At 36.8% G+C, this 69,371-nt stretch overlaps 2 protein-coding genes across 5 annotated transcripts; both read left to right on the top strand.

Moving 5' to 3' along the window:
- Positions 1-12,001: 12,001 nt before the first annotated feature.
- On the top strand, positions 12,002-13,651 carry LOC132628517 (uncharacterized). The gene is made up of 4 exons (XM_060344298.1): positions 12,002-12,290; positions 12,427-12,499; positions 12,551-13,037; positions 13,322-13,651. The coding sequence occupies exons 1-4, from the start codon at positions 12,002-12,004 to the stop codon at positions 13,649-13,651; spliced, it is 1,179 nt and encodes a 392-aa protein (XP_060200281.1).
- An 11,301-nt stretch (positions 13,652-24,952) lies between these two features.
- LOC132626437 (uncharacterized) lies at positions 24,953-36,203 on the top strand. 4 transcript variants are annotated; one of them, XM_060341302.1, is made up of 3 exons: positions 24,953-25,163; positions 25,517-25,579; positions 35,912-36,203. In XM_060341302.1, the coding sequence occupies exons 1-3, from the start codon at positions 24,968-24,970 to the stop codon at positions 36,031-36,033; spliced, it is 381 nt and encodes a 126-aa protein (XP_060197285.1). In that variant the 5' UTR covers positions 24,953-24,967; the 3' UTR covers positions 36,034-36,203. The 4 variants fall into 4 exon arrangements, 2 of the variants coding, with proteins under 2 accessions (XP_060197285.1, XP_060197286.1); XR_009577293.1 differs by adding an exon at positions 35,472-35,595 and having other exon boundaries at positions 24,993-25,579; XR_009577292.1 differs by adding an exon at positions 26,732-26,836 and having other exon boundaries at positions 24,994-25,579.
- Positions 36,204-69,371: the final 33,168 nt, after the last annotated feature.

Genomic DNA, 69,371 nt, shown 5'->3' with positions numbered 1-69,371 from the left:
ACAATGAACTATTTGGGCAGTTTCCCGCAGCGGAGTAATCTCTGCTTCATTATGCTTCCATCCAATCCAAATCCTTCCATTGTAAGCAGAAGGGTAGTTGGAGTAGAATTCCCAACCCACCCCAAAGCCTTGCTGAATTTTCCTCGCCTTTTCCACCTTTACCTTCGTTTCTAGTATAGCTATAATATCTACTTTGTTTTTTCGCAAAAAGGATTTAATTTCCTTTTGCTTATAGGGGCGGTTTAACCCCCTAATATTCCACGAACAAAGTATCATGACGGGATGAGTGCCTTGGGGCTTTGCCTGTCACGACCCAACCCCGTAGGCTGTGACTAGTACCCAAGATGGGCACCCATATACACTCCCGTTAGCTACATGTTCAGTCCACAATAGACACCATATGGAATTCATAACGACCAAACCATGGTCTCAGATTTGTCGCATAATTATACATATAAAAGCAAGCCGACAAGGCTACCATCACATATCAATATCATGTGCAAGCCGACAAGGCTGCCACTATAGACGAACATCATACCACAGCACATCATATAGACACAGCTGAACAGAACTCATACACAACCCACACATATGTCCACAGACCTCTAAGAGTATCAACAGTAACGTAACATATGACGGGACAGGGCCCCGTCGTACCCTTAAACAACATATGCATATATTTAGATCAAACAGGATCTATACCAAAGTCTGGGCTCCGAAACAACGTAACTCTCCAAGATAGCAGAAGGGAAGTCTTAAACTAGCGGTTCACCAAAGCGCGTATATGTACCTGCGGGCATGAAACGCATCCCCCCGAAGAAAGAGGGTCAGTACGGAATATGTACTGAGCATATAAAGAGTGAAATACAGTAAAAGGATCATAACTGAAATATGGAGTACAGTAAATGTGTACAATATCCAGAATACCAAAACACTTGCCTTTGTAACATAATCATATTTGTCAATATCATATATCGTATGCATATTCATATATCGTACCCGACCCTTTAATGAGGGACTCAGTGAATAAGATCATCATATGCCCTCCTGGCCGTCATGACATGTCATCATATCATTATATCATCATATCATCATATCATTATATACATATATACCGTACCCGGCCCTCTAGTGAGGGATTCGGTGAACAATGCAGTGAAACTGTGCACGATAACATACCCGGCCCGGGACTCGGTGAAAGATATATTGAGGTATGCACGAGCAGAGTAGTGAGAAACTATATGCAATTCAAAACATTTTTAAGGACTCCATAGAATAGTCAACATGAACCATTGTTCGCAATTTCAAATAATAGCCATATCATTTTCCTTTCGAATGTCCCTATGGATTATATCAAAATGGAACTTTGAAATCATATGTACATATCAAAATGTATATATAAAATGTAAGTTATGAGAATTAAGATCATTAGCCATCCTAGTGGCTCTAGGAATAGGAATTCCTTTGGAATCATATATATATCGTATATTCATTTCACAACGATCATGCCAAAAAGAAAGAAGGTTTAGCTTCACATACCTTTAGCGCTTATTTGTCACACAATATGAATACGCTGCCCAATAATACTTCAACCTATATTAAGACGCCAACAACTACGGTTAAGCTACGGGGAGATTCAAAACGTATTCTAACGTTAGTAACTCCTTTCTAGATGTTTAGACGACGTTTTCTCTTGTAGCCAAACCAACTACATACAACCAATCCCACATCAATAATTATACATTCAATACCAATCCGGACAGCCCACACAACATTCCAAACAGTCCGCATTCACAACATTCAATAGCGATTCACATACGGCTAATACATTCTCAAGTTATTCGTAATAGTTTGTAGCCTTAACGTTTGCATGTAACAACTTTATAACAGCCCATTCAACATACCTCACAATGCATAATCTTAATTATCATTAATCTTCCAAGCTCAATAAGAACAACAACAACGTGTCAAAACAGCCCGTATGCGATTTCAAATCAATCCATACCTTACAACATTCGATAATAGTTTACATGCGGTTATGACACCTCTATTTTATTCTCATTAGTCTATAGTCGTAATACTTCATCAAAATGATTCTATAACAGCCCAATTACTATGAAAACATTATGTATACTCTTAATTATAATTAGTTTTTCCAACTTAACAAAAACAACAACACGTCCAAAACAATCCTTTACCAACAACATAAAGATGCTCGGAATTCTTGCAAACGTTTACGAACATATTAAGAGAACTACATACGATTCTTACACCTTATTTCATGTCTTCTTTTCATATAGTTTCAGTAAGTTACGACAAGCAACCACACGACATGTACATCATCACTCCATACGCAACTAAGCTACCTTGTCATCACTATAATCCTTACAACAACCCACAAACGATTTTAGTTCCAACTCCAACCATTAAACACCTTCATTTCCATCATAAAATTCATGACAAAAACAATAAAAATATCAAGTAAAATCAGTTCATTATCTTCCACACAAAACAGTCCCTACACGGTTTCAACATGCTTCAACATCTCACACAAGATTTCATGGATTCTATTTATATTCATACTAACACAACTTCACCTTTAACCTTCCAATTATTTTCATTCTTTTTACCATGCAATCTATGATAGCATCATCCATAATTACTAAGGAAAATCAGTCCACTATGGCCACTAAAACAGTCCCTACGGCCACATTAACATTCCAACACCAACATTCATGATCTTATGCATGCAATTCATGTTCATCAAGTTACAACCATACTTCAACATCAACATATATAAGTTCATGTCTACTATCATGTTCCAACATCAACACACATCTACATCACCCTTAACACATGTAAAAGAAAGTTAGATCTTACCTTGACAATCCGACTTCTCAACTTAGCTAGAGTTTGTGAATTGAAATGATAATGGTTCTTGTTGCTCCAATGACTATCTTCACGTTTCTAGGGACCTTCTAAAGGGTTGAAATTCTTGAAGAAATATTTTTTTGATCAACACACAAAGAGCTCAATTTTCAGCTCTTTGGCCGAGAGCTCTCCTCTCTCCCTCTCTAGTTTTCTATTTTTGTGTTGTGAAGCTGAAATGAGAAAATGATCTCTCTTAGTCTTCCATTTTATTACACTAAGATGCCTACAAGTTGGACACAACACATGCTCCACTCATGACATTGAGCACTCAATTAACTTTGCATTAAATTTCATTTCTTTTCCCTTCTACTTTCGGCTAGATGGCCGACCCTCACTCTTTGTTTCCTTTCTTCTTCTTTCCATTTAATTGTTTACAAGAAAATTTCATGTGTAGTGGATGATTCATATACTAACCTTTGTCCATTGCAATCATACAAAGGTGAATGGTCAATATTTAAATGTGCAATGACTCATCCAACTTGTATGCCTTCATAAAATAATGCATGCTTTCATAAAGTAATAGATGCCTTCAATGTTCAAATGCATGCCTCACATGGGTGCCTTATTTTCAGCCACCTTGGCCGAAATTCACACCTTTATTCCTTTCAATTTGGTTGTCCAAAATATAATGAAAGTATAGAGGATGAATCAACATTAAATGCATATTTGTATGTCTTCCATAATAGCCTTGTTTTAGATGACTTTGAGTCATCTTTTGGACATGGCATGTTAATGTTCATATTGGCTCATTGTTGCCACTAATTTTTACTTAACACCACAATTAAGTAGTTCCTAATTTCCAACAACATTCTTATACTAAGTAAAATTTATAACCGATTAGTTTTAGTTTAGAAATTAAAATCCGAGGTTTCTATCTCACGTCGATTCTTTCGCGAATAAATCGACGTATAAGATACGGGGTCTAACATTGCCCCTGACCAGCTTTAGTGATCATTGGTACTTTACTCTGCCGGGCATGGGGCTGTATCACCTGAGCTGCAATGCCCTGGCTGCCACTCTCTGTAGCCACCTCTTCCGTATTTGCGACAGTGTTAGAGGCTTCCCCCTGCACTTGCTCACCATAGCCCAGCGTCACTTGCTTCCCAGCTTGTTCCCGAGCACCTTGCTAAGGTATCGGAGCCAGGTCCGAAGTTTTTACTTGCCACTCAGATCTGTCCTGCTTCCTTTTCCTCTTAGGCTTCTTTTTTTTCTTAGGCATATGCTCAGTCTCCTCACCCCGTGCTTTGCATTCCCCTGCTAGATGCCCCAATTCATGACACTCGTGGCACAATTTGGGATGCCACTCATATTCAATCTCTTGCTCCCTGAGTTCCCCATCCTATTGCTCAATAACCAACACATATGGTAAGACCTGGGTGATATCCATCTCTATCAGCATTCTAGCATACGACAACCTTTCACACGAAGCTGTCAACTTATCTGTCACAACCCGACTAGGGGGCCGCGACGAGCACCCGGTGCTAGTCCACCCGGGCACCCCTTAGCTTACACTTATGCTTGCATCTAGGTGAGCCACATAATTAAACATACACTTCCTTTCATTTATCAAACTAGTCCCATTTGGACAACAACATCTATATGTCACCATAGGCATCTAAGCCACATCAACATACATGAGCCGACAAGGCTAACAAAATGATATACAAAACATAGGCCGACAAGGCCAGACATATCTAACCATATATACGTGACTACGAGCCTCTAAGGAGAGTATGACATAACACATGAGCGGGACAGGACCCCGTTATGCCCATAATTATATACACAAAAGAATAAGTACCCAAAAGTTATGGCTCCGAATGAAATGGAGCTCTGCTATGCAATTTCTGAGAAAGCTACTATGGATCAGGCCTGTCTCCCTGCGCACCTGCGGGCATGACGCAGCGTCCACAAACAAAAGGACGTCAGTACGAAAAATGTACTGAGTATGTAAAGCATGATCAACATCGATATAGAAGCATAATAGACAACATATGAAGTAGCATAGGAGGGGGAGACAATAATATCATCATCACGGTACTTACTTGCTTTCCATAGGGATATTCCGTTTCTATTGCGTGCCCGCATACATACATCCGTATCCGTACTTAATTACCCTCATAATCATTTACATCTCATAGACATAACATATTCGTACTCTTAATGATGTCATATACATAACATACACACACACACACACACACACACACACACACACACATATATATATATATATATATATATATATATATATATATATATATATATACACACATAGCGTGCCCGACCATGAAGGTTCGGTGTTTCATACTACTTGGCCAACCAAGGCTCAAGGTTATATCTACCTGGCCCTACCAAGGAATTAGGGTTATCCGTACCATCTACAGATGTGCGCGCGCGTTACGTAATCATATACATACATATACATATATTCTACCCGGCGTCATAAGCTCGGGGTTTCATTATAGCCCTTCATAGGCACACATAAGTATAACAGCCCACAGGCACCTTTAGCATCATTATTATCATCATCATTATTATCATCATCATTATCGTTACGTCTATATTATAGGCTTACTCATCATATGGGGAGCGTAGTACAATCGTAATATGTATCAGGGATCGTGAGCTTACAAGCTCGGAAGATCAATCATTTGAAGACAACATACTCGTATAGAGGATTTAGAAATTTGGCCAAAGAACCATGCCTTATGAAATAAGGGCTAGCCTTACATACCTTTTCGTTGAACTATTCTACACTTGCACGTACTCCTCTGATGCTCACGTTTCTACCTTCATTAAGGTCATACTATCATTAGAATCGATAATTAGCACACATGGCTAAAGCTAGAGAAAATCGGACAGCATTTCCTTTACTTATATGACATTCCTCCATATCGTATTTCAACTACCAAACGTCAACAATACATTCACTATAACATAACAATAGCCTTTAATCGTCTACATTACCCATATTCTCAATTTACTTCTAATTTCCCACTTTCAAGACCATGACACATAATTTCGTCCATTCGCATACAAATGTCTATCTCATGATCTTAACGTCATCTATAACACGTTCATACCACAACACGACAACAATCATGATTCAATTCAAACTATTTCTCAAAACGTCACTATTCATCATTCATGACCCATTTTGTTATACTCTTCTACAATCCAAGTATTTTAACTCTCTAATACCTTAAACAACATATAAATATCATGAATCTTACCTTAGATGTTGTAGGAACAAGCCTTAGGTGATAACACTCCACTTGAGCAAAAACCCTAGTTTTCCTCCATTTGGATTTCTTGACTTGAATGGTCTTTAATGGGTTTCCTTACTCTTGATTCACTTCATTTATGTCATTGATGACTAATAATCCTTGAAAACTTGTGTAATAAATGTAGAGAGATGTTCTTAGAGAGAGGAGATGAAATGTAGAAATGAAATAATGAAGTTGGTCCCTTATTTAATGATCCACAACTGATCTGTCGGGACCATTATACGGTCCATTTTACGGTCCGTATAACCATTATACGGTCCATAAAATCGACCGTCAAATGAGCCTGTCCTGCACCCTTCACTGTGACCATTTTACGGTTCATTATACGGGTCGTATAAATTTATACGGTCCGTATAACTGACCGTAAAATCCCACCAGTGAGCAACCTTTTCTGTGATGGTTTTACGGTCCATTATACGGTCCGTAAACCATTATACGGTCCGTATAATGAGCCGTATAACCCATCAGTCCACTGCATTGATTCTCGTCTCTTCGTTTGATCTCCAAACCTTATGGATCCTTCTTAACACTTGTTCAACACTTCATTATCAATCTAAGGGACGTTATAACTCCTTCCCAACACATTATCAAGTCCTTGCTAACTCGTTGCTCGTAATTACTTTCCGATACTTATCACATACTTTGCCTTCTCTTGGAAATCCTCTTCCCTCATCTCTAACATCTTTAAAATCTCAACTAGGGTCATCAAATGCCATTCCTCTCTAGTTCGTTCACTTGCGTGCCAACGGAAAATTTTCCGAGGTGTAACATTATCTGTACATACCGGCTTACCCATATAGCTTGCTATACGGCCCATATTATCAGCAGACCAGGGGCAATCGTGGGAAAGTTACCCAGATGGGCACAATTCGCATAGGTTCGTCATCCATATGAAAGTCTGGCGTCCAGTTCTTCAATATCATCGGTTTACTGTTGAAGGTGTATGGTCCATTCTGCATTATGAGGTCTCTATCCGCCTCATCTTCAAATTGAAATAGGAAATAGCCATCATCATGGAGTATCACTCGTGGAGTTTGAACAGCAGTCCAAACCCCATATACAAACTTAAGCATTTCTTTAAACGCCGGAGTGCCTCCCAAGACATAGCCAATTAGAGTTGACTGCCATTTCTCACATTGTTCCTTCAGTTCCTTATGGTTAAGCTTGACCACTTTCAATCCATCCCTAATTGTTGGGGGAAAGAAAGTTAGTTTCAACCCATGTTGTTTCGCCCGATTTCCTCGCACAATCTCCGCCATAGTCGGAGTTTGCCCAGTAGTGAACTCAAATTTACGAGCAGCCACAGCTTGAGGACCAGTCGGTACCTTCTTCTTTTCAATATGTTCCAAATTTTCCTCACCCCTTTTCGCCGGTGAAGCAGCAGGGTTTGGGGTTAGTTCGCCGACCTCGATTGGGGCTAGATTCGCAGATTCCCGTTCTGCCGGAGTAAGTTGACTTACCGTCGGTATCTTCCCAGATCTCGCCTGACTCGACTCCGGTATCCAATCCGCTAGTTGTAGTTGTTCGAGGTTTTGGGAAATACCAGATTCCGGCGTCACCATACGCCGCTCCTTTTGCGTTGCCGCCGGTGTCCTCGTGTTCTTATTCCTCTTGCCTTTATCCTTAGGCGGACGCCCAGGCTTGCGCCCGTTCGCCATAGCCGCCGGTACACAACAACAAACCTAGCCTATCGTGCGCCTATATTTCAGTGATATTCCTTATTAAAAAAATTTAAAGTTAAATATTTTGTAAGTCATAAAATAAATGTATATAATTAAAAATAATACTATCTAATATTTTTTACTATGATTGAAATTGTCTAAGAATAACGTGCAACTGCACGTTTATAGAGACTATTATTATATTAAAAGCACAAAGGACCTTAGAAATGTTGTTTGAACTTTTGCCCTTCATTAAAAGACTCTACAATAGATAAAATTGTCATTTACTATTCTGTTGCATATATTATTACTAAACTCTAATAATAAATATTTCCTTTCAAAATAAAAACTTAATATAAATATTTCCTTTCAGAATAAAAACTGAAATATAAACATGCCTTATTTTTAGAAAAAGAAAAATTACCATAATTATAAAACCCTACCTTATTTTTGGCAAAGTCGTAGGAGTCCTAACAATACCATAAAAGAAAAACAGCCTTATATAAATATTGTGTGTGAATATTAATTGGATGTTGCTTTGCGAATATATATATATATATATATATATATATATCAGCCTTATATAAATATTCTGTGTGAATATTAATTGGATGTTGCTTTGCGAAAATATATATATATTTATATATATATGTGTGTGTGTATATGCAGTTGTTGCTGTAGGTTTGAGTGGGGACTAGGCTTTTACCTTTTACAGTGGTTCCTAATACAAATTAGAGAGATTAGCACGTAGCGGAGACCTAAATTGCAATGGATCCTAAGTTATAGAATTTATTTATATGTCCTTTATAATATATACTGGAATATGGGTTTTTTTTTTGGTTTTACATGTGATTTATAGTATTGAGAGCATTCAATTTACTGAGATTTTACCTCTTTATTATATCTCATGTCGTTTTTTTTGTTTCATTATTGACGTGGTTTTACATTTGATTTGCATTTTGCAGTAGTATAGCGTTCAATTGTACTAACGATACTGAGCTTTTACCTCTTTATTATATCTCACGTCTTTTTTGGTTCCATTATTGACATGGTTAATACATGTAGCCAAAATTATTTATTTTCTAATAACATTATTTTGGTTTATGTTGCAGTGCATTCTCGGCATAATCATCAACTCTATCTTTTCATTTTTTTTTTAGAAAGATCGTATGTAAGTTGGTTGTGACAATTGATCTTCTTCGCTATGACAATTGATGATTTATTAGAAGCTGCAGACAAATCCCGATGTTGTGACTGGTGAGTATATGCCATTAGTTTTTTTTTTTACCTCCATTGATTGCATGATGGACTTAGTTCGACTAGAAGTCCATGACACATTTAATATTTCATGCTTGAATTTAGAAAATTAAACATGTTGTAGTCATAATTTTTGCTTTTGCATATCATTATGTTAAAAATTATTACTTTTGTAGTTTTATAATAATCGCTAAGCTATACACGAGCGAGACACGTACATTGAAAAGGAATTTTTAAATAACATGCAACGCTATTTGTTCACCTTTTCTATAATTCTAAGTGCATTCCATGTTAGAAAATATAGAGTACTAAGTATGAATCTTTTTTAATATCGAATTTTTTAAAAAAGATCGTATTTAAATTGGCTGTGACCATTGATTTTTTTTCTCTATGATAATTGATGATTTATTGAAAACTACGAATTTATTAAATATTTCTTTACTTAAAACATGTATGAAGTCCTAATCCTAATATTTAGAAAGTTAAAATCAACTAAAATTGCGTTGGCAACAACCACGGTAGTAGTTGCGGAACTACTGGGTCGGGAGAGGAGCTGAAAGCCACTTGACTGTAAGGAGAGGACAACCTCTTGGTGAAAGATAGCCCTAAAGTGAGGGTCCTAGAGATAGTATTTCTCAACTGTCGTAATCTTTCTTCCCAACAAGCCCTTTTTTTGATTTGGAAGACGGGCATTGCGTTCGGTTCGAAAGGCCTCTTAGAAACGAAATCTGTCTGGCTCTCGTACCCGGTTCCAATACGTTCACTGAGATATCGCGTGGTTAAACTTGCCGATAAGCCCCAATTGCATCACAGGAATTCGAAAAAAAAGGGTTCTTTCGTATACTTATAGTAACTATTATCCTTTCCTTGTTTGAATTTTATTCCGACGAGGTTACGTGAAGAATGTTGATTTACCTTATATAAACTATTAAGAGCCCGTTTGGATTGGCTTATAAGTTGTTTATAAGCTGTTTTTAGCTTTTTTGAGTGTTTGGCTGGCCAGCTTAAAGTCATTTTGTGCTTAAAATAAGCTCAAAAAAATAATTGGGCTCATTTGACTTAGCTTATCTAAAGCAGCTTATAAGCTGAAAACAACTTATAAGCCAAAAAAAATAGTAAAACTTACATATATAGCTACCTTTTAGTAGCTTCTAACAAGAAATAGCTATAAAATTGTTATTTACTAAGCGTAGCTGATTTTTTAGTTGAACCGTGTGTATTTCATTTTTTTGAAATATAGTGAAATACATGGAACGTCCGACACTGGTGAGTAAAATTAGGTCGTATTTATGGAAAAGTTTTTTTTTTTAAATTCAGGGATTCAGTTTAAATCTTCCCATTAATCACGCGTAATGAATGTTCTTCCATAACAGATTACGTATCGCTCTCCACTTTTATCACAATCAAAACTTTTTGAATTCAAAAAAATACTGAAGATCTAAAAAGATCCAACTACAGAATAATCTCTCTGAGCTCTATTTTCAACATTCGAATTCTTCAAAATCAAGTTGAAATACACTCAATAAGATACGAACGAGTGTATATATGGAATTTTAGTGAAGATCAGATTTGTATTTCAGATTCTACAAAAGGTATGTTTCAAATTTTCAATGATTTGTGTGATTGTTTTTTGATTTAATTTTCTGTGATTGGAACGATGATTTTTTTTTCCAATGCAGTCACTGTTCTTCTAGTTTTGTTGAATTATCAAAACGAAACATGTCAAGCATAACAACAGTGATCAGACACTCCGGTTTTTGGAATGAACAGAATTGCTTTGTTAATTACAAACTAAACGCAGTTGTCTTCAAAGATTATTGTTCATACGGTGAATTGGTTGAAACTATAGCAATTCAGTTAGGTGTTGATATTAGCAGGAAAACGATATCAATAAAATATGCTGTTGAATGAGACAATATGCCAATGGGAATACGCAACAATATGGGGGTAAGGGTGTATGTTGATCTTAAGAGAGAAAACAGGGGATTTGAAGCATATCCGTTGTGCGTTAGCATAACTGATAATGATCTTGAGAATTTTGTGTCCGGCGAATCTGCAGTTGGAGACGATATGTTTCAACTTGAATTTAATGATTATATGTATGCTATGGACGTAGTTGATTCAAATGATTTGGATGCGTCGGATTGTGCTAAGGCTGTTGTTTTATTTGAAAACAACGATGACTTGATAATTTCGAACAAGGAACATAAGGATGTTTTTGTTGATCAAATCTACAAAGATAAGGACACTCTGAAGAATGTTATGGCGAATTATGCAATTCGCAAAAGATTCAATTTCAGGACAGAGAGGTCGAATGCCATAAGGTATGTTAGTCACAAAAAAATATGAAATACATTGAAATATACTATGAAATATATTGAAATATGCTAAGAAATGCATCGAAATACAGTGACGTAAACTGTTGTATTGCCATTACATTTCAGTTGCATTTAATTAAATACAGTGAAATACGCACTGTTTGAATTATTTAATTCCATTATGTAACCATTTCAGTATATATAGACAATGTATTTAGGATCTTGTATGCGTTTGAAAGTTTAATCTGGCTGTTCTTTTTTTTGTATTGGTTTATGTAGTTACACTCTGGTATGCTGTTCAACTGATTGTCATTGGAAATTCAGAGCTTCAAGTATTGCGAACTTTGAAATGTTCAGAGTGAGATCTTTTCATGACGAACATACGTGTCCATTGAAGGACAAAGTGTATTCCCAAAGGCAAGCAACAGGTTGGTTGATTGGTGCGTCAGTTGTTAAGCCAAAAATAGCAAATCACAAGAGGAAATATACACCTGGTGATATAGTAGACGACGTAAAAAATTAGTATGGCGTTGATGTTTCATATATGACGGCCTGGAGGGCTAGAGAAAAGGCAATGAATGAATTAAGAGGGGAACCAACAGAATCATACAAGAAGTTTCCGGGATATGTGTACATATTGGATAAAACATACCCTGGATCACATGTGAGAATGCACAAATCACAACAAAACGAGTTCTTGTATTTGTTTATAGCACTTAAAGCGTTCATAAAAGGCTTCGAGTGTTGTAGACCAATAGTTGTAGTAGATGGTTCCCACCTTAAAACTACATATAACGGTACTTTTGTATCAGCCAGCACGTTGGATGGTGCAGGTAGATGCCAAAATGTTTGAATACATTTTTTTCTGCTTTTGGTATATTTCGTTGTATTTCATCCTATTTCCAATGTATTTCCAATATGCTTTATGCTATATTTCACTGTAATAATACACAAAACATGTATGTGTAGGTAATATTCTACCATTGGCATATGGTGTGATAGATTCAGAGAATGATAAGTCTTGGACCTGGTTCTTTGAGCAGTTCAAACAAGCTTATGGGAATATGGATAACATGTGAGTTGTATCAGACAGACATGAGAGCATCATTAAGGCGGTGAGTAGAGTGTATCCAACTGTGCCACATTTGGCGTGCATATGGCATTTCTGGAAAGATGTGACCACGAAATACAAGTCGAATGGTGAAGTATTTAGTCCTGTATTCTATGCACTTGCAAAAGCATACACACAGGCTGAGTTTGATAAGCTGATGGAGAAGATTGAGAAGGTTGATTTTCGGGTAAAAGAGTACTTGGAGGATGCTGGAAGGAAAAAGTGGGCTCGACTGTATTCACCCGTTAACAGAGGATGGACAATGACCTCAAATATAGCCGAATGTATTAATGGAAAATTGGTAGCAGCAAGAGAGTTGCCTGTTTTCGATTTTCTTGAAGAAGTGAGGAAGATGTTTGGGAGATGGAATTGCACTAATAGGAGGAACGGTACATACACATTCACAACACTTGAGAAAGCATTCCAGCAATTATTATCAATAAACGAATGTAAATCTCTACGTATGACGGTATGTTACTGTTTATTTTGTTGAAGTCTGCCTACATATATTTCAATATATTTCAGCATATTTTAGAAGGTACTTAAGTAATTCTGTTTGGATTGTATATTTCCATGTATTTCATATTAAGTAATTCTGTTTGGATTGTATATTTCCATGACGGTATGTTACTGTTTATCTTGTTGAAGTCTGCCTACATATATTTCAATATATTTCTGTATATTTTAGAAGGTACTTAAGTAATTTTGTTAATATTCAATGTATTCTGGTCTGACACATTTCTTCTTGATTAGGTTGAACCATCAACTGAATATGTGTATACCGTAAATGATGAGGCAAGGCGATTCATAATTGATCTTAAAAAGAAAACATGTAGTTGTCGGATGTTCCAAATGGACGAGATACCATGTCCACATGCATGGGCTGTATTGAAGAGTAAAAGTCTTATGCCTGATGAATATTGCTCAGACCTATTCAAACCAAAGACAGTGATTAAGACGTATGATGTGCCTGTGGATCCTCTGCCTGTTGAGAGTGAGTGGAATATTCCCAAATACATATGCGATGAAGTTGTTTTGCCACCAAGACACAAGAGACCCCCGGGAAGGCCAAAGAAAAAGTGAGATAAACCATTAATGGAGACGATGATTGGTAAACGTAGGAATGCTTGTATTACTTGTGGACGTCTTGGTCACAATAGACGTTTTTGTTCTAATGAGCCACGTAAGAAGTAGATGTTTAGATTGTAATTGTTTTTTTTAAAAAAAAAAAAAAAAAAAAAAAACTTATCCCCTAAAATATTGAATAAAGGAATTTTTGGTTCATGGTTGTATTCTGTAATTTTTGTCCTTCATTTTCATAATAAATTTGCATACAATTCAGTGTTAACGGACGTTAAAATGAAAAATAAGTGAAATGTTTAAGAAATATTAAGTGGCATTAGGCCTGGAATAACCAGATGCTGGTGCGGGAATACAACCCTGATTTTTTGTATTTCACTATATTTCGGTGTATTTCCTTTTGCATTTTCACTATATTTTTTTTACAGTTCACTATATTTCTGTGTATTTCTCTGTATTTCAGTGTTCAAAATGTAAGAGTATTCTAGTACACCTGAAATAATTTGTCGAATTGAAGAGTGGGTATATAACATTGGAATATATTGAAAATACACCAGAGGCTGTTTTCATTAAACGATAAATATAAATATGGGAGACTTAAACAAAAAATAGTCGTGAAGGAAATTAGTTAGGTCATTGATGAAAAAACACTGCCATTTGTCAATTCTTAACAAAACATCACAACAAAATGTACAAAAATGGTCAGCAAAACAGTACTGTGAAAAACGATTCAACATTAAAACCTAGTGGACTAATTAACAACTACTGTGTCGACCGCGTTGTAATCTATGGCAGGCCTAATTGGTCTTGGCGGCAGTTCATTGTCACTGAAGGCATTCAAATCAGCCTTTTGCCATCCGTATTCCCATAGTAATGCCCTGTATCTATTACGTAGTGTTTCTGCATCAATTTCAGATGGAACGCCTCGTCCAGAACAAAAGTATTCAGCAAATGCGGCAACATACAAACCACAATCCCTCAAAAAATAAAAAATAAAAATGATTATTGGTTGAGAATTTTGAAAAAAAAAAATGGAACTCTGATGTTGAAAGACATACATGCTGCCAGAGGCTTGTTGTGGCAAGTCGTTCACATACATGACATGAAAGTCATCAGTCTGTTGTTTGCCCTTGTATGATGGGTGGTTATTCCAATCGATGCCTTTTTTTTTTCCTCGTAAAATCCAGACAAATGTAGATGATGTGGCAATAGGGTAGTTATCTTGTGTATTTCTCTTCTAACAACAGCATCATGGCCAGCAGCTCGGTATGAGTTGTAGATGTACAGACGCCTGCACGTAAAAGAATATTACATCAGCTCGATTAACAGGTTGGTAAATTAAATTTCATACGGACCTTGTGTGATAGGAATACGAGGAATATACAGGGAGATATGCAGATTTAATGAATTAAAAAAAAAAACAGCAATACCTGTCAGTGAATGGCACTACAATCAAGATCCAGTGATTTTCCTTTTTGATGTTGACAGGGTGAGAACACAATCAACTGTATGCCATGGCACATTAGCCAGCATCCTATGCCCGTTAATGTACTCGCATATTTCATTCTCCAAACTGGCAACATTACTGGTCCCCTCCGGATTAGCATATGCACGATGAATTTCATCAATTTTGGAGAAGAACATACAGTCAACAGTTGTGAATTTGAATCTGTTATCCTTGTCGTACTTGCCTTTCTTCTGCAAGTAGTAAAAAATGACATCAATATGCTGTTAAAAAAATGAAATTAGTTTAATGGATACTGGTAAAAAAAAATGAAATAAGCTTCTGCAGAGAAATATGCAGTTTGAATGAAGGAAATATAGAGAAATACACTAAGGAATATAGAGAAATATGGGAAATATTGTGAAATATAGAGAACTATCGGAAAAGGGGAAATGGGAAATATAGCACCTCATCATTCCAAGACTGGCCATTCATCGATAAGAGATAGAACCAGTTTTTGTCATCAACATGTAACACACCAAAATTGAAGCCAAAATTGATGTCATTTGGATCCAAAGCTTGCTTATTCTTTTTGTAACGGCTTTCCTTACCCTTTCTAAATAACAACAATCAGTTATTTTCAACGTAAACAGATTACTTTGCTGAAAGAATGAATATATAAATTAAAAATGTAAATACGTTCAAACTTACTTTTTATCATGCCTTAAAAGTAGATCTTGTTCAAGCCAATTCCGGTATTGTTGAATAAGCGAAGTATTTCGCGGGCCATTAATTGGATCTTCAACAAATGGATGCTTCTTTTTAAAAATGGAAGGTGTGGGGGTCTTGAACAGAAGCTTCTGCAGAGCCATAATTGGTCATGTAAGGTGAACTTAAGTATTTACTAGGTTTGACTATCCTAGTTGGAATAACATCTGGTTGAGCAATTACAACTTCCGCATTAATCACTGGCTCTTGTATTCCTTTATCAGCAGACATTACTGGCATAACAAATCCTTTGTGACCCATTTGATAAAACACAGAGAATCCTGACGAACCTATTTGGCTTGGTAACATTTCGTCAGGGATCAACCATTGTGACTTAGTAATGTTCTCATCCAACCTGTGTGGAGTCTCTAAAATTGAATGATCAGTGATGTCCCCGGGTTGTATTCCCACACCTGCTTCTGGTACACGAGTTTCTAGAGGCAACTCAATGAGCATCTCTGCGACCATTCCCTAAAAAAAAGAGATTTAATAAATGTTAAGTATAGCAGTATCTTGAAAAGATCTATAAGATTGAATGTAAAATTTACCTCTATTGAGTTGAAAGATCCTTCGTCCGCCCGATTAATCTCTTCAGATGAAGCTTTACGTGTATCTGCTCTTAAATTTCCGACGGTCACTACAATTTCTGGAACTTCCTCATGTAACATTGGTCCAACACCCTTTTGAATAAGAAAGAATAAAAATTTAAAACAAAATCATAACATAAAAATATAAGGTTGGAGAATTACTAAATACACAAAAATAGGGCCAGGATTAGATTGATTCTGTGGGGGTGGAAATACATAGAAATACAAAAAAAAAAAAAAAGTATATCAGTGAAATACAAACGAAACGCCATAAGATACAAAAGTTTGTAAAATAGAAAATACCGAGGAAAACATAACTTTAAAATTATAGATTGGAACATGGCAACCATATACTTTTTTTGTGCATACAATGCACAACAACATAACTTTAAAAGATGGATTTCACGTCACAAACTCATTTTACCTTAATTGACTCATCATCATGTTTCGGTGGAGATGTTTGAATGGTAGAATCATGTCGTAAGTTTTCTTCAGGCGTTAACTGTAGCCCAGCATCAGTTTGATGCACCGGTGCCTCACTATCGGCAGCCTTCACATAAAAAAATGAATTAATATAAATTGTATTTCGCAATAAGAGTCTAAAATGTTAGTTCAATTCCTATTTCACACATTTACCTTGTCCACAGAATTGTTCCCCTTGATTGCTTCAAATAGCTTCTTGAAGTTGTCATCCATGAAAGTTCGAAGCTTGGACAACTCACTTGTGAACTCACCAACGACCTAATATTTAAAAAAAAAAGTATTTGAATTTGTTTAGAAACAGTAAATTAAATACAACAAATTTTTTTAATTTCGTAACTAAAATCACTTACTGATTCCTTGAAAACTTGAAAATCTTTCCTTGGCAATTGAATTTCCTCTTTCATAGATACAATAGGGACATCACGTAGGACTGTGGTGTTTTGGGTCGATTCATTTGTTCATTCAACTTTGGTGAAGCAGACTTCTGTAAAATAGGCTTTTGAGCAACCTTTTGATCCTTGTGACTCTTCTTCACAGTTGTCTGTGGTTCGGTGTGGATTTGTTGTTTCTTAGATGTGGAAGTTGTTGCAGGAAGTTGTCTGCGTCTCTTTGAAGGTGGAGAATCTGTCTGATTCGTCCGTTGTTGTTGTTTGCCCTTAGAAAGGTGGGGGGGGGGGAGTAGTACTGAAATCATCAAAGTCATCCACTGGCATATCTGTGACTTAGGTACCTTCATGGGCATCAACTAAAACATTTTTGTCTACTGTATCTCGACAGACAACAACATCGAGCAATTGGAGTCTCTCCAACTCACTGCTAGTGGGGATTTTATTTGCAAATGTACAGCTCTAAAGAAGAAAGAAATAAATATTTAATAAGTGTGTTATAAAACTATTCACACTTACATTTTGAACACTGAAATACACAGAAATATAGTGAAATGTAAAAAAGTATAGTGAAAATGCAAAATGAAATACATCGAAATATAGTGAAATACAAAAAATCAGGAAAACAAAACACCAGAAAAGCAACAATACGATAGTAGAACAGTGGAGTACAAATAAAATCAGTAAGGCATAATTGCAAAATAAAATGCTATGAAAAAACATAAAAATAAGTTAGGGTGTTCGAATATTACCGACTGTTTGCCGTCTCTAAAAATGCCTTTCATCAAAATATTGTATTTTGGCTGACTGTCGATGGACCTCCAATTCAACATTCTTGGAATGGAATTTCCGGATTTAATAGCGAGATACGATGGAACTCTTGAGCAACACTCATAAAGCCAAACTTGCATAGCCAGTGGCATCCCATGGATCCTATAATACTGTGTTGTGGCAGAATACTTCTTGCTGATGCTTCTAATCAACTCGTTAAAAGCTTCTTTGCCCCATGGAAAATCCACATACCTTCCATCCTCAACCACTTCAAAATGAACCCTTGGTATATTCATTTTCCTGGGCTCACCGCAAAAGATGTATGTATTTATAAAAAATAGAATTGCAAACTTAACAGCGTCCTCATCATTATCTCCCCAACACTTATTCTTAAAGCAATCAATGAACTCCAATCTTTTTACTTTACTCCTAGTTCCACCAAAATATACATCCATAATCCTATTCGGTTTTTCCTCATCGTATGTAAATTGACCTTCATCGGCTACACAATTTATCCCGCTCATAAGCGCAAATTCTCTCACGGTAAATCTTAATACGGTACCATTTATATCAATTGTAAAGCAATTAGAAGTGCTCTCCTTAAGCTCTCTTACCATGAAGCACCTAAAAATCTGTGCTTGAACCTCCAGGTGTTGCATTCCGAGGAATTTCCCAAATATTGTCTTGGAAAAGATCTCTAACTGTGGAATAGTTAGCTTACTCTTGATATCTTTGAACACCTCGATATTAGTGTACCGTTGCATCGATGGAGCCTCTTCAGGATGACTCTTAACATAGAATTTAGTTTCCTAAAATAAAAATGCAACACTAAGTTAAGGCTGAAACAATTGTATAAAACATAGACACACACAAGAAATATACTGAATTGCATATCCAAGAAAAATATACACACACAAAAAAAAATTGCATAACACAACTAACACAGCTTTTAAAATCAATAAGTACAAAATAGTAAACATATGTACTTGTGAAAATACATAGAAATATAATGAAATACAGTTAATTACGAACACAACTACCACAATTATGTTGTATATGATATAAACTACAGTTGATGCACATATAAATTTTATTAAATACACAGAAATATACTGAATTGCATATCCAATTATGTTGAAATATATAGAAATATAGAGAAATACAAAACAACAAAATCGAAAAATATCATCAATACCTGTTCATCCTTTTCCAGATCTACATCTTTAAAAACATTTTTACCCTTAACGTCTGAAGAAGGCTTGGTTACTTTTCTCTTATTTTGTTGAGCAACTTTAGAACCTTTTTTGACTGGTACATCATCTTTTGGCTTGCTCGGTTTTGGAACTTCAATTGGTTGAAGTAGACGCATCCTTGATGGGTCATGAATCTTCTTGCTTCTTCTCTCAGTAGCAATTTTAGCAGATTCTCCTGCAATTGGAAGTTGTTGTTGTGAAAATCCCAAAGAGAAACTAGGACCATCATAAACATGCGGATTACCTCGAGTATTCCTGCTTGGAGTATCTCTTTCCGCCATTAAAATGGAGAATTAGATCTTGTTTTAAACACTAACAATGGCTGAAAACAGAAAAGAAAAAAAAAGAAAAGAAACAAAGAAAACGATGAAATATAAGAATAAATATAGAGAAATACAACAAAGAAAGTAAAAAAATTCTAATAAATTATCAAAATTTGTTACCTACACTGTGTGGGTAACGATTAAGGAAGATGGAATCGTGCTAATAATGATGATAGATAATAGGCGTATAATACGGTTGAAAATATTGAAGATGGGAGAGAAATTAATTTGAAAATAGAAGAGATTGGGAGTTATTGGGGAACATGGGCCGTAAGTTTAGGGGAAATACAGAGACGCTTGTTGATCAGTTACAACTGGTAATTTTGAAATTAATTTAAGTTATTAAAAATAAATAAAATAAAAGGTAGCTATTATTAATAAATAAGTCTTAGAGGTAGTTATGTTCAGTAAATTTTCCAAAAAAATAAGTTAGACTACCCAACTTATTTTTTTTTAGCTTATAAGTTGTTTGCAGCTTAAGGCATAAGCCCATCCAAATAGGCTCTAAGACAAAGTGCCGAATTTATCTGTTACCAATTACCACATCCGCAGATATCATCAAATGCATCATGAATGGAATATGTGATTTGAAAGTACTAAAGGTAATATAACGGAAAAATAAAGCACATGAAAATAATAAATTTAACATATTTGTTCGTCTTTTTTTATAATTAGTAAGTTCATTCCATATTAGATAAAATATATAATAATTATGAATCATTTTAATACGTATACTAGACCTTAAAAAATGTTGATTGAACAGTTTGTCCTTCATTACACGACTCTATAATAAACAAAATTGTCATATAACTATTTTCCTTATATTTAGGATTTTAAAATCAACTAAAAATTTGCAGACTAAATACATCCTTATTGAACTAGGTAAGAAGTCCGAATATTTTGGTATTCTTATAATTTTGGACAACCTTGACGAGCTTGGAAACTTTTCTCAAAATTATCTCTATTTCGTATATCAAGAACCAAGTTTTAATAGGTGATGCAAATCTTTTGCAATTTGATGTTTTTTTTTTTTTTCATTTTCGTATCCACTTTATTCAGATGTATGATATTTATTAGTTATTATAATGTTAGTTTTGTTCAACCTTTTTACAAAATTTTAAAAATTCACTTTTTAATGATTGTTAAAAAAATCGAAAGCATTTTTTGAGTAAAATCAAATAGCCATCAAATTATAGAAAGGAGATTTATCAATTAAATACTAATCGCACTTATATAATGTTGCTGAATAACTAACTGGCCAGATGAACTTATATAGACTTTTAATTCAAAATTCAATTCCAATTTCAACGTTCTCTCTTGGAATAAATAAATTGTAATTTACATAATATAAGAATTAAATTATTTGAGTTACATAAAGATAATTATTAGAGTTCTAAATAAACACACAATTCTACCTTATATTTAGGACTTCAATTAAGTGTGTTATATATCTGGGATTTTAGTCTGCCTTCTTTTGGTACTAGGTAATATATAATAATTTCTTAACCATAGTTAGGTTAGAGTTCTAAAGAAGCTATTATATTAAATACTTCTTCAGTGTGATGACAGAACTGGTTTAGCAAAATTAACTAATTTGTTCTCCAAATGTGTTTTACAGTCACTTGGTTCCTTAGATAGTCAATTCTCTTAATTTTAGTATACTTAATTTCGCTTTAAAGGTCAAGAAAAACTTCACTACACATAATCTGCGCCTTCAGGCATGCTGATGAGATTTTGACAATTAGAATTAAGGTAAAGTAAATACTAAAATGAACCATATGCTATCACTTCATCCGTTCAATTATATGTACGTAAAAGTATTACATTAGACACAAGATATAAATAAGACGTTTGACACGTAAGTCAATATGTACAAAGTTTCAATATGTACAAAGTTTAAAATTATTCTTTTATATGAATGCTGGTGAGAGTTGCACTTGTTTCTTATTATGTTCAAAATTAATAAGTTTGAATCTGAAAAAGCAAAAAATATCACATAAATTGGGACAAATGTTAAAGCATACAAACAAATCCACTGGTTATTTAAAGTTAGAACATGTGAATTTTGATGGTTTCGTAAATATTTGAATTGGAGTGACTACGTAAATATGAACAATTAGATTAAGTTAGATAAATATATTTATAATTACATCACTTTTATTTTATGAAGTACACAAACGTTATTTGGTTGTATCTTGTAAATCTTGATAGTTCATTTCTATTAAGTTAAATAGATTATATTTATAATTACATCAATATTCTATACACTTTTTATTAATAAACACAAAACTCACTAAACTAGTGATATTATATATGTCGCACCACTAGTGACTGGCCTATTCATTCCTCAAAATAACGGCAAAATAATAGTTTAAGCAATGGATGACGGAGTAGAGCTGTATGTATAATTCCTGATCTACTAAAGGTTAGATTTAACTTTTTTTGCATGAGAATTTGATTTTTTTATTCGAATAAATCATCTTGGATTGAGTTAGAATCTTTTAATGCCTTTTAGCTTCAAATAAATATAGATTGCTCAGTTGAGAATCGTACATGTTTTTGTGTAAGTTCCTAGTGATAGTTTGCGTTTGATGAATATCTTTTGAGGGTCTTTGTTTTCCTCTTTTCTTTCAGATTCTGAGTCTGTATTTCCTTTAAGGTTTAGTTTTCTTAAAACATGTTGAGAGTCTTTTTGTTGGTTTTATGGATATTCTCTATGATAATAGTAATTTGCATCCAGTAGAAATGAGAGTTGGGGTACACTAACCACTGTATCTATAGGTTATACAATAAATTATGTACAGAGCACCATAAACGTGGGTCTATTTTATTAGCATTGATTTCTTGCCCTTTGCCTCACTTAAACATAAAAATCATTTAACTAACCAGCTATTCACTCTACTAGTCTCGCCTAAAAAAAAATTGATCTTGTTAAGACCTCGTGCGCACACAAACACACACACACACACAGATATATATATATATATATATATATATAGAGAGAGAGAGAGAGAGAGAGAGAGAGAGAGAGATGAGTAATGAGAGTTATGTTGGAAAAACATTAGAGATGATCACATTAAGAAAAAAAATAAGAGACAAATAAAATATAGTAACAACAATAAAGATAAGACATAGTTGCATTGGAAAATCCGGTTCAAGGCTCGCTATGGATGGTGCTGTCTTCAGAGTAGATTTCCATCGCTACCCCTGTGCAAATAGCAAAGTGACGTTCTACTTCTAAGATACAGTGAATCACTCAGGAATCTTCTAATGTGCACTCAAATAGAATTCTCGGAGAACTCTTTTAATCTCTCAACTGCTTTTGTAGGAATTCAGAATAAGAAATAAAGCGGACTCTTGAAGAGAATGAAATTATAAAGAGCCTAAAGATCTAGATATGTTGTTGTTGATGTTCTGTAGGAGGATAGTATTTATAGAAAGTGAAACACGCCTCTTCATGAATAGATGCACCCTTTAAGATTGGATGACACATTTTCACAATGAATAGGTGTATCCTTTAAAGAATGAGTAACACCTCTTCATAATGTGTTGTGTCTTTTCAATGGTGCTTTTAAATTTTAAATCACTCATAAAATAAATTCCAACTATCCCCCGCATGATTCAAGAATTTAAAGAATACAAAAGCAGTCTTTTATATTAATGTCAACGAAGGTGTCTTGTGGACTCGAACCTCACCTAGTATGATGAAATCCAACTGGAAGGACCATAGTGAACTTAAGTCTTGAACTAGGACCTTGTAGCCCGATCTTCAATTTAACATACACATTATACAAGATTTTTATCAAGTTCATAAATGGGGTCGCGCGTTAACGGCTTTGCGCTCATATCTTTATCCAGCATCATTTGCTATGAATTCATTCAGAGTACGTAAATTTAAATAGGTGAATTCTTTAGAGTGCATAGGCCACTTCAAGTCTCGTCTTTGAGTTTCGGCAAGTCTACGCTCCAACATACCTTGAAGTAGGGGGCATTTATAGACACCAAAATTTTTGTATATTTAAAATAGGACTCTACAAGATGAGTTCAATCCATCTTCAAACTCTAAGGTTTGTTGGTTTCTTGGAGGCTACTCTACCGTAAATCCTAACTCATCGTCTCTATGAAGGGACACATATTCCCTTAAAAAGGCATTTCGGAATATCCCATAAGCTCATGGGTATTCATAAAGAGATCAAGGCATCAAATATCGCCTTTACAAACTGTCCGACATTCTTGGAAATCAAATACATCACAAGGAGGTCATTCTACATTTGAGTAGTATGCTACTAACTACTGACACCCAATTTTTACCCTCCAATAATTTTATTTAATTATTCAAATTTCTTAAGCCACAAACGAAGAGAAATATACACTTTGCAAGTCAAAAACGATTTTATAAAATTGTTTTGGTGATATTTTGCCATTTCATTTGACAAAATATCATCGAGTATATTATTGTATATCATCTTGCATATTTTGTATATTTCTTAAGATTTTCAAACATATTCATCAAAATTTAAATTTAAATATTGAAAACAATTATTTAATTAATTATTTAAACTAACAAGAATCAATTGATAAGTATTTTACTCCGTTAAATCGATAAAATTGATTGATTAAATAAACGATCAATTACATCTCAATTTGATAATTATTTAGTTTCAGTTACATTGTTTTCAAACTGGTTATAATTGAAATGACTAGTTAGTTTCTACACATAAATCGTGGCACAGTTGAAATACATTGGCTAAGCCTTAAGTTTCAATTATGACCACATTTGCAAAATTGACCTTCTTTTTCTTTTTCATTTTAACCAATTCAAAGCAATTAACAGCTTAGCCCGCTAGTGATATTGTCCGCTCTGGGCCTAGGCCCGCACGACTTTAAAATGCGTCACTAGGAGGTAAGGGATGCTTACTTATATACTCAGCACCTCTCCTTTGTCATGCCGATGTGGGACATTCCTCCTAAGCTGGGGTGTCTTATACACCCCACTCTTATGAAATCAACGTCCTCGCTTAGGTTTGCCCCATCGTATGGGATTTGCCTAGACTCAGCACTGAGATTTGTCCCGCTTACCCGGAATTTGCCTAAACTCAGTTGAACTGTGACCCACCATCGATAAGGCTGACACAAGAGTGGCTCTGATACCATCTGTAACAGCTCAGCCCACTAGTGATATTGTCCGCTCTGGACCTAAACCCGTACGACTTTAAAACACGTCACTAGAAGTTAAGGGATACTTACTTATGTACCTATCACCTTTCCTGTGTTACGCCGTTGTTCACATGACCCGACCCAAACATGCATATATGCTTGTATCATGCCAAACACGCCCTCATTTCTTTTGTTGAAGAGGGTTTCTCTTCAAACCCTAGCAGCCGTCTGCTCTTCCTCTCTCACATCACAAAATTGCCAGTATTACAGTCATCCTTGCCCGTTTTGGATAAGAGCATTAATTTCTCTTATCCTCTCTCCATTGATACACCACCGAGAATAGGTAAAACCTTCATCTCTCCCTTTCTTTTTTGCTTTTCTGCTCAAACAAGGACAAAACCTTAATGGTTTTTGTCCATTTGTTCTCAATTTCTATTGGTTTTTGTTGAATCACAAGGATTTACAAAGAAATCCCTCAAAAAATCAAAGTCCCACATCGGTTGAAAGCCCTGAGTTGGGGTTTTGGGGTTCTATATAAAGAACCCCATTTTCTACCACGCACTGACACAAGCTTTTACAAGCAAAAAACCTAAGATTTTGAGTTTGTGACAAAGTGACCGACTAGAATTGGAACACTTGGTCTATTTCTCTAATTTTGGGATCTAGTTTAAATTTTTCTTTTGTTTTGTGGTTGAGTACGAGTGTGGAGGAGTTCAAGATCCCCAAATCCATTCTTGACAAAGGCTGCTCTAGGAAGAGGTATTTTTTATCCTTTCTCTGTTTTAACTTAGTTATTTTATGTTCCTTATGTGTGTTATATGTTTTTTTGTGTTTATATGCTTGTTTAATTAAGCTTTAGGTTAATATGTGTTAGTTTAAAATTATGTTTCTTGTTTGTTTAGAATTATTCTTAGATTAATGTAGAAATCACGTGTTCAGCTGAAAATATGATTAGGCCGAGGTAAATGTTGATAGCGTAGACATTGATTAAGCATGCCTTTAATTATGTGATCAAACTGTGCCTTGCTTTGTAGTTTAAATAGTATTGGCTAGCATGTCATGAGTGTAAGTGATTAGGAATCTAGCTTAGCTTAAAATGAGCATATATTCATTGTTTATCACTTGACTAACTAGATTATGACCATGTAGTTGAGATTTGGTTAGCCTAAAAGACTATACTTTGAGTTAATCTCTGTGCAACGGTTTGAAACTAAATAGATCTCATGCTCAATGCTTGTAGAAATTGGTTCAGTTTACTTTCAATAATATGTGTGACTATGTGTGGAGACATGGTCTTGAGGTTAAGTTTGTTTAAGTGATGAAATAAAATCATGGTGTCAAAATTGTATTATGAAGGATATATATTCTGTTGAGGTTTTGTTAAGCATTAGGAATGTGGAATTCATATGTCTAGATAGCTTGAGTCTTATTCCTTTGTCCAAAAATTGAAGGAGCGGGCCGAAATCAACTAATTACAAGGCCTACTGGTCAGATCAACTCATGATATTCCATTAATATACATCAATATACACTTCAGTATACATGGAGTATATGTCATGTATACTTGACGTATACCATGCTGTAGAATCAGAAAGTAAAAGAAAAAAGGAGAGAAGAAGGGAAACCTCGGATGACCTCAATATCAATACATCAGATATATATGCATATACTGTGATATACTTGACATATACTCAGTCCTACTAAAAAAAGGGAACTTCTATGATACTTCATTAATACAAGATCATTTGCCTCACATATATCACTCATTAATCACATTCTAACCATAACCTGACTTCACAATGCATACATGTGACACAATCAGTGGAGAAAAGAAAAGAAAGTATTATGATGTTTTGACAAATGTTGTGTACCCCTTAATCACATAGTGAATTCATTTTTTTGACCATTTAGGGACTGAGTTGGCTTATGCACAGATCACCCTTACAAATTTTAGGCTCATTCTATCAGTAAATGCAGGTGTTCTTAAGGTCCATTCCTCAGAAAGGCTTTAACAAGGTAAGACACTCACAACAAAGTATTGCAGGTCTAGGAGAATCAGCATAGAAACCTATATTTAGTAACAACTTATACATGGATAGATATATGACACAACATGCATTTCTAAGTTAAGAACTACTATAGTGGTTGTTTAGCAATTCACAAGCAGAAGGGAAGTAAAAGGGCGAGGGTGGCATACATACAAATTGAGACATAACTTGTTAAGACCACATAACCTTCCTCTTTCATACCTCACTGAGATCATGGAGGGTCCCATAGGAGTGTGATTCAACAAAGAGGGATCCCATCAACCTAGGATCAGTAGTACTAGACTGAGTAAGGAAACTCAAAGTCTTTCCTAACTTTTCCCTAGTCCTGGGTAAGTCACTCCTTGCCTCATCACATCCAAGTGACAACCTCTTAAGTCTCATTTATGCTCATGTGACCATGTACCATCCCATTTTTATCTTAAATGATTCTTATCAGTCTAAATTATCATGCACAGGTCCAATTTTTATCTTCCATTACTTCTTAACTGTGTCAAAATGTCAGTTTCCCATCCAATCAGGCACAACAACACAATTAGTATTCCTTAGTCAGTTTAGCATGATGTGTTGATATACACTCTTTAGAGCCAAGCAAGAACACAACAAATCCCATAGTGCTTGAGCTATCTTAAGTACATATCATCATTTTCAAAATAGAGCCATGACCACCCAAGGAACATACACCCACCCACAGAAGAACAATGATCAAAGCATGTGACATATTCAAGATCCAAATAGGCTATTTAACATTATCACAATATCTAATTTTTTTGAAGACACAATTTTATTTAAATCACAGCATATTTATGGCATGATAGGCTGATAACTAGCGCTAGGTTGCATTGACCTCACAGTTTTAGCATACATACACCTAGGAATTTCAACAAAGATTTGACATCTAGCTAGGCTGAACTTAAGTAGCCACCACACAGTGAAAACAACACGTAGACTTTGAGATTCATCTAGTTCAACGATTTTGTTCAAAATGATCATAGAAGCACGGGATTGGTTTCAACATAAGACATACTATCTTTAAGTAAGGTTGGACTGACAAGTCAATCATATGCAGACATGGAGGTTCAAATTGATCTTCCTATATCAAGAGCAACTACTAGATATGTTAACTAATCATATTCAAGCTGATTAACTAAGCAAACAAGCATATTGAGTTAACTTAATGAGCATATAGTAACACTAGAGTAGAGCACTTAGACAGGTCCATATCTGAGTTATCCCGAGTTTTTATTCTAACCAAACGTGAGATAAGGCGGCACTAAATTTTTATTCCAGGACTATTTTTGCTTATCGATCATACCAAACAAGCCGTTAGAGTTTTTATTCCAACACACTGCTTGTGCTTTATTACACATTATATGGGTTTTTATCTTAGCATAGAAAGCATAGGCTCCACCAAGATAGTGAACTATGATGACTATGATAGATCAACAGAAGTAGCAATAACACTGTCTAATGCTCCACCCAAATCCCAAATGACAAGCTCCATGAATAGCTCCCTCCCATTTGATGCATTGGTTGTCACAGTCCTCAGTAACAACGCAAGCTCCTTTCCATGTTGCGCTTGGTGTTTCACAACCTATTGCTTCTGCCCCTTTTATATCTGCGTATAAAAGAAAGTGACAACTAAATCTTTCCCCAAAGATGTAGTCTTATATTTCTTTTGTATTGACAAGAAAATAAATATAGCTACGAACTTAATTGTCAATCTATCTTTAAATTGCTTGTAGGTAGCAGAATTCCTTAATAATCTGTCACTATATAAGAGTAGCATGAATTTTGTTGTTTAGTTACAGAATTCATCCGTCGCTAATTTAATAGTGTAATATTCCTTTCGGTCCATTTTACTTGTCATTTTTTTTGCATGCCCCTTACGAAAACATTAATTAAAAGGGTAATTTGAATAAATTATCCTTGTTTATTCTTTGATCTCAATTAATAGTCACTCTCTTTTTCACCACGTTAATGATCACTCGAGCCCCACATTTATTGAGCAAGGGTAAATGTGGAAACTCATAATTAATTATTTTGATTTTCTAAAATGCCAACTATTTTGGACCATTTATTTAGTAAGGACGAACAGTAAAACGGACCAGAGGGAGCACTACTTGGTCCATCTATCCCAATTTATATTGCACTGCTCGGATTTCGAAAGTCAAACTTTTTATTTTTTATTGTGAATTTGAAATGGAATCTCTGTCCCAATTTAAGTAGCACCGTTCGGATTTTGATAGTCAAACTTTTTAATTTTGGTCGTTAATTCGAACATGAAATTTTTTAGTTTTTTGAAATAAAATTTGAATATTTAAAAAATACGTAAAAAGTACTAAGGTCACAATGACTGACAATTCAAAATATTTAAAAGCAATTTGAAAAGATCACGTAGAAAGAAAAAATTATTTAACTCTTGAAATTTGAATAGCCATATTTCTGAATTGATTTTTTGTGACTGAGGATTTAACTCACATTTTATAGGGAGAGTCCGTTATTATTATTAAATAGAAACAAGAGAAAATAGCAGGTAACAGTAGGTTGTGAAACATACAAGAAAAAAGAGGCTTTATAATGCTATATCCTTGTAAGTTGTAAAAGGGGAAGATCTTCCGGCCACATAATTAAATATATGGTCCTAGATGTGGATTCCCATAAGCTTTACTAAGTGGCCTAACATATACTACTCCCTCCGTCCATATTAGTTGTCAACATTATTAAATATATTCGTCTCAAAATGTTTCATCCGTTCATTTTTACTTGTCCATTGTATTAAAATAAATTTTCACTTTTACCTATCTACTTTAGTATATCAAAAGAAAGACAATTTTTTTTTTCTTATTTTAGCCTTAACATTAATTAGTCATTTCCAAATACAATCAATATGAGTATTTGGTAAAATATATACTTCATTTATTATTCTTAAAGAACCTACAAAGTCAATAATGAATGAGTAAAAGAAAATAGAGGAATGTCAATTTACAATTGTTTTTCCAGTTATACCCTCAACTCTCGTTACTTTAATTTTCAAAGATGTTAAACAAGTACCAATATTTTTAAATTTTGATAAAATTTCAATCTCGGCATGTAAGCTTTAGCCCTGCTGGGCATCTTATTTGGATAATAGCTTGTTTGGCTAAGCTTTTACAACAAATTTATTTTGAAAAACATTTTCTTTAAAAAGAGCTTTTTAAAAAAATATTTTTGGCGAGAATAAGTTTGTTTTTGGCTAATCAAATTAAAAAGCACTTTTGAATACACACACATTATGTCATACTAGTGCGTCCGTGGACAACAGATGACGTCAAGGACATCGAGGTCTCCATATTGCTACTACAAGAAAAGGGTCAAATATGCCACTAAACTATGCAAAATTGAACAAAAATATCATCTATTAATAGTTTGGTTGAAAGCCACAAAATTTTCCTTGAATACTATTGAGAGGTCAAGAACAACCGTTTAGTGATTCTTTGGTTGAAAGAAAAGACAAAAATGTTTTTTTTTCTTTGCCATTTACTAGGGTATAAAATTTTAAATCCATATTTTTTCTTGTATGCTTCACAAGCCATTGTTTGTTGAGTAGGTCCCTTCGACATGTGGAGCCCACCAGAGTTGAATAGTAAATACGCGTGGTACTGTTCACGCGTATAAAAGCGCGGTTTACTGTTTGCTACTGTTCACGCGGTGTTACTGTTCACGCGTTTTTTTTAAGCTTATAAATAGAGCTCTAAGCTTCATTTGGAAAATATCGCCAAAATAACTCAAGAACTCAAGTAGAGAAGAGTTAGAGAGAAATTCATTTGTGAGGTTGAGTGTTGTAAACACTTGTAATATTTCTTCTTTAATAAGATCTGCAGCAGCAACGTGGACGTAGCTCTCACATTGAGGGTGAACCACTATAAATCTGTGTGTGCTATTTATTCTTCGCTTACATCACGACGTAAGTAGGTTCTGTCTAAGGAGGTTGGTATTTAAGTGGTCCAGCTGTGACCCTCCAATCTTTCCTGGGAACCTGCTTACAAAGGTCGGATTTGGGATTCAAATCCTAACAACTGGTATCAGAGCAACAGGTTGTGTTGTGATTTTAGAAATGATGGGAGGCGAAGATGGTACGACGCACGGCATCGGTAAATTCGATAGTACAGATTTTGCGTTCTGGAGAATGCAAATTGAAGATTATTTATATGGCAGAAAACTTCATGAACCTCTGAGTTTGAAACCAGAGGAGATGAAGCAAGCAGATTGGGATCTCCTCGACAGACAAGTTCTGGGAGTCATTCGGCTGACGCTGTCGAAGAACGTTGCTCACAACGTGGCAAAGGAGAAGACCACCGCAGATATGATGAAGGTATTGTCTGACATGTATGAGAAACCTTCGGCAAGTAATAAGGTATTTCTCATGAAGAAACTATTTCATCTAAAGATGATGGAAAATACTCATGTTGCTGCACACATAAATGATTCAATACCATTGTAAATCAATTGTCATCGGTAAAAATTGATTTCGATGATGAAGTACAAGCTCTAATTTTGTTGGCATCCCTACCAAATAGCTGGGAGCCAATGAGAGCAGCGGTTAGTAATTCTGTCGGCAGTGACAAACTAAAGTTCAACGATGTTAGAGATCGTATCCTTGCTGAGGAGGTGCGCAGGACAGATTCTGGAGAGGCATCGACGAGTTTTGCTTTTAATGTTGAAAACAGAAGCAGAAATTATGACAGAAACTACAACCGAAATAGGGTCAGATCGAAGTCAAGGAATGGCAGGGGTCAATCCAGACCAGGACGAACACTTGAGTGTTGGAACTGTGGAAAACCAGGTCACCTCAAGAAGAACTGCAGGGCGCCAAAGAAGGAGGACAACAAGGGGGTTGGAATCAACGCTGCTACGGAAGACATTGGCGATGCGTTGTTGCTATCGGTTGACAGCCCGATCGACTCTTGGGTGCTTGACTCAGGAGCGTCCTTTCATACCACCCCACATCATGATATAATGACAAACTACGTGGCTGGGAATCTCGGCAAAGTTTATTTAGCCGATGGAGAGCCGCTAGACGTTGTTGGCACGGGAGACATTAATTTGAAGATGTCAAATGGATCCTCGTGGAAGATTACAAAAGTTAGACATGTTCCAAAGCTGATGCGAAACCTGATTTCAGTAGGTCAGCTTGATGATGAGGGATATGATCTCAACTTTGGTAATGGGTCTTGGAAGGTGGCGAAAGGTGCTATGGTAGTTGGCCGAGGAAAGAAGATTGGCACTCTCTACATGACGGATAGCTGTCGTGATATTGTTGCTGTGGTTGACAACACAAAGAAGACAGATTTGTGGCATTGTCGGCTTGGGCATATCAGCCAGAAGGGATGAAGCTGTTGGTGACAAATGGCTTAATTTCGGAGCTGAAGACGGTGGACCTTCATACGTGTGAGAGCTGCATTCTCGGAAAACAAAAGCGAGTAAGCTTCTCAAGTGCAGGCAGAGAGTTGAAGGTCGAAAAGCTGGAATTGGTGCACACAGACGTGTGGGGACCTACCACTGTCCCCTCTCTTGGAGGATCACACTACTACGTGACCTTCATTGATGATTCAACCAGGAAGGTATGGGTTTACTTTATGAAAAATAAATTTGATGTGTTTAGTGTATTCAAAAGATGGAAAGCCATGGTCGAGAATGAAACAAACCTCAAGTTGAAGTGTTTGAGGTCCGACAACAGCGGAGAATACACCGATGGTGATTTCAAAAGGTACTGTGCCGATAATGGAATCAAGATGATGAAGACTATTCCTGGAACGCCGCAACAAAATGGAATAGCCGAAAGAATGAACCGAACGTTGAACGAGCGTGCTCGGAGTATGATAATACACTCTGGACTGCCCAAGACATTCTGGGCAGATGCAGTCAATACCGCGGCCTTCTTAATTAACCGAGGACCGTCAGTTCCCTTGGATTTCAGAATTCCAGAAGAAGTCTGGAGTGGCAAGAAGGTAAATCTTTCATTTCTGAAAGTGTTCGGCTACTTATCATATGTTCATAATGATGATACGGCTAGAAGCAAGCTTGATCCAAAATCAAAGAAGTGTTACTTTATTGGATATGGTGACACCGAGCTTGGTTACCGATTTTGGGATGAACAAAATCGAAAGATCATCCGAAGCAGGAATGTTGTCTTCAACGAAGAGGTACTGTACAAAGACAAGTTGCAAAAAAATTCAGAATGTCAGGACAAGGAATCGGAAATAGTCGATTTGAGGGACTTCCCGATACCTGAGCCGCAGCCAGGTACAGCCGAGGCAGAGGAACAAACAATCTGAGAAGGTGCTGATGAAAGTGCTGATTCTGAAACAAATGAACAGACGCCAATCACAGAATTGCGTAGATCATCCAGGATCAGGAAGCCGATTCACAGGTACTCTCCATCCCTCAACTACATTCTACTCACTGATAGAGGGGAGCCAGAATGTTATGAAGAAGCAATGCAAGTCGATGAATCGACTAAGTGGGAGCTGGCAATGAAGGATGAGATGGATTCACTATCGGCAAATCATACATGGGAGTTAGCCGAGTTGCCAAAGGATAAGAGGGCATTGCAAAACAAATGAGTTTATCGGATAAAGGAAGAACCCAATGGAAGCAAGCGTTATAAAGCAAGGTTGGTTGCAAAGGGATTTCAACAGAAAGAAGGCATCGACTATACGGAGATCTTCTCTCCCGTAGTCAAGATGGTGACTATCATAACTGTTCTTGGACTGGTAGCAAAGGAAAATCTACATCTGCAACAGATGGACGTGAAAACTGCATTTCTTCACGGTGATCTAGACGACGAAATCTACATGCGACGGCCGGAGGGATTCAAAGTCAAAGGAAAGGAGAATCTAGTGTGTAAACTTCAAAAGAGTCCGTACGGACTAAAACAGGCTCCAAGACAGTGGTATTTAAAGTTTAACAGCTTTATGAAGAAAGCTGATTTTTCAAGGTGCGAGGCAGATCACTGTTGTTACTTCAAGAAATTTGAAGACTCGTACATGATACTACTACTCTATGTCGACGACATGCTAATCGTAGGAGCAAACCTACAGGAGATTGATCGGTTGAAAAAAGGGTTATCGGAAGAGTTTGCAATGAAGGATTTGGGAGCTGCAAAGCAAATCCTTGGGATGAGAATCGACCGAAGCAAGGAGGGCATCAAACTCTCACAAGAAGAATATGTGAGGAAAGTTATCAATAGGTTCAACATACATGATGCCAAGCCAGTCAGCACTCCCTTGGCTGGACACTTTCGGTTGTCAAAGGATCAGTCGTCGACAACCGAGGATGAGAAGAACCAGATGGACAAGATACCTTATGCATCTGCAATCGGTAGTCTTATGTATGTAATGATATGTTCAAGGCCAGACATTGCACACGCAGTGGGAGTTGTCTGCCGATTTATGAGCAATCCGGGAAAGCAACACTGGGAGGCTGTGAAGTGGATATTCAGATATCTAAGAGGCATCTCGAGTTCAGCTCTGTATTTTCGAAAATCAGAAAAAGGATTGCAAGGGTATGTTGATGCTGACAACGGTGGTGATGTTGATAGCAGAAAGAGCACATCCGGGTATGTTTACACCTTCGGAGGTACTGCAATCTCTTGGGTTTCCAAGTTGCAAAAGATAGTAGCTCTCTCTAGTTGTGAGGCTGAGTACGTTGCTGTGACGGAGGCTACAAAGGAAATGATGTAGCTACAATCTTTTCTGCGGAAATTGAATCAGGACCACGAGGGAAGTGTGCTATATTTTGATAGCCAAAGTGCCATTCATTTGGCAAAGAACCCGGTCTACCATGCTCGAACGAAGCACATACAACTCCGGTACCATTTCATTAGATCAGCTTTGGAAGATGGAGTGTTAGTGCTTGAGAAGATCGTAGGGAGTCAGAATCCAGCAGACATGCTGACAAAGGCAGTGACGATAGACAAACTGAAGCTATGTTCAGCTTCAGTTGGCCTGCACGAAGTATGAAACTAGGAAAGAGCTGTTGCATCGATCAAAGTGTGAAGACAAATTAAAATTAACCTTCAAGTGGGAGGATTGTTGAGTAGGTCCCTCCGACATGTGGGGCCCACCAGAGTTGAATAGTAAATACGCGTGGTACTGTTCACGCGTATAAAAAAGCGGTTTACTGTTTGTTACTGTTCACGCGGTTTACTGTTCACGCGTTTTTTTTTTAAGCTTATAAATAGAGCTCTAAGCTTCATTTGGAAAATATCGCCAAAATAACTCAAGAACTCAAGTAGGGAAGAGTTAGAGAGAAATTCATTTGTGAGGTTGAGTGTTGTAAACACTTGTAATATTTCTTCTTTAATAAAATCTACAGCAGCAACGTGGACGTAGCTCTCACATTGAGGGTGAACCACTATAAATCTGTGTGTGCTATTTATTCTTCGCTTACATCACGGCGTAAGTAGGTTCTGTCTAAGGAGGTTGGTATTTAAGTGGTCCAGCTGTGACCCTCCAATCTTTCCTGGAAACCTGCTTACAAAGGTCGGATTTGGGATTCAAATCCTAACATTGTTAGCTGTTGATTTCTTGTCTCAACAATGACTCTTTTCCTGTCTATAATAGGTGAAGTTAAATTTTCATTTAATCTCAAAAAATCAAACGAGACAGTCAAGAGACATGGCTAAATCTCATCTTCACTGCCCGACTTTTATTGCTCTCTTGTTTTGCTTCCTCATTGCATCAACTGGTGAGTAGCCAACATACTATAGTTCCCACCTAACACTATTCATCTGGCATTGTTTAGTTTTAAGGTCAAGTGAACACTTCTTAGTTGTTTTCTTAAAGTAGGGCTAGGTCTTTGTCCCTGGAATCATTGATTAAAAGGTTTTAGGTAACTAGTTTCACATCTTGTAGACAGTTACTTTTAGTTATGTTTAAGATGATGATCTGATAATGTAAAAAAAATCTTTATATTATTAGAGTGTAAAAGTTAATTTTCTAAAATAATCATTGCATGATTTATCATTGTAAACTTTTAAGCATTTATCTTCTTTTCTATGCAGATATGCAAATGGCAGAAGCATTTGGTTGTAAAAAGCTCAGCCAAACAGTGTTTCTTGAGCAATGCGTTGATAGTGATGGCTGTAACCATCAATGCATCAACTGGAAGCATGCTCTCTTGTGACTTGGACTGGGGTCGAACCGCTTGCTATTGCTACTTCTGTAATTGATCATTGTATTTAGGCAAAAAATATTTGCATTTCCTTAAATTTGTGAGATTAATTATAATGTGAAGGATTTGATCTTGTCTGCCTTTTGCTACTTCAGCTGATCCATAATCATCGTATTTCAGCATCTTAATTGATTGATGCTATGTTTGCATAGAGTAAAAGCTATAATGATAGTAGAAATTACTCTGTAAGTGATGATTTGATTCGGTAGATACTATCATCGGTATCTCTTTCACTTTTATAATAATTCCTTGTCAAATTCTGATGATATTCTTGTTGGGATCGAAATAACAGGTCATCATGCGGAAGCTTACAATTGCAAACATTGAACGACGATAAATGGGACAACAAAGAAAATATATTAAAAAGCATAATATTATAATATAGCTTGGTTAAGTGAGTTATATTTTTAAAAACCTAATTTAAAAGAAAGCATTAAAAACTATGGAGAGAATAATCTCCCCATAAACAAGACTATTTAGTGATTACATTGTGGATGCTATTGTGTTATGTTATATGAGAGAGATTCTTCAATTTATAGAGGTTCAAAATCTTTTCCTCCAAGAAAAGGACTAGCCAAATATGGAAGAGAATTATATTTTCCTTTCAGGAAAAGTAAAGAAATTATGGTTATACTTTGACTTTCCTTCAAGAGAAAATTAAAACTCAAATATGATAAGAAAATCAGGGCAAAACCCTAACAAATCTCCCCTTTTGGCCTGTATTTTTTTGACAAAAATTGATCCGTCTTCTTCACATAATCTTCATTACTGCTGCTTGCCATGGTTAAAAATATTATCGGTTAAAAACTGGTTTAAAAATATTTTGCTTTACTTTTAAAGATGCAGCAGCAGGGATGTTGAAATTATGGTTGAAATTCACCTCTACATGTGGTACTCCTAGATAAAATCTTCATTATCGTGAACTTGGGTTGCAGCTTGACCGTCTTCAACCTTATTGAATCATTGCTAAACCATTGGCTCTGATATCACTTGGCTCTACCATTGGCTCCGATACCACTTGTTGGGATCGAAATAACAGGGCATCATGCGGAAGCTTACAATTGCAAATCGGACAACAAAGAAAATATATTAAAAAACATAATATTATGTCTGGTAATAGAATAGGGCGGCTTGCTCTGACCAAGACTCCAAGTTTGGTCAAGTGACCTACATATTAAAAAACCTAATTTAAAAGAAAGCATTAAAAACTATGGAAAAACTAATCTCTCCATAAACAAAACTCTTAAGTGATTACATTGTAGATGCTATTGTGTTATGTTATATGAGAGGGATTCCTCAATTTATAGAGGTTCAAAATCTTTTCCTCCAAAAAAGGGACTAGCCAAATATGGAAGAGAATTATATTTTTCTTTCAGGAAAAGTAAAGCAATTATAGTTATACTTTAACTTTCCTTCGAGAGAAAATTAAAACTCAAATATGATAAGAAAATCATAGCAAAATCCTATATATATATATATATATATAAATATATATATATATATATGTGTGTGTGTGAGAGAGAGAGAGAAGTTGTAGTGTCACCACCCCAATTTATATAGGGGCCATGCCAAGCAATTATTGTGTCACTCTGCGCTCAACGAACCCGATATATTATTCACTAAAATAAATGAAAATTTTTACACCACATGTCGATTTAGAATAAATTATGCAATAGTCATATTTCATATTTTAGTAAAAGTTTAAGCCAATCACTCTATCTCTTGATTTTAGACTACACTTTCGGTAAAATTTATCCCTCCCTGTCTTTCCAATTTACTCTCTTAGCGATTCCCAAGTGGGAATAGCCATTAATATTATTTGAGAGAAATTAAAGAGAAAAAGAAAGGTAAATATAGATAAAAATTTAGAATTTCATTCAACATAAACTAAAATAGCTTCTACAACCGGTACTTATAGTATGGAGCAGCTTCTAAACCTATTCTAGAATGAGGATATATTTGTAAAGTAACAATAAAATATGATCTAATATGTAATCTTCTAAAACTTGGTTGACTTGACCGACACCTAAATTTTTTTATTACGATCCCCGTACTGAAATCGTTACATTCCATTCCCCTTTAAACAATCTTGTCCTCAAGATTGGGATATGATTTGAGAACAGAAGATTCCAAGCAACCAGTTAAAAGTCAAGAGATACTTCCACTTAATTGCTAATGTATCAATCATCAAAAAGAAATAATTCTCAACTTTCTTAACTAGCATCCAAGTCCAAACGGCCAACTCCATGATAAGCCTTGAATGCAATGGTGATTCCCTTCCCAATCTAATTGAGTTTTTACGTTTTAGACAATGAAATACTCCACCAGTCTTCCTCTTAAGTCTAAAAAGGCTTTTGTTCTTCCTCTCACCAAGACTTCCCGATGTTGTCTCCCTTTGCACGTGCTGCCATCCTGCTTTAAAACCAGAACAAACCAACATATCTGTAGGTTGTACTTCATCCCAAGTAACATCAAAATATGACGCTTCCCTCATACCATAACTGCAACCACAAAAAATATGTTGATCATGGTTCTTAAAGAATTCCGATGAATTCACACAAGAGCTCCACAAGGGGCTTGTGAACCCTGCATTTAAGAAGTGAGCCGGTGACACTTTCTTAACGTATTTTCTCTCATTGTAAATGTTCCAAACAGCATCTAGTGGCATATTTCTTGAAAGCAATATTTCTACTAGAAAAAATACTAGTCGGAGCACCCCTGTCATTTTGAATAGCATCATAACTTTCCCTTCCAAATATAGTAATATCATGCTTGAGGCATGATGATTTCTTTGACGCTAACTGATCATTGAGCATGAAAATAACATTGGCATGACTATGAATCAGGAAATACAAGGTAAATGTGCCTCCATTTCCGCGATCAATATTTACAAGCCCCGTGAAGATACACTTCAAATAAAGAACCAAAGTTACTGTCCAAAGCACAAATAAGGACACCCCCTTGATTTCAGCAAATATAACTGTATGCACATGAAGTAATAATGTAAATAAACTCTTGTAAGCAACTACCAGATTTTTATAGCCCAAGATGATGAATCTGCTCCAATAATCATTTTGAAAAACCTCAAGGAATTGAGTCGCAATTTCACTATTACTCCACTCTATTCCAACAGTACATGTTCTAATCCTCCTTTCCTGACTATAAGCTGTAATACTACTAAGAAATGTCATCTTACTAGCCTTCACCACAGTTTCTACCCTTTCTTCTGACAAATTTAATACATCATTTGCACTGATATGCAATTCCAAACCGATCATATCCAGTCGGAAAAGGAATAACATGATTAACCAAATCACAAGATTAATGTAGGAGACAAAACTAACATGATAGATCACCCAAGCGCGCTCATTTGTAAAAATAAGGAACCCGATGCCACCAGTAACTCTCTGCATATAGATATAAGGAAGATAGAAAAAGTTATCAAATTGATCCCATTGTTGAACACTAAGAAGAAATAGTGAAATATGCGAGTACTCCAACTTCAAATAGCTAGATGCATTAGTAAAAAATAGTGAATAAGGGGCACAACAATAGCTTCGACTATTCCGGCAGAGTGACCAGTCAGGAGAATTCTAACAAGTTCTTCAATAGTACTAGTGTTCTCCTCTAACTTCGGAACTGCAAGCTGCCTGTCAAGGTTCGGAATTACCACATGCACATCCATTCCACTTCCAATTTCATTTCCCCCCTCTTTTCGGGATTCGTATAATCTACTTGCAACCCCATGAGAATTGTCTCTTGAAATTTGCCACTGTTGAATTATGATGATCTGTAGCCATCACTACATACTCTACGTAGATGAAGTCCCAGTTGATGCTGGTCACACAAAGAGTTGGAATTCCAGCATCAGCTGCTACTCGACAAGCAACTGAAACAACATTTGATACCACAAAATCTGCCTTGATAGATTTTGGCCCTTCCACTTCCGTTGCCAAAAAAGGTGTACATGATACAAAAATTATCTCAGAATACTTTTCTAGCAAGGAAAGATGATCCACTTTTGAAGGATCGGCTTGAGCTGCTGCCCAATTTAACAATACATTGGGAAGAAAAAATCTAGGAGATTGTACCTCGAGTGTAAGGACGAGGTCAGGTGTACCAGTGTCGGTATGAATATTATTCCCAGTTAGAATGAGATTTCTAGCAACCTCACAGCAGCTTGACTTATATATCCAAAGACATCACTATTTACATTGTGAGTAAGGATAGGATGTTTCTTGATCTCTTCTACACTAGTAGTACTAACTGTTGGTTCATAAACTGCTGCAACAGAATTACCGTGTAAATATTCTCTGTCAACAGTGACAATGGTGAAACTCTCAGTTTGGGAAAATTCCCCAGTCCCGCGGAAGTTATGGCAATCAAGAGTAATCAAAACAGGCTCCACATTTACATATTTTATTTCACATTTGAAAGTATTGTCCAGATTTCCAACCTCTTTACGAGTTAATACCCTATCACTGGGAACCATTTTTAGTGGGAGCGAGATTAGATTCACGGGTGTCAATCTAGCTGCTTGCAATTTCTTGCCATCTAGAACCTCAGCTTCGTCCTTAAGAGAACTGAACTCAAACACCTAGTACTCCTTAACTTCTGACTTCCGCTCGCAATCTTCAAGTTCAAGAGGCTCATCTCCTACACTTTCATCCCATTGCAAATCCGTCACATTGATTCCATACATTTGAAGAATTTGATCAAGCATTTGATATCCGTTATCTTCTAACTTCTCCTCTTCGGGTTTTCCAGATTCTATTTCTCGTAGTGTTTCTTTTTCTCCCCCATCTCTTTTTACTACTTGAAGCTCATCTACTCCAGTTTTGTTCTGTTGAGGAAAAATATCAAACACTTTGTCCGCAACTGGTTCTAACTTTTCTTCAGTGCTACTACAAACTAGTTGATTAGCAATTGCCTTTGGTTGGGGAAAATCGCCAAACACTTGGTCCTCCTTAATTTCTGAACTCTCCTCATGCTCATCTTCAACATCCCTCAATGTATTTCCCCCTTGTAGCTCCTCAACAGTAGCATCAATTTGAACAATTGCACTCCATTTCACATTGCCACCACCCACGCGAACTCGTCTGACTATCTTGTTACTTGATAGCTTAGTTTTAGCTAGTTGGCGACAAAGTTCATATTTGCGTTTCTTCTTCCAAACATTTCTCTTGCCACCAGTGGCACGTTTTTGGTGCTCAGAGTGTCTTATCATACCCATGGTTGCTGAGTTATACTCAAATCCATGAGGATTTGGGTGAGTATTCAAATCTGCACCGTAATACTCAAACCCATAAAGTGCCGGAATAAAATTTGGATGATAAGCACATTGATCAGCTGAAATCTGTTGTTCGTTGTACCATTTTTTAACTTCGTACTGACATGGTGAACAATGTAAAGTTCAGGAAAGATATTGTTTCCATTCTTCCATATGCTGCATTCTTCTATTCGATGTGTCAATAAAACCATGGATCCGTTGCTCCAACTGATTCAGACCTCCCCCGGAATCCCTAATTTTCTGTCTATCCGCCATTAACACCGATAAACAGCCGAGAATCGTCGGCTTCGATACCAAATGTAGCGATTCCCAAGTGGGAATAGCCATTAATATTATCTGAGAGAAGCTGAAGAGAAAAAAGAAAGGAAAGTGTAGATAAAAATTTAGGAATTCATTCTAACATAAACTAAAATAGCTTCTACAACCGGTATTTATAGTATGGAGCAGCTTCTAAACCTATTCTATAATGAGGATATATTTGGAAAGTAACAATAAAATATGGTCGAATATGTAATTTTTTAAAACTTCGTTGACTTGACCGACACCTAAAACTTATATAGATTAATTATATTACGATCCTCGGAGTTGGGTGCACTTATAACTATTTGCAATTGGTTTTGATATAAAAAGAGAGTGTATGTCATACGCATATGATGTATGTCATGTCCATATCTTGTGTATGTGTTATGTATGTCATGCGCATCAGAGTAAATACATCGAAACCCCCTCAACTTGACACGTTTTTTTTTTTAAAAAGACACATAAATTTTGCGGGAGTCCTACTACCCCCTCCCCACCCCCCAACCCCACAAAAAAAAAAAAAACTCCAAACTTATATTAATATACTCTTTTTAGCTCAATCTCAGTTTGAAGTAAGAAAGTAGCTTTCACGCACCAATTACTGACTGCCACTTGTCAAAGTGCCAAAAAATATAAAAGAAAAGAAGAAAATGACCATTTTTCATTAATTATTATTAAAAAAAAAAAAAAAAGAGGTCCACGCTCCCTCTCTCCTCATCTCCTTCTCCCTTTCCCCTAACCTTCTCCCAAATAAAAAGTGGCTTCTTCAGTCCCTCTCCACATACAGATTTTATTCCAACACACACTTATATAACATTCACACACAGAACGGGAGGACCATTTTTATTTTCCATTCTTTTGCTCCTTTTTTTTTTTAAAAAATCTGCACTGCATCACTGGAAAAAGAGATCACCGGAGTTGTGCTCATCGGAAAACTTCTCAGGCCCGCTCTGTTCAAACTCTTCTACACTCAACCATAGTCATTGTCTTCAACACACGCATTTCATCCCCTACTAATTTACTCCATCAAAGTTGACTATTAAAGAGATACAAAAACATTTAAGAACCTTCACCAATGAAGGCATAAAGAAAGTTGGCGTCAATGAAGGATAATAGACAAGAAGACAAAGTTAAAACAAAAAAACAAAAAAACAAAAAAAAGGAAAATAAAAGAATGAAGACAAAAGGAAAAAAAATGGATACAGAACATTAAGAAAGAGGAAGACAAAAGAAAAAAGAAAACAAAAAAAGAAAAAAAAGTTTTAAAAAAGTTGAAAAATCAATTTAATAAAAAAATTTTAAAGAGAGAGCTCCTAAGCCTTATTCTGCAGATCAAAGAGCGACGTAATTCCCCATCATGCAAAAAGATCTTTTAATTTGATTTGCGGACCTCTCACTCTCTCAAAGACAGTGGATATCACTCTCTCTGCCACGTGGGAAAAAAGGTGATATTAATTCCATTTAAAATGGGTTTTGGGGGGGGGGGGGGGGGGGTTGGTTAGGATCCCCAGTTTTTTTTTGAAAAAACGCATCAAGTTGAGTGGGATTTCGATGTATTTTCTCTCACTATTATATACACTAGCTATGTTAGGCCCGTACTAAGCCCGCGCCCAAACTCATAATATAAAAGTAGTAAAATTTTAATTAAAGAAGTATAATCTGTATCATATGTTCAATATTTACTTTTGATAAGTCTTCATTATTATTAAAGTTTCTCAGTCACCTAATTAAATAATTTTTAAACAAAAAATTGCTTATGAGGAAGAAAATTTGGTAGAAGAATTATCAAATACTACAGGAATATGAACGACTCGACATTCTATGAAGTAACATGATTCAAATAATGTAAAATAATTATAACTCAGTGAATATCATAAATTTTAAAGATTGACATTTTTATGAATTTGTGAGCATATATTTTATGTATTTATAGATAGAAATATTTATTTTGGTACATATTAAGTTTTAATTTCACTCCTAATATTTCATGTAGCAAGGGTTTTTGTTAGTCAAATGTGGTGATTTAAGTTTAATTTTAGACAAAATTAAGCAAAAAAAGAAAAAAAAACAAATTTATTAAAGGAACATCAAGAATCAATTTTAGTTCTTCATATATAGTTTAATCAAATTTTAATTTAATATTTTAAGTTGAACTAATTAAATTTAGCTTCAAAGTTTAGTCAAAGTGACTGTCGAAAAACCATTAGTGCCACACAAACTGAAAAAGGCCAAGAGTGATTACTAAGACCTAATAAAATGTTGTAGTTGGAAACGAAAATTTAGCCCCAAAGTTGCTTAAAATTTGCCAAAATATATAATGACAAATAATGTAAAGGGTATTTTAATAGTCGACTCGGTCTATATTAGCTTGGGCGCACCCCTTAAGAAATCACTTATCCTTAGAAAGCAAGAAGCATTTCACTAAATCCCCTTAATTGAAGAGTGCCAATTTAATACGATTTTTGTTTGTGTAAAAAATCACTTATCTAAATAATGATAAATTTGATATATAAAACTATTAATACCTTCTTAATTACTCCCTCCGGATAAAAAAGAGTGTCCACTTAGCCTTTTTTTCTTGGGTAAAAAAGAGTGTTCACTTATCAAATTAAGAAAGAATTAACTTTATTTTTTCAGATTTGGCCCTATTAAGTACTATGTGATCAAACCCCAATACCTATTTAATTAATAACAATTTAATCAGATTACCTATTTTTTTCTAGGAGTTCATATTTTCTTAATGGGTGTGCAAATGGCTAAGCGGACACTCCTTTTTATGCGGAGGGAGTACTATATAAAAAAATATTTATTTGGACTAAATATGAAAGCTAAAAGTATCATATAGTATGAACCAGAGGAAATATGAGGAAATCAATCTTTGAAAACCATTTGGCACCTTTCAATTGATCAAATAAATCATCGATCCTCGGAAGAGGATACTTGTTTTTAATCGTCACTTTATTCAATTGCCGATAATCAATGCACATTCTCAAGGAGCCATCCTTCTTCCGGACGAACAATACGGGTGCTCCCCACAGGGATGAACTAGGCCTAATGAAGCCTTTATCAAGCAAGTCCCTCAATTTCTCCTTCAACACTTTCAATTCCGCGGGTGCCATTCTAAATGGGGGAATAGATATAGGTGTGGTGCCTGGCAACACATCAATGGAAAAATCAATTTCCCGTTCAGGAGGAAGGCCTGGAAGCTCTTCTGGGAACACATCCGGAAATTCGTTCACCACTGGAACTGACTGTAGAGTCAGCGACTCAGCTTCTACATCTTGAACTCGTACTAGATGATAAATGCACCCTTTTGTGATCATTTTCCTTGCCTTTAGATAGGAAATAAACCTACCTTTTGGTGATGCCGCATTTCCTTTCCATTCTAAGACTAGTTCTCCTGGAAACTGGAAACGAACCATCTTCATTCGGCAATCAACATTGGCATAACAAGAAGCCAACCAATCCATGCCCATAATAACGTCAAAATCTACCATTTCTAGCTCATGCAAATCAATCATGGTACGACGATCACAAATCACAATCACACAATTCCTATATACTCGGCTAGCTATTACCGATTCACCCACGGGTGTAGACACCTCAAAAGGTTTGATAGACTTCGGCTCAATTATAAATCGACCCGCAATATATGGAGTAACATATGATAATGTGGAGCCCGGATCAATCAAAGCATATACATCATGAGAGAATACCGATAATATATCTGTGACCACATCAGGAGAAGACTCAAGATCTTGGTGTCCAGCCAAAACATAAATACGGTGCTGAGGACCGCTAGTACTGGGAGGTCTGCCTCTACCTCTACCATGGGCGACTGGCGCATGTGAACCTGGCCCCGTAGGGCGTACAGATGCTGAAGATCCGACTGCTGACCCTGAAGGCTGGGTACTACCTCTACCATGAATTGAGGGGCAATCACGCATGATATGGCCTGGCTGGCCACATGAATAGCAAGCGTCTGAACCTGATCGGCACTGATCCCAATGCAACTTTCCACACTGGGAACATCATGGTACGGGTGGCCCTGGCTGGCCTGAGTCACCTCTAAACTGAGACCCCGAGTAACCCTGACTCGATCCGGAATGAGTAGATCTGTCAAATCTCTGCCCCGTAAACTGTGGAGGTGTACTGGTCGTAGGGTAGCCTGAATGCCTGGGGAACTGTTGTCTGTGCCGGCCCTGGACTCACTTATCGAGCCCGAAGGTCTATCCCTCTTGCTATGTCCCCTATCATGCTCACGTTCATTTCTCCGCTGCTGTAGGTGTTCCTCTAATTCTTGAGCATGTGCCTGAATGCGTGCAATATCCATGCCATCCTGAAGGGACGCAATCAAGCATTTATCCATTAAGTGTGGCCCTAGGCCTTTCATGAACTGGTGCACCCGATTTCCCATATCCGCTACCATGGTCGAAGCATACCTGGCCAAGGAGTTGAAGCGGAGACTATACTCTGTAGCACTCATGCTACCTTGCCTCAAATTCAAGAATTTATTGGCCCTAGCTCGCCGAACTTCTGGAGGCATATAATGACAGAGAAAAGCATCAACAAACTCTTGCCATACCGGTGGAGGTGCATTGGCTCCCCATGAAGCCATCCAAACTGTATACCACTGGATTGAGACATCCCTCAACCTATACGACGCTAGCTCTACCGACTCAGTGTCTGAAGCATGTATCAATCGGAGCGTCCTCAACATACCGTCTATGAAGTCCTGAGGATCCTCCTCCGGTCTCGAACCAAAGAATTCTGGGGGTTTCAAAGTAATGAAGTCACGGGCCCTTGCACTAACAGCCCTGTCGCCTTGCCCCGAGCTTTGCCTCTGAGTCTGGGCCACAACCAACTGAGTCAATAAATTAATGGCCTCTCTCACATCTTGGCCCGAAGCATTCGGTGGAGGAGCTGGAGCCGGGGCTGAGGCTCCCACGTGCTCCTCGGTAATAGGCACTGTCTGGGAAGACTAAGATTGAGCCGCACTCTGGGACTCACTTTCCTCTGCTACCGGTGGCGGTGCTCTTTTAGCCCGCTTTTCTGCCACCGTCTTGCCTTTTTGGGCTGCTGTAGCCTTTTTCTTTTTAGGCATCTCTGAAATACACAACACACGATTTAGGAGCAAGAATTTCCTACATCATAGCTCTATCGCACGATTCTTATGAAGAAAGAAGGTCATTTATTCCTAAAATGTCCGCAACTTCTTGTTTATAAGTGTGGCGCGCAACACACCCATAACCAAGACTCTACTAGACACGGCTCGTAGACACACCCTAGGACTGAACTGCTCTGATACCACTTTTGTCACGACCCGACTCGGGGCCGCGACGAGCACCCGGTGCTAACCCACCCGAGCACTCTCTTAGCTTACTCTTATACTTACATCTAGGTGAGCCACATAATTATACATACATTTCCATTCATTCCTCAACTAGTCCCAATTGGACAACGGTACATTTATATCACCATAGGCATCTATGCCACATCAATGTACGTGGCCGACAAAATGATATACATAACATAGGCCGACAAGGCCGGACATGTCTAACCATATGCACATGACTACGAGCCTCTAGGAAGAGTATAACATATCACATGAGCGGGACAGGACCCCGCTATGCCCATAATTACATACACAAAAGAATAAGTACCCAAAAGCTATGGCTCCGAAGGAATTGGAGCTCCGCTATGTAATCTCTGAATAAGCAGCTATGGATCAAGTCTGTCTCCCTGAGCACCTGCGGGCATGACGCAGCGTCCACAAACAAAAGGACGTCAGTACAAAAAATGTACTGAGTATGTAAAACATGATCCACATCAATATAGAAGCATCATAGACAATATATGAAGTGGCATAAGAGGGAAGACGATAATATCATCATCATGGCACTTACCTGCCTTTCATAGGGACTTTCCATTTCTCATGCGTATTTCATAATAGTGCTCGTATTCGTATACATGCCCCTATTCGCATTCATATACATAGTCTTTTCACATTCATATTCATATTATATACATAGCCATACACTTATATACATACATAGCGTACCCGACCATAAGGTTCGGTGTTTCATACGTACTTGGCCAACCAAGGCTCAATGTTATTTCTACCTGGCCCTACCAAGGCTTCAGGGTTATCCGTACCATCTGCAGATGTGTGCGCGCGTTACGTAATCATATACATACGTATATATATATATATATATATATATATATATATATATATATATATATATATATCCATATACATATATTCTACCCGGTATTATAAGCTCGGGGTGTCATTATAGCCCTTCATAGGCACATGTGAATATAATAGCCCGTAGGCACCTTTAGCATCATTATTATTATCATCGTCATCACTATCATCATCGTTTTCGCTACATCTCTATCTTATGCTTACTCGTCAATGGGGTGCGTAGTACATTCGTAGCACGTATCGAGGGTCGTGAGCTTATGAGCTCGGAGTGTCAATCACTTGATTACAACATACTCATATAGAGGATTTAAGAGTTTGGCCAAGGAACCATGCCTTATGAAAGAAGGGTTAGCCTTACATACCTTTTCGTCAGACTATTCTACACTTGCACGCTTCCTTCCAATGCTAGCGTCTATACCTTCATTAATATCATAACAATGGCCATTAGTCATTCACGTTATCCACATTATTTAGATTCCTTAATTTTCCTCTAATTCACCCATATTCATGGTCATGACATCCAAGTTCGCCTATTCGTCTAAAGTGTCTAGTCCATGATCTTAGTACCATTTATAATGCATTCATATCACAACACAACAACATTCATGATTCAATTCCAACTATTCCACAAAATGTCACTATTCATCATTCATGACCTACTTGACCATATTTTCTACAATCCATGTATTCAAACTCTTCAATACCTTAAAAATGATGTAAAAATCATGAATCTTACCTTAGAAGTTGTAGGAACAAGCTTTGGTTAATAATACTCCACTTTGAGCAAAACCCTAGTTTTTCTCCATTTGCATTTCTTGACTTGAATGGTATTTAATGGCTTTCTTACACTTGCTTCACTTGTTTATGTTGTTGGTGACTTATAATCCTTGAAAACCTATGAAATAAATGTAGAGAGATGATTCTAGAGAGAAGTGGTGTAGTGTAGAAATGAAATAAAACAAGTCTTGTTCCTTATATTTAATGAACTGAAAATCTGTGCTGGGGTGAACAGTGGTCGTCCATCTAGGTTTACGGTTCGTATTTCAGTTTACGGACCGTCCCTCGTGGTCGTCTTTAACCTTAAGCAGCGCCAGAAACTTTAGGCTGCATGCATGGTGATTTACGACCATGGTTTACGGGCCGTAAATCACTTTAAGGTCCGTCCTCCTAGTCATATTTTACCATTTCTCCACTGGACAGAAAGTCGAAGCCTTGCATGGAAGTTTAAGACCTTCCAGTTTACGGAACGTATACCAGTTTACGGTCCGAATTTTGCACTTTACGACCACTGGGCAGTTTTGCCAACTTTCAACTTTTCAAATTTCTCGACTTTTCATTCTAATCATTCTCGTCCATTTACGCACATTGCTCATGAAACATTATACACTCGCACTCCTCGCACACATCACTAGTTCGTTCATTTGCGTATCAACGGAAAATTTTCCGAGGTGTAACAAAGAACAAGGGTCATCTATTTATATATGTCACACCCTTATCTTGATAGGGCATGACGGGCACCCGACTCTCATCAGAGTCGAGCGAACCCTTAAACATTCGCTTTACCAAAACCTGTCATTTAAAAAAAAATTAAAAACATGAAACTTTTCCAAATAGAGGTCGTTATCTTTATACAGATTATGAAAAACTCTCAATCAATTACGTACTTTTTACCAACTGAAATCATCTGAAAATACATACTCTTTTAACATCTATAAATGATTCGCACTTCTCGACACCCTATCCACAGGACACTGTCTGCAAAGTCTCTAACATATACAAAATACCATGACATAAATACTTGACACGGCAACACTCAAAACTGAGATGAAGCTCGCCAATCCAGCGGGAACACCTTCTAGCAAGGTCTTCTACTCATCTGGGTGTACCTGCTTGGCATGAAACGCAGCCCCCCGAAGAAAGGGGGTCAGTACGGAATATGTACTGAATATGTAAAGCAGTACTGAATCAAAAACAAAGAAGGTGCAGCAGTAAACAAGTTTAGAAATCAAACCGTAAGTAACCTGAATCAACATTCTAAACCAAGTCCTGTGGCCATTACCCAAATTCTAGCATGCACAATATAAATACCGCATACGCAAATTATAGAATACACAATATAGATTTAGTATCACAATAGTCCCTTCGGACAGCCGCTTTCGGCATAGTAACATAATAGTCCCTTCGGACGGCCGCTTCCGGCAGAATAATGATAATGGCCCCTTCGGGCATGCCACTTCCGGCATAATAACATAATAGTCCCTTCGGACGGCCGCTTCCGGAATAATAGTGATGATGGCCCCTTCGGGCATGCCGCATCCGGCATAATAATAGTGATGGCCCCTTCGGGCATGCCGCTTGCGACATTAACAATAATGATGGCCCTTTCGGGCATGCCGCTTCCGGAATAATAATAGTGATGGCATGAAATGTAAACATAAGTCGTAAATGGAATGAAATAGTAAAACCTCGCACCCCGTTCGGAGTGGTTTTGGAAAATTAATTAGTAAAATCTCGCACCCCCTTCGGAGTGGTTTTGAAAATCAAACTTTATATTTCCTTTAGTATAAAACTAGTTTTCTCGAAATCATTAGTAAAATCATAAACACGTTTCAAGTCAATCCGAATTAGCATAAGAAATTTATGGACATTATTCAAATCTAACTTTATGTTTCCTTTAGTATAAAACTAATTTCCTCGAAATTATTAATGAAACCATATGCACGACTCGATTGGCATAAGGTAAACTGATGCCATATGTTATATAGCACGCTCAGACATAAGCTGAGGCCACAGCACACTCAGAGATCAGCTGAGGCCATAGCACACTCAGACTTAAGCCGAGGCCATACGTTATATAGCACGCTTAGTCGCGTCATGAAATCGTTTAGAAAAAAAAACTATATGGACGTCATGTATGAAATCAAACCCTTCTCATTTGTCTCATTCGAGACTCACAAATTAAATATATAATGCATAGGTAAGAGAAAGACCTTATGAATGTCCCCTTCGGGATTTAGACAGCATTATGAAGTCGCACAACTTGAGAATGCCCCTTCGGGATTAAGAGGTCAAAGAACTCAGGATATCATACATCTAGGAATGAATTCATTATGGATATCGTTACGCTATGTTTCCAAAACAATCCGAGTTAGCATATGAAAGTTTGGAACGTTATTTATTATAGAACCTTCTACGAACGTTTTAAAGCAATCCGAGACTGTCTACGAAAGTTAGGGACATTAATACTTATACAACTCTTTTAAAAACAAGAACTTTCTATGCTTTGCTCGTTATTCAATCATATAATAATCTCGTCTATACTAAGCATACTCATATCAAGAAGTGAATAAGAATCGTAAACAAGCTCGGAATCAAGATTAGAATTACCCCAAGATACATATCATAACTTACTTAGTTCTAGGACATGCCAAAAGAAAGAAAGGTAAGCTTTACATACCTTTATCTCTTATTCGCCACACAATACGTATACGCTGCCCAATAATATCTCAACCTATATTAAGATATCAAGAACTACAGAGAGATTCAAAACGTACTCTAACGTTAGTAACTCTTTTCTAGATGTTTAGACGACGTTTCCCTTGTTTTTAAACCAACCACATAACAACCAAGCCAACATTGATAAGCACAAGTTCAAGTGCTAATCCGAGAATACTCAAGACAATATTCAAAAACGTTCCGGACAGCCCACACAATATTCCAAACAGCCCACATTCAATATGTTCGAATACAATCCACATACGACTACTGCTTATTCAAGTTATCTTTAAATGGTCCATAGTCTTAACGTTTTCTTCGCAACAACTTACAACAGCCCAACCAACATAAACACAATGTATAATCTTAACCATCATTAATTTTCCAAGCTCAACAAGATCAACAACAACACACCAAAACATCCCGCTAACTACGATATAAAAGGTGCTCGAAAAATCTTGCAAATACTTACGAACACACCAAGCAAACCACACACGATTCATACACGTTATTTCGTGAAATCTTTTCATCAAATTTTGGTGAAATACAACAGAAACCACACGACAATTACACCATCTATTCAGATGCAAGTAGGATACATTATTACCACTATAATCCTTACAACAACCCACAAACAATTTTAGCTCCAACTCTAACCATTAAATACTTTCATTCTCATCATAGAATCCATAAAAACAACAATCAAAATACCAAGTAAAATCAGTTCACCATCTTCTTCTCAAAACAGTCCCGAACTTACGATAACATCTAAGTCCGTATATCGCTTGTATATCAACGTTTCCTCCACGTATACACCATATTAACCTTTAATCCAAATTAATAACATGAGTAGGAGGTTGAAATTACCTTTAACAATCAGAATCTTCAAGAATCTTGTTCCTATTTCCAGCTGCTTGCTTAACAACACAAAGAAAACTTAGGCTACAACTTCTGTTTAACTAATATCATGTCAAGGGTCTAGGATTTAGCTTATATGATGGCTCAATTAGAAAGGGGGTTTGGGAGAGAAAATAAGGGTTCTTGGATCTGTTTTAGGTCGTGTGAAGTGATATAGGGAAAAGTGGTGGCTTATATATTGAGTTTAATGGGCCTCATGGGCCGAAATATGAGTGTTTGGGTCGGGTCCAAATTTGCTGCCCTGCCAGCCCAAATTGCATCGTCCATATGTCCTAATCCAAATATCATTTTGACGAGCGGTTTGTTGCGCTGGAAACTAGACTCGATGAACTTCATGTGAGGATTTTGAAACAACTTAAAACTCCTCATAAACTAGGAGATATGCCTCCAACAATATAGGCTAAAAATCTGGTCCGAGATTCTACTGATGTTGTTCCGACTCATTTCGTTCAGATTCGTTTAACTTATAATCCTCTTCCAACCCTCATGTAGCCTCTTATACATACATATACATACATAAAAATCCATACACGTCTCGAAGGGTCCGGAGAATCACAACAACCTTAAACGTAACTATAGAACTTACGAAGCTTCGACGAAACTCAAATCGCAAAAATATATTCATATCTTTTGTCCGTCTTCTATATCATTACTAATAATCTCAAATACTTTAAAAGGGCACTCGGATTACCTCATATACGTACTCATAACGCGATTTCAAATCCTTTAGGTTACCATGTCACCTCGGGACACTTAAGGCAATCATATATATATATATATATATATATATATATATATAACGATATTCTTACTAACTCGATTAACTTTCCTTGAACTTTCTTAACTCATTCGTTCTTGTCTTGTTTCAAGTAGCACGGACTCTTACAGGGTGTAACATCCCTCCCACCTTAGGAACATTCGTCCCCGAATGTCAAATTAGTCCTGCATAAGTATACTGCTTCTGGTGATCTTATAACGAATCAATTGTAACTTGAACTTTCCGTCCCTCTTTTGTCTTTCAACTTTACATTTCAAGCATATTTCAATATTCTAACCTTATCCGACTTGCCCATTTGGCACCATTGCTTACCTGTGTACTGTGTAGCTTCCAATATCATTAGTTGCACTTCAGCTGAAATCAAAGGTTAGTATAAGGAATTTCATTTCCTATGACTGGGCTCTATCGCATGATCTTAGATACGAAAGAAAGAATGACAGCCTATTAAAGTCTCGTAGCCTCCTGTTTATAGATGTGGTGCACAACACACCGATAAACAAGACTCTACTAGACACGACTTTGCAGACAACCTGCTCTGATACCACTTTGTCACACCCTCATCTTGATAGGGCATGACGGGCACCCGAATCTCATCAGAGTCGAGCCAACCCTTAAACATTCGCTTTACCAAAACCTGTCATTTCAAAAACTTTTAAAAATATGAAACTTTTCCAAATAGAGGTCATTATCTTTATACAGATTATGAAAAACTCTCAATCAATTACGTACTTTTTACCAACTGAAATCATCTGAAAATACATACTCTTTTAACATCTATAAATGATTCGCACTTCTCGACATCCTATCCACAGGACACTGTCTGCAAAGTCTCTAACATATACAAAATACCATGACATAAATACTGGACCCGGCAACACTCAAAACTGAGATGGAGCTCGGCAATCCAGCGGGAACACCTTCTAGCAAGGTCTTCTACTCATCTGGGTGTACCTGCTTGGCATGAAACGCAGCCCCCCGAAGAAAGGGGGTCAGTACAGAATATGTACTGAATATGTAAAGCAGTACTGAATCATAAACAAGGAAGGTGCAGCAGTAAACAAGTTTAGAAATCAAACTGTAAGTAACCTGAATCAGCATTCTGAACCAAGTCTTGTGGCCTTTAGCCAAATTCTAGCATGCACAATATAAATACCGCATATGCATATTGTAGAATACACAATATAGATTTAGTATCACAATAGTCCCTTCGGACAGCCGCTTCCGGCATAGTAACATAATAGTCCCTTCGGACGGCCGCTTCCGGCATAATAATGATGATGGCCCCTTCGGGCATGACGCTTCCGGCATAATAACATAATAGTCCCTTCGGACGGCCACTTCCGGCATAATAATGATGATGGCCCCTTCGGGCATGCCGTTTCCGGCATAATAATAATGATGGCCCCTTCGGGCATGCCGCTTGCGACATTAATAATACTAGTCCTGGCCCCTTCGGGCATGCCTCTTGCGACATTAACAATAATGATGGCCCCTTCGGGCGTGCCCCTTCCGACATAATAATAGTGATGGCATGAAATGTAAACATAAGTCGTAAATGGAATGAAATAGTAAAATCTCGCACCCCGTTCGGAGTGGTTTGGGAAAATTAATTAGTAAAATCTCGCACCCCCTTCGGAGTGGTTTTGAAAATCAAACTTTATATTTCCTTTAGTATAAAACTAGTTTTCTCGAAATCATTAGTAAAATCATAAACACGTTTCAAGTCAATTCGAATTAGCATAAGAAAGTTATGGACATTATTCAAATCTAACTTTATGTTTCCTTTAGTAGAAAACTAATTTCCTCGAAATTATTAATGAAACCATATGCACGACTCGATTGGCATATCGTAAACTGAGGTCATATGTTATATAGCACGCTCAGATATAAGCCGAGGCCATAGCACACTCAGACATAAGCTGAGGCCATACGTTATATAGCACGCTCAGTCGCGTCATGAAATCGTTTAGAAAAAAAAACTATTATGGACATCATGTAAGAAATCAAACCCTTCTCATTTGTCTCCTTCGAGACTCACAAATTAAATGTAAAATGCATAGGTAAGAGAAAGACCTTATGAATGTCCCCTTCGGGATTTAGACAGCATTATGAAGTCGCACAACTTGAGAATGCCCCTTCGGGCTTAAGAGGTCAAAGAACTCAGGATATCCTACATCTAGGAATGAATACATTATGGATATCGTTACGCTACATTTCCAAAACAATCCGAGTTAGCATATGAAAGTTAGGAACGTTATTTATTATAGAACCCTCTACGAACGTTTTAAAGCAATCCGAGACTGTCTACGAAAGTTTGGGACATTAATACTTATAGAACTCTTTTAAAAACAAGGACTCTTTATGCTTTGCTCGTTATTCAATCATATAATAATGTCGTCTATACTAAGCATACTCATATCAAGAAATGAATAAGAATCGTAAACAAGTTCAGAATCAAGTTTAGAATTACCCCAAGATACATATCATAACTTACTTAGTTCTAGGAAATGCCAAAAGAAAGAAAGGTAAGCTTTACATACCTTTAGCGCTTATTTGCCACACAATACGTATACGCTGCCCAATAATATCTCAACCTATATTAAGATGTCAAGAACTACGGTTAAGCTACGGAGAGATTCAAAACGTACTCTAACGTTAGTAACTCTTTTCTAGATGTTTAGACGACGTTTCCCTTGTTTTTAAACCAACCACATAACAACCAAGCCAACATTAATAACCACACGTTCAAGTGCTAATCCGAGACTACTCAGGACAATATTCAAAAATGTTCCGGACAGCCCACACAATATTCCAAACAGCCCACATTCAATATGTTCGAATATAATCCACATACGACTACTACTTATTCAAGTTATCTTTAATGGTCCATAGTCTTAACGTTTTCTTCGCAACTACTTAAAACAGCTCAACCAACATAAACACAATGTATAATCTTAACTAACATTAATTTTCCAAGCTCAACAAGATCAACAACAACGCACCAAAACATCCCGCTAACTACGATATAAAAGGTGCTCAAAAAATCTTGCGAATACTTACGAACACACCAAGCAAACCACATACGATTCATACACGTTATTTCATGCAATCTTTTCATCCAATTTTGGTGAAATACAACAGCAACCACACGACAATTACACAGCAGCCACACGACAATTACACCATCTATTCAGATGCAAGTAGGCTACATTATTACCACTATAATCCTTACAACAACCCACAAAAAGTTTTAGCTCCAACTCTAACCATTAAATACCTTCATTCTCATCATAAAATCCATAAACACAACAATCAAAATACCAAGTAAAATCAGTTCACCATCTTCTACTCAAAACAGTCCCTAACTTACGATAACAACTAAGTCCGAATATCGCTTGTATATCAACGTTTCCTCCACGTATACACCATATTAAACTTTAATCTAAATTAATAACATGAGTAGGAAGTAGAAATTACCTTTAACAATCAGAAACTTCAAGAATCTTGTTCCTCTTTCCAGCTGCTTGCTTAACAACACAAAGAAAACTTAGGCTACAACTTCTCTTTAACTAATATCATGTCAAGGGTCTAGGATTTAGCTTATATGATGGCTCAATTAGAAAGGGGGTTTGAGAGAGAAAATAAGGGTTCTTGGATCTATTTTAGGTCGTGTGAACTGATACAGGGAAAAGTGGTGGCTTATATATTGAGTTTAATGGGCCTCATGGGCCGAAATATGAGTGTTTGAGTCGGGTCTAAATTTGCTGCCCTGCCAGCCCAAATTGCATCGTCCATATGTCCTAATACAAATATCATTTTGACGAGAGGTTTGTTGCGTTGGAAACTAGACTCGATGAAATTCATGTTAGGCTTTTGAAACACCTTAAAACTCCTCATATACTAGGAGATATGCCTCCCAACAATATAGGCTAAAAATCTGGTCCGAGATTTTACTGTAGTTGTTCCGATTCATTTCGTTTAGATTCGTTTAACTTCTAATCCTCTTCCAACCCTCATGTAACCAGTTATACATACATATACATACACATATACATACATAACAATCCATACACGTCTCGAAGGGTCCGGAGAATCACAATAACCTTAAACGTAACTAGAGAACTTACGAAGCTTCGACGAAACTCTAATCGCAAATATATATTCATATCATTTGTCCATCTTCTATATCGTTACTAATAATCTCAAATACTTTAAAAGGGCACTCACATTACCTCATATACGTACTCATAACGCGATTTCAAATCCTTCAGGTTACCATGTAACCTCGGGACACTTAAGGCAATCATATATATATATATAACGATATTCTTACTAACTCGATTAACTTTCCTTGAACTTTCTTAACTCATTCTTTCTTGTCTTGTTTCAAGTAGCACGGACTCTTATGGGGTGTAACATCCCTCCCCCCTTAGGAACATTCGTCCCCGAATGTAAAATTAGTACTGCATAAGTATACTGTTTCTGGTGATCTTATAACGAATCAATTGTAACTTGAACTTTCCGTCCCTCTTTTGTCTTTCAACTTTACATTGCAAGCATATTTCAATATTCATACGTTATCCGACTTGCCCCTTTCGCACCATTGCTTACCTGTGTACTGTGTAGCTTCCAATATCATTAGTTGCTCTTCAGCTGAAATCAAAGGTTAGTATAAGGAATTTCATTTCCTATGACTGGGCTCTATCGCACGATCTTAGATACGAAAGAAAGAATGACATCCTATTAATGTCTCGTAGCCTCCTGTTTATAGATGTAGTGCACAACACACTGATAAACAAGACTCTACTAGACACGACTTTGCAGACAACCCCTAGGACGACCTGCTCTGATACCACTTTGTCACACCCTCATCTTGATAGGGCATGACGGGCACCCAACTCTCATCAGAGTCGAGCGAACCCTTAAACATTCGCTTTACCAAAACCTGTCATTTCAAAAACTTTTAAAAACATGGAACTTTTCCAAATAAAGGTCATTATCTTTATACAGATTATGAAAAACTCTCAATCAATTACGTACTTTTTACCAACTGAAATCATCTGAAAATACATAATCTTTTAACATCTATAAATGATTCGCACTTCTCGACACCCTATCCAAAAGACACTGTCTGCAAAGTCTCTAACATATATAAAATACCATGACATAAATACTTGACCCGGCAACACTCCAAACTGAGATGGAGCTCGCCAATTCAGCGGGAACACCTTCTAGCAAGGTCTTCTACTCATCTGGGTGTACCTGCGTGGCATGAAACGCAGCCCCCCGAAGAAAGGGGGTCAGTACGGAATATGTACTGAATATGTAAAGCAGTACTGAATCATAAACAAGGAAGGTGCAGCAGTAAACAAGTTTAGAAATAAGACAGTAAGTAACCTGAATCAGCATTCTCAACCAAGTTCTGTGGCCTTTACCCAAATTATAGCATGCAAAATATAAATACCGCATACGCAAATTCTAGAATACACAATATAGATTTAGTATCATAGTAGTCCCTTCGGACAACCGCTTCTGGCATAGTAACATAATAGTCCCTTCGGACGGCCGCTTCCGGCATAATAATGATGATGGCCCCTTCGGGCATGCCGCTTCCGGCATAATAACATAATAGTCCCTTCGGACGGCCGCTTCCGGCATAATAATGATGATGGCCCCTTCGGGCATGCCGCATCCGGCATAATAATAGTGATGGCCCCTTCGGGCATGCCGCTTGCGACATTAATAATACTAGTCCTGGCCCTTTCGGGCATGCCACTTGCGACATTAAGAATAATGATGGCCCCTTCGGGCATGCCGCTTCCGACATAATAATAGTGATGGCATGAAATGTAAACATAAGTCGTAAATGGAATGAAATAGTAAAACCTCACACCCCGTTCGGAGTGGTTTTGAAAAATTAATTAGTAAAATCTCGCACCCCCTTCGGAGTGGTTTTGAAAATCAAACTTTATATTTCCTTTAGTATAAAACTAGTTTTCTCGAAATCATTAGTAAAATCATAAACACGTTTCAAGTCAATCCGAATTAGCATAAAAAAGTTATGAACATTATTCAAATCTAACTTTATGTTTCCTTTAGTAGAAAACTAATTTTCTCGAAATTATTAATGAAACCATATGCACGACTCGATTGGCATAACGTAAGCTGAGGCCATATGTTATATAGCACGCTCAGACATAAGCTGAGGCCATAGCACTCTCAGAGATCAGCTGAGGCCATAGCACACTCAGACTTAAGCCGAGGCCATACGTTATATAGCACGCTCAGTCGCGTCATGAAATCGTTTAGAAAAAAAAAACTATTATGGACGTCATGTAAGAAATCAAACCCTTCTCATTTGTCTCCTTCGAGAATCACAAATTAAATGTAAAATGCATAGGTAAGAGAAAGACCTTATGAATGTCCCCTTCGGGATTTAGACATCATTATGAAGTCGCAAAACTTGAGAATTCCCCTTCGGGATTAAGAGGTCAAAGAACTTAGGATATCCTACATCTAGGAATGAATTCATTATGGATATCGTTACGCTACGTTTCCAAAACAATCCGAGTTAGCATATGAAAGTTAGGAACGTTATTTATTATAGAACCCTCTACGAACGTTTTAAAGCAATCCGAGACTGTCTACGAAAGTTAGGGACATTAATACTTATAGAACTCTTTTAAAAAACAAGAACTCTTTATGCTTTGCTCGTTATTCAATCATATAATAATCTCGTCTATACTAAGCATACTCATATCCAGAAGTGAATAAGAATCGTAAACAAGCTCGGAATCAAGATTAGAATTACCCCAAGATACATATCATAACTTACTTAGTTCTAGGAAATGCCAAAAGAAAGAAAGGTATGCTTTACATACCTTTAGCGCTTATTCGCCACACAATACGTATACGCTGCCCAATAATATCTCAACCTATATTAAGATGTCAAGAACTACGGTTAAGCTACGGAGAGATTCAAAACGTACTCTAACGTTAGTAACTCTTTTCTAGATGTTTAGACGACGTTTCCCTTGTTTTTAAACCAACCACATTACAACCAAGCAAACATTAATAACCACACGTTCAAGTGCTAATCCGAGACTACTCAAGACAATATTCAAAAACGTTCCGGACAGCCCACACAATATTCCAAACAGCCCACATTCAATATGTTCGAATACAATCCACATACGATTACTACTTAGTCAAGTTATCTTTAATGGTCCATAGTCTTAACGTTTTCTTCGCAACAACTTACAACAGCCCAACCAACATAAACACAATGTATAATATTAACTATCATTAACTTTCCAAGCCCAACAAGATCAACAACAACGCACCAAAACATCCCGCTAACTACAATATAAAAGGTGCTCGAACAATCTTGCGAATACTTACGAACACACCAAGCAAACCACATACGATTCTTACACGTTATTTCATGCTATATTTTCATCCAATTTTGGTGAAATACAACAGCAACCACATGACAATTCCACATCAGCCACACGACAATTACACCATCTATTCAGATGCAAGTAGGCTACATTATTACCACTATAATCCTTACAACAACCCACAAAAAATTTTAGCTCCAACTCTAACCATTAAATACCTTCATTCTCATCATAAAATCCATAAAAACAACAATAAAAATACAAAGTAAAATCATTTCACCATCTTCTACTCAAAACAGTCCCCAACTTACGATAACATCTAAGTCCGTATATCGATAGTATATCAACGTTTCCTCCACGTATACACCATATTAACCTTTAATACAAATTAATAACATGAGTAGGAGGTTGAAATTACCTTTAACAACCAGAAATTTCAAGAATCTTGTTGCTCTTTCCAGCTGCTTGCTTAACAACACAAAGAAAACTTAGGCTACAACTTCTCTTTAACTAATATCATGTCAAGGGTCTAGGATTTAGCTTATATGATGGCTCAATTAGAAAGGGGGTTTGGGAGAGAAAATAAGGGTTCTTGGATCTGTTTTAGGTCGTGTGAAGTGATATAGGGCAAAGTGGTGGCTTATATATTGAGTTTAATGGGCCTCGTGGGCCGAACTATGAGTGTTTGGTTCGGGTCCAAATTTGCTGCCCTGCCAGCCCAAATTGCATCGTCCATATATCCTAATACAAATATCATTTTGACGAGAGGTTTGTTGCGTTGGAAACTAGACTCGATGAACTTCATGTTAGGCTTTTTAAAAACCTTAAAACTCCTCATATACTAGGAAATATGCCTCCAACAATATAGGCTAAAAATCTGGTCTGAGATTTTACTGAAGTTGTTCCGATTCATTTTGTTTAGATTCGTTTAACTTATAATCCTCTTCCAACCCTCATGTAACCTCTTATGCATACATATACATACTCATATACATACATAACAATCCATACACGTCTCGAAGGGTCCGGAGAATCACAATAACCTTAAACGTAACTAGAGAACTTACGAAGCTTCGACGAAACTCCAATCGCAAAAATATATTCATATCTTTTGTCCATCTTCTATATCATTACTAATAATCTCAAATACTTTAAAAGGGCACTCACATTACCTCATATACGTACTCATAACGCGATTTCAAATCCTTTAGGTAACCATGTCACCTCGGGACACTTAAGGCAATCATATATATATATATAACGATATTCTTACTAACTCGATTAACTTTCCTTGAAATTTCTTAACTCATTCTTTCTTGTCTTGTTTCAAGTATCACGGACTCTTACGGGGTGTAACATCCCTCCCCCCTTAGGAACATTCATCCCCGAATGTCAAATTAGTCTTGCATAAGTATACTGCTTCTGGTGATCTTATAACGAATCAATTGTAACTTGAACTTTCCGTCCCTCTTTTGTCTTTCAACTTTACATTTCAAGCATATTTCAATATTCTTACCTTTTCCGACTTGCCCCTTTCGCACCATTGCTTACCTGTGTACTGTGTAGCTTCCAATATCATTAGTTGCTCTTCAGCTGAAATCAAAGGTTAGTATAAGGAATTTCGTTTTCTATGACTGGGCTCTATCCCACGATCTTAGATACGAAAGAAAGAATGACATCCTATTAATGTCTCGTAGCCTCCTTTTTATAGATGTGGTGCACAACACATCGATAAACAAGACTCTACCAGACACTACTTTGCAGACAACCCCTAGGACGACCTACTCTGACACCACTTTGTCACACCCTCATCTTGATAGGGCATGACGGGCACCCGACTCTCATCAGAGTCGAGCGAACCCTTAAACATTCGCTTTACCAAAACCTGTCATTTCAAAAACTTTTAAAAACATGAAACTTTTCCAAATAGAGGTCATTATATTTATACATATTATGAAAAACTCTCAATCAATTACGTACTTTTTACCAACTGAAATCATCTGAAAATACATACGTTTTTAACATCTATAAATGATTCGCACTTCTCGACACCCTATCCACAAGACACTGTCTGCAAAGTCTATAACATATAGAAAATACCATGACATAAATACTTGACCCGGCAACACTCCAAACTGAGATGGAGCTCGCCAATCCAGCGGGAACACCTTCTAGCAAGGTCTTCTACTCATCTGGGTGTACCTGCGTGGCATGAAACGCAGCCTCCCGAAAAAGGGTGTCAGTACGGAATATGTACTGAATATGTAAAGCAGTACTGAATCATAATCAAGGAAGGTGCAGCAGAAAAAAAGTTTAGAAATCAGACCGTAAGTAACCTGAATCAGCATTCTGAACCAAGTCCTATGGCCTTTACCCAAATTATAGCATGCACAATATAAATACCGCATACGCAAATTCTAGAATACACAACATAGATTTAGTATCACAATAGTCCCTTCGGACAGCTGCTTCCGGCATAGTAACATAATAGTCCCTTCGGACGGCCTCTTCCGGCATAATAATGATGATGGCCCCTTCCGGCATGCCGCTTCTGGTATAATAACATAACAGTCCCTTCGGACGGCCGCTTCCGGCATAATAATGATGATGGCCCTTTCGGGCATGCTGCTTCCGGCATAATAATAGTGATGGCCCCTTCGGGCATGCCGCTTGCGACATAAATAATACTAGTCCTGGCCCCTTCGGGCATGCCACTTACGACATTAACAATAATGATGGCCCCTTCGGGCATGCCACTTACGACATTAACAATAATGATGGCCCCTTCGGGCATGCCGCTTCCGGCATAATAATAGTGATGGCATGAAATGTAAACATAAGTCGTAAGTGGAATGAAATAGTACAACCTCGCACCCCGTTCGGAGTGGTTTTGGAAAATTAATTAGTAAAATCTCGCACCCCCTTCGGAGTGGTTTTGAAAATCAAACTTTATATTTCCTTTAGTATAAAACTAGTTTTCTCGAAATCATTAGTAAAATCATAAACACGTTTCAAGTCAATCCGAATTAGCATAAGAAAGTTATTGACATTATTCAAATCTAACTTTATGTTTCCTATAGTATAAAACTAATTTCCTCGAAATTATTAATGAAACCATATGCACGACTCGATTGGCATAACGTAAACTGAGGCCATATGTTATATAGCACGCTCAGACATAAGCTGAGGCCATAGCACACTCAAAGATCAGCTGAGGCCATATCACACTCATACTTAAGCCGAGGCCATACGTTATATAGCACGCTCAGTTGCGTCATGAAATCGTTTAGAAAAAAAAAACTATTACGGACATCATGTAAGAAATCAAACCCTTCTCATTTGTCTCCTTCGAGAATCACAAATTAAATGTAAAATGCATAGGTAAGAGAAAGACCTTATGAATGTCCCCTTCGGGATTTAGACAGCATTATGAAGTCGCACAACTTGACAATGCCCCTTCGGGCTTAAGAGGTCAAAGAACTCAGAATATCATACATCTAGGAATGAATTCATTATGGATATCATTACGCTACGTTTCCAAAACAATCCGAGTTAGCATATGAAAGTTAGGAACGTTATTTATTATAGAACCCTCTACGAACGTTTTAAAGCAATCTGAGACTGTCTACGAAAGTTAGGGATATTAATATTTGTAGAACTCTTTTAAAAACAAGAATTCTTTATGCTTTGCTCGTTATTCAATCATATAATAATCTCGTCTATACTAAGCATACTCATATCAAGAAGTAAATAAGAATCGTAAACAAGCTCGGAATCAAGATTAGAATTACCCCAAGATACATATCATAACTTACTTAGTTCTAAGACATGCCAAAAGAAAGAAAGGTAAGCTTTACATACCTTTAGCGCTTATTTGCCACACAATACGTATACGCTGCCCAATAATATCTGAACCTATATTAAGATGTCTAGAACTACGGTTAAGCTACGGAGAGATTCAAAACGTACTCTAACGTTAGTAACTCTTTTCTAGATGTTTAGACGATGTTTCCCTTGTTTTTAAACCAACCACATAACAACCAAGCCAACATTAATAACCACACGTTCAAGTGCTAATCCGAGACTATTCAAGACAATATTAAAAAACGTTCCGGACAGTCCACACAATATTCCAAACAGCCCACATTCAATATGTTCGAATACAATCCACATACGACTACTACTTATTCAAGTTATCTTTAATGGTCCATAGTCTTAACGTTTTCTTCGCAACAACTTAAAACAGCCCAACCAACATAAACACAATGTATAATCTTAACTATCATTAATTTTCCAAGCTCAACAAGATCAACAACAACGCACCAAAACATGCCGCTAACTACGATATAAAAGGTGCTCGAAAAATCTTGCGAATACTTACTAATACACCAAGCAAACCACATACGATTCTTACACGTTATTTCATGCAATATTTTCATCCAATTTTGGTGAAATACAACAGCAACCACACGACAATTACACAGCAGCCACACGACAATTACACCATCTATTCATATGCAAGTAGGCTACATTATTACCACTATAATCCTTACAACAACCCACAAACAATTTTAGCTCCAAATCTAACCATTAAATACCTTCATTATCATCATAAAATCCATAAAAACAACAATAAAAATACCAAGTAAAATAAGTTCACCATCTTCTACTCAAAACAGTCCCTAACTTACGATAACATCTAAGTCTGTATATCGTTTGTATATCAACGCTTCCTCCAGGTATACAACATATTAACCTTTAATCCAAATTAATAACATGAGTAGGAGGTTGAAATTACCTTTAACAATCAGAATCTTCAAGAATCTTGTTCCTCTTTCACGCTGCTTGCTTAACAACACAAAGAAAACTTAGGCTACAACTTCTCTTTAACTAATATCATGTCAAGGGTCTAGGATTTAGCTTATATGATGTCTCAATTAGAAAGGGGGTTTGGGAGAGAAAATAAGGGTTCTTGGATATGTTTTAGGTCATGTGAAGTGATATAGGGAAAAGTGGTGGCTTATATATTGAGTTTAATGGGCCGAAATATGAGTGTTTGGGTCGGGTCCAAATTTGCTGCCCTGCCAGCCCAAATTGTATCGTCCATATGTCCTAATCCAAATATCATTTTGATGAGCAGTTTATTGCGTTGGAAACTAGACTCGATGAACTTCATATTAGGCTTTTGAAACACCTTAAAACTCCTCATATACTAGGAGATATGCCGCCAACAATAAAGGCTAAAAATCTGGTCCGAGATTTTACTGAAGTTGTTTCGATTCAGTTCGTTTAGATTCCTTTAACTTCTAATCCTCTTCCAACCCTCATGTAACCTCTTATACATACATATACATACTCATATACATACATAACAATCCATACACGTCTCGAAGGGTCCGGAGAATCACAATAACCTTAAACGTAACTGGAGAACTTACGAAGCTTCGACGAAACTCCAACCGCAAAAATATATTCATATCTTTTGTCCATCTTCTATATCATTACTAATAATCTCAAATACTTTAAAAGGGCACTCACACTACCTCATATACGTACTCATAACGTGATTTCAAATCCTTTAGGTTACCATGTCACCTCGGGACACTTAAGGCAATCATATTTATATATAACGATATTCTTACTAACTCGATTAACTTTCCTTGAACTTTCTTAACTCATTCTGTCTTGTCTTGTTTCAAGTAGCACGGACTCTTACGGGGTGTAACAATATAAAAAGAACAAACCTTCCCGACCTATTTATACGGCCATTTATATGGTCCGTATAACTTATACGATTTTTATAAATGGACCATATAATCTGTGACACCTCGAAAATTTCTGATTTGTTGCCTTGAGAGTAGACCAATGCGAGCTTAAGATGGACATGAAGTTCTCACAAGATTAAGGAGAGTATTAGATAGTTTAAGGTGCATACCATAATATTTTGAAGTTGTGAGCATACCATAATATTTTTAAGTTGTATGAATATGTGAAACTTAGTTTGTCGAAGGAAGAGAAATATAAGCCGGGTTCGGAAAGGTTTTCGCTATAATTGAGCTAATAATTATTTTGTGATGTCTTGAGGGACTGATATAGGTCGTATTGTATGGTTAATGAAGTATTATGTAAGTTCCAAGGTGGTTCCATGAGGATTGGAAGTCAAACAAATCAACGAGAGGATGTTTCGCATAACTGGGGGCTATACGGCCACGTATACGGTCCGTATAACTTTATACATTCCGTATAAGGAGGGCCCGTATAACATGACCTTGACAGAAAGAGTCATTTTCTGGGTAGTGTTATACGACCACTTATAAGGTCCGTATAATATTATACGATATGTATGAGGGGGTACGTATAACTTGACTTATATCAGAAAGGGACTTTCCCATAGTGGTATTATACGGTCCACTTATACGGACCATATAATACTATGCGGATCGTATAAGTGGTCCGTATAAGTCCATCGGGCTGAATTTTAACTTTTTGTATAAATAGATGGCCTTTGCTCATTTATTTATTTTTCATCTTCCACAAGTCTTAAGAGCTCAAAACCCTTCTCCAAGCATATTCCACCCCAATCCAAGAGAAAACAAATATCAAGAGGCAAGAATCAAAGTGTTCATGTGTTAGAAGGCTTCCTAGGGTTAGTAGACAACAAGAGATTCTTGGGTATTGAGGCTAGGGTTTTCAAATAAGTTGATAGCTGCTCCAAAGCTCACTCCCATAAGATAAAAGGTTAGTGTTCACGCTTATTTCATGTTACCATGGATGCTTGGTTTTTGACGAACTTAGGTAGAACAAAAAAATAGAAAATGAGGGCTAAATGTAACTTTTATGATGTTTTAGAGTAATAAGCTAACTTGAGTCATCATTCTTAGTATAAAATGGATATAATCTTGTTATGGAAGGTAGTAACAGTGATGAGGAAGTATTGTATGAAAATGTGCTAAAATGGGTGTGAAGTTGTTGGCATAAGTCGAACATGAGGATGAATTTTGAAGGCTTAGTGGAATGTGATTACTTGATTATGATATTGTGGATGTTATTATGGTTGTTGGGAATTGTTTTGTAATACAGTTGAAGTTGACAAAATAAGGGAACTGCTGCCCAATTTTCATTAGATCATGAATTATTTTAGTTTGAATTTAACAGTGTCATTAAGGCATGATTCCTTTGCTATATATCCTTTCATGAGTTCCATAATGTCATCCAAATGACTCTATTCTAAGATTACCAAAGCTTATGATTCTCGATACTTTCACGATACTAGTACCTCCTTTATATGATAGTTGATCCTCTAAGGATAGATGCAGTGAAAACGATGATAACAATGATGTTGATGATACTTATGGACTTTTATGTATACGTGTCTAAGTATGTATGACTATTATGTAACACTGAGCTTATATGACTGGGTATGATACTTATCGCGCGCACACCTCTGCAGTTGGGTACGGATAACACTCAGCCTTGGTAGGGCCAAGTATGTATAATCACCAAGACTTGTCATGGCTAGGTATGTGAACCACCGAACCTTCATGGTCGGGTATGATATGGATACGAATATGGATATGAATACGGATACGAATACGAATACGAATACGAATACGAATACGAACATATGTACACACACACACACACACACACACACATATATATATATATATATATATATATATATATATATATAATCATGAGCAAGCATTAGAAATGGATGGTACGTATGAAATAAAAGTAAGTAAATATGATGATGGCCAATAGAGGTACAATGGCTCTATTACCTCCTGATTCTCCCATCTTATACTATATTTTATGCTACTTCTTGCGTTATTTCTTATGATGCTATTATGATGTTGATTATGCTTTGCATACTCAGTACATTATTCGTACTGACGTCCTTTCTTTTGTGGACGTTGTGCCATGCCCGTAGGTGGACAGGGAGACAGGCTTGGTCCATAGATTTCTTATTCAAGGACTGCATAGAGGAGCTCCAGTTCATCCGGAGCTACAACCTTTGGCTATTATTCTTGTGTGTACATCCATATGGGCATGGCGGGGTCCTGTCCCGCATATATGATGTTACCTACTCTTCTTAGAGGCTCATAGACAGTTGTGTATGGTTAGATATCTTGCAGCCTTGTCAGCTCATATTTTGTATATTATTTTGATAGCCCCGTCGGCTTATGTATATGGATATGGGAATAATTGTTGATGATGTTATAAAGGTGTTGTTGCCAAATGAGGCTAGTGCTATTGATGTATGTAATTTATGAGTAAGCCATGTGGCTCACCTAGATGTGAATGTGAATGTACGATAGGAGGTGCCCGGGTGGTTTAGCACCTGGTGCCCATCATGGCCCTCCGGTCGGGTCGTGACATAATCCCACCAAGAAAATACCCTTGTCTGGAAGAGTTATACGGACCATTTATAGGGGTTGTATAACTTATACAGTCCATATAAGTGGTCGTACAACCCACAATTTTTTTGAAACTTTTTCTCATCGATTCGTTCGACTTCCAATCCTTGTGGAATCTTATTAACACTTATATAACCCTTCATTAACCATCTAAGAGGTCCTATAGCAGCTCCTGAAGACATTACTAAATACGCATCAACTCAATTATTGAAAAACCCTATCCAAACATGACTTACGTCTCACTTCTTTCAATGAACTTAGTTTCACATATTCATATGACTTTAAAATCCTATGGTACACCCTTTAAGAAATCTAATACTTTCCTTAATTTTGGAAGGACTTCATGCTTACCTTACACTCGCGTTATTCTTTACACAATGCAACAACTCAAAATTTATGAGATGTAATAGTAGGTCGGGACAGGGCCCCGACGTACCCATAAAACATATGACACATATATATACATATGTACTCTGAC

Source organism: Lycium barbarum, chromosome 2, assembly GCF_019175385.1.
Source record: "Lycium barbarum isolate Lr01 chromosome 2, ASM1917538v2, whole genome shotgun sequence".
NCBI classification, from domain to species: domain Eukaryota; kingdom Viridiplantae; phylum Streptophyta; class Magnoliopsida; order Solanales; family Solanaceae; genus Lycium; species Lycium barbarum.
This window is presented reverse-complemented; position numbering and strand designations above follow the sequence as displayed.

Excerpts from the sequence above, each read along its gene's own strand:
- LOC132628517 (XM_060344298.1), top strand. The coding sequence starts at position 12,002 with ATGACGGCCTGGAGGGCTAGAGAAAAGGCAATGAATGAATTAAGAGGG. Across the intron at positions 12,500-12,550 it reads TGGACCTGGTTCTTTGAGCA|ACATGAGAGCATCATTAAGG; the intron begins GTTCAAACAAGC and ends TGTATCAGACAG. Across the intron at positions 13,038-13,321 it reads GTAAATCTCTACGTATGACG|GTTGAACCATCAACTGAATA; the intron begins GTATGTTACTGT and ends CTTCTTGATTAG.
- LOC132626437 (XM_060341302.1), top strand. The coding sequence starts at position 24,968 with ATGCATATATGCTTGTATCATGCCAAACACGCCCTCATTTCTTTTGTT. Across the intron at positions 25,164-25,516 it reads TGATACACCACCGAGAATAG|TACGAGTGTGGAGGAGTTCA; the intron begins GTAAAACCTTCA and ends TTTGTGGTTGAG. Across the intron at positions 25,580-35,911 it reads AAAGGCTGCTCTAGGAAGAG|ATATGCAAATGGCAGAAGCA; the intron begins GTATTTTTTATC and ends TTTTCTATGCAG.